At 47.5% G+C, this 72,089-nt stretch overlaps 1 protein-coding gene across 1 annotated transcript; it reads left to right on the top strand.

The window, feature by feature from the left end:
• Positions 1-52,551: 52,551 nt before the first annotated feature.
• On the top strand, positions 52,552-63,590 carry GPR20 (G protein-coupled receptor 20). The gene is made up of 2 exons (XM_010128306.2): positions 52,552-52,632; positions 62,280-63,590. Exon 2 carries the CDS (start codon positions 62,301-62,303, stop codon positions 63,360-63,362), a length of 1,062 nt encoding a protein of 353 aa, XP_010126608.1. The 5' UTR covers positions 52,552-52,632; positions 62,280-62,300; the 3' UTR covers positions 63,363-63,590.
• Positions 63,591-72,089: the final 8,499 nt, after the last annotated feature.

The raw sequence follows: 72,089 nt of genomic DNA, 5'->3' as shown, positions 1-72,089 counted from the left end.
CGTTCCAGTGTTCCACCACCCTCAGTGTAAATTTTTTTTTTCCTGATGTCTACTCTGAATTTACCTCCTTCTATTTTAAAACCATTACCTCTCATCCAGTCACAACAGGTGCTGCTGAAGAGTTTTTCCCCAATGAACCACCAGTGGAGAAAGGAGGCAAGGATTTATGCCAGTGCCAGCAGCTTTCATATTCATCTTGAACCTTGAGGGGCTTCAGCATCTGGGGACCCTTTGCATGGCATCATGCCCCAAACTTCCCTGCTGCAGCAAATCCCAGACTCAAGTGGGGTTTCACCAGATCAGGTGAGACATGGTGACCAGGGTTGGAAGAGCAGAAGGCAGATCTCCATTCCTCCATCTCTCTCATCACAGATGAAAGCTGCTGGTCCCTGTTTGCTTTTCCTCCCCCAGCCTTGTGGTCATGGTGGCTCTCTGAAGCCCAAAATAACCAGGAGATGAGGTAGCAAGGGGGCAGGTGGCATTCACCCTCCTACACCCTCTCCAAACCATGACCAAGGACATGTGTCTATCACTCACCCTCCTCTAGGGATGCCTCTTGGTACTTTGGGGTAAACTTCAGTTCTACTAGCACATTGAGTGCCTACCTCTCAAAAAACCAAGCCCAAAATAAGCAGCCTCATTGTTCAGCTGTAGGCCAGAAGAAACATAACCCCCAGGGACCCAGTTAACCTTTCCCCAAACCGCTTCGCCTTTCATAAGCCAAAAAGATGAGAACTAATGGGGCTGCTGGGAAGCGAGGGAGAACCAGAGAATTGCTCTGTGTGTCCTTTTTAAGGTCCCAAAAGGAAAAGGTCTGTGACAAGGAGTTTATTTTCATTAGAAATGACAGGCCCATCCCAACCAGGCAAATAAACAAAGCAAGTCTGTAGAACAGCAAGTGCAAAAGGTCCTGGGTTATTTATAAAGGGCTTTTAAGTATATTAGGCCTAACACCAAGATAAATCAACCCCGCTAGGATTCCAGAGGCATCACATGTGGCTCTAGCTGTTGTCAGCTTTGTGCTGGAATATATTTAGCGGCTGTTATCTCCCAAGCTCTCCCTGCTTTTTCCCCTAGGGATTCCCCTTTGGAAATTAATACACTGAGATCAGATGTTCTGTGTTCAGTCACATATTGACCAGCTCGAACCCTCCAGAAGCGTTCCAATCCTTGCCATTGCATTCAACATACATTTTGCTGCCCAGCGCATTGCAGAATGGTGAAGGACCCTGTTCAAGACCAGGTTTGCTCAAGCCAACCGGCAGTAACAGGGCTTTCTTCTGAGACAGGTTATTCAGTGCAGAGGGTTTACAACTTCTACCACTGAGAACTTCAGTTCAAATAAATCTGAGGGATTAATTCTCAGCTGGTCAGAAGGAAGATCAGGCTGTTTGGGATCTTGTGGGACTTCTTCACACGGCTGGTTGAAGACCCTGCAGTCCAACTAAAAGGCCAGGTTGGACGGGGCTCTGAGCAACCTGATCTGGTTGGAGATGTCCCTGCTCCTTGCAGGGGGCTTGGTCTAGATGACCTTTGAATGTCCCTTCCAACCCAAACTATTCTATGATTCAATGAAGGTATGAGTGATTTGTGAAAAGGACAGACAGTAGGAGTTGGCTTTGCTGCCTGTGGTCTCCAGGATGTAAGATCTGAGAACAGAGAAGGTAGAAGAAAACTAAGGGTCGGGTCCACTTAAGACACAGAAATACCTCATTTGCTGACAAGCAGTTCTTCATGTTCAGACCCTGGGCAAAGCCTGGTAAATAGCTGTATGTTCATCTGCTGCTGCCAGCTCAACCTCAACCAGAAGAGAACTTCTTGAGTGCTTTCTTCTCCAGTCCCACCAGCACAACTCTGTACCTTCCCAGAGCCACGGTCCAGCCCAAGTCCAGTACAACATGGCATGTCCAGGACTGCACAGAGCGGAAGAGGATGTCAGTTGGAGATTGGCTATAGAGATGTCTACATGTAGATGTTTACTGCATGCAATCTAGTGTCCTAACACAGGTGTTTCGTACCATATGGGGTATTCCCACTGACCTCCAACTGCCACAACAGCAGGATATGGATGTCCTATGAGTCTATCTGGCCTTCCCTATTTATCTCTCGGGTATCCTGAGGCATCTCAAATTGTATCAGATGTTTAGGCAACTGCATCATTCTCTGTACATCCCCAGAAACTTGGGGGAAGCTTTAGTGCCTTGCTAGGGATAGTCCTATCTTCTGAGTCTCATTTATGGCTTTTATTGCTCCAGTTCTTGTTTGGAAAGGATGCCACATCACGGGAGGGGACTTTTGGGTAAAGGAAAAGTGTTCTTGAGGTGGGTGCCCACCGAATAACTTGGCTGTTTGTGCATCTCTGCTGGAGCAATTTGAACAAACAGATTTGCTCTTCCAGAGGGGATTCAGGACAGGCTTTTCATCTTCATTTTTTGATGAGGTCTGACACCTCTGTGTGCCACTGCCTGGGAAGGTGATAACACTCTTTCAGCATCACAAGGCCATGGCCAACATCATAGGTAAGGTTTCTGAAAGGGAGTGCGGAGAGGGAAGTACCTGATTTGGGGAATCTTTTAGACTTGCTTTTTGATGCCAAATGCCTCAGCTGTTTCCAATTTATTGAAATTAACTCTGGTTTAGTAACACCCAATAATTGCCTAATTGGTTTGAACTAATTGACTGCACACAGCCCAGAAGATGCCAGCTGGTGACCCCCTGCCTTTCTGAAAAGGCTGTGGGAATTGTCTGCAAGAACAATTGCTCTGCAGGAAAGGCAAGTTTTGCAAAATCAAGCTTCACTGTAAGAAAAAGCTGTGGTTTTGATCAAGTAACTCCATTTGTTTGTTTTTCTTCCCAGACAACTCAACTCAAATGTCTTCATTTGGATTAGTTTAGTGCCAGACATTTGCTTTAATCTTTGTGCCATGACACACGGAGCTCCAGCAAACTTCTTGCTCCAGCAGAGCTGTGCTGGTGATGCTTGTGAACATGGTTCCCCTTTCTCTTAGTCAGACAAGAAGAAGATGAAAGCACTGAGACTGCGGAAAATAAAAATTTGGCCATTGGGTCTTATATAGGGACTTCTGTAGTCTTTTGCCCCCCTAAACAAGAAATGAAACTGTTTTTTCCAGAGAGACACTCAGCTCTCTTTCTTAAATACAAGAGTTAAAAGATCATTTGTCTTAAGGACAAGAATTAGCCAAATTTTAGCAGCTCCACAGACTCAGACACTCCCAGTGAAAAACAGGAGTCCGTCCTCCACCACTGATCACTTTTCTTTCTTTCCTCTGTCCCTGCACCTAGCAACTTGCTGTTTGATGCCCCAGATATTTCTGGGGGAAGAATTAGGCTGGAAACTGGTAAGATGCAAGGTGATGTCTCCTTGAGCCATTCACTCCAGCAGTCCTGGGCTGGGACCAGCAACAGCAGCATTGCTCTGGCCAGCTATGAGATCCCAGGGGAGAATTTTCATCCTGGAGCTGCTCACAGCCGGTTAATTCCTGGAAACTTGCACCAGATGGCAGTGCCCGCCCATCTCCAGCTTCGTCTCTTAAATAGCTGCAAAGGCAAGCTCTGAAGCATCCCTGAATTTTTTTTTTTTTTTTTTTTTTTGGTGCTAGTGGCTGATGCCTCCTGGAATACCTGAGCCATGCAGGTGTCCCGGTGCAATGCTCCATGCGAGGGTGTGCCTCCTTAGGCATCTTCTGCTGTATCTTGTGGATATCCTGGGAGGAACAGATAGACAGGAAAGAAAACAGGCATCACTATGTTCAGGAGAAGGAACCATTTACAGAGGTGAAAGCATGGCTGGATATAAGGGGTCAGAAAAGAACGGGGGTACAAAGTGCCGGGAGGAAGATCAGGGCTGAGCAGCACAAGCCGTCGAGAAACTGTCCTGTCAGTTGGCCTCGTAGGCATTCCCCACCTGTGTGGGTTATAAGCAGCTTGTACAGAGTCCTGATAAATGCACGTGTCTCTGGTCACTGATCTCTGCCCCAGCGTGTTGTGGCACCAACCTTGCAGCGATGCTAAACAACTTCTGTTGTCTCTGAGTTTTTTGGTCCTCCCCTCCAGCAGCTCCCAGGGGCCCAGCTCTGGGAGACAGGCTGCAGCCACCACAGCCTGCCTGACCACAAGCATTTTCATCACCCTGATGTATGCTCCCCGTGCTCCCAGAACCTGTCAGGGAGCTGCTCCGTAAACAGCAATTGGATTTACGGAGCTTGCTCCTGGACGGGAAGTGCTGGCGGGCTGACAGGCCAGATCCTGCACATCCTAGGGTACCTCTGGCCACGTGGAATGACAGCCATGACAAACCCAAAGGGCTTGTCCTGTTGTGGTGGGTGGGAGGTAGAGCCCACCCCACGAGCCCTGTCTCACGTCCTGCCCGTGCATTGGCCTGGAATGGCAATGCAGAGATGCGGGCTGTGTAGGGAAACACCTCCTGCGTGGACACAGGCGGCCTGATGAGTAGAGCTGGACACAAAGCAGACCTGTCAAGACGTTAGCTGAGAAAATTAAGGTCTCTCTGTGAAAGTCTCTGACACGCTGGCCAGAAAATCAGCAGCCGGCAAGCTGGGCTGGCCCCATTATCACGCTGGGAGGACACAGATTGAACGGTGTTGATTGAAATACGCAACTTCCCAGCCTAATCCTTCTTTGTCCAGCATTTTAGGCTTATCCTTTCTACCTGAACCAGACTGGGATGTGATTTACCTGGTCAGATAGCAGCCTGGCCTCCCCCCTGCTCAAAGGTGAAGGATGGCTCTGGGAAGGGGTAGGGAGAAGATGGCTGGATTGAGGAAACCAGTCTGGCCTCACGTGGACACGGCAGTTGCCATTGCCTGCTGCAATAATAAGCACCTACGCTATACTGTGCTGGTTTGAATGCCCTATTTGCAACCAGCAGAAATTTCCATCCTCATTTGCTCCTGCAAGCACAGTCTGAACCCAGAGGAATTCTGCATCAGAGGGAAAATGTGTCCTAACATTAACGTGTGCAAAGGTTTAGACCAGGCTGTCAAACAAACCTTGATCACTCCTTGTTTAGCAGTTATGGATCCAAGCTCCATAAATCGGTGACAGACTATGCTGGGAATTCGGCCACCTTTCTCTTCTGGAAACCCTCAAGGAATTTAAGCATGACATGCCTAACGACCTTGCTGATCTTTCCAGCCAGTCAGGCAGATGTGTTTGCAGGTGATACCCATCTCCATCGTGACAGGATGAGCACCATCTGACCAGGGGAAGAGTTCAGGGAAGGACCACGGAGGGCAGGAGGCAGGCAGCTTGCAGGTAGGTACCTGCTCAGGGTCATCTATCCCCCTCTATTCAATGGGGTGGGTAATAAAATGGTTTCCTTATTCTCAGAACTTCTGAAGATCTTCTGACTGAGAAGAAAAAAAAAAAAAAAAAGAAGAAGTAATCAAATTTTCCACAGAAAATCAGAGAGAATGGGGGAGAAGCAGTTACTGTTGATTGGACAGTCCATAGACAGGTCACTTAGATGGGCTGCCATAATTCACTTCTCTGATTCACCCTCACCCAACTCAACTATTTAACTTCCAACCACACCACAAGGGAGCCCATATTTACCCCTGTTATTGGAGAATCACACAGCTGGAAGGCTCCTAACCCTGCCCAACGCTGGGCTGAGCCACAGCAGATTGCTGAGAGGCTTGCCTGCTCAAAGTCATAGAGCCCAGTAGTCTTCATCACTGCAAAGACATGTTGCTGTCACATTTGTGTTGAGTTGCTCCACCTTGTAAAAGCCAGTATTCACTGCAGCAGGGATTTGAACCTCTGTCATCCCTGTGCCATGGGATTTCCATATCCACCAGGCTCAGATAAAACTGCACACAAACTCCCTTCCTCTCTAACTTTGACCACAAATTCAATCTGGGACCTGAGAAAGTTTTTCTCAACTAAGGTTTCATTGAAATTGGTATGTTCCCATGGAAAGTTTCAGTTTCAATTAAATCAGCATTTTTTGATAGACAAAAAAAAAAAAAATCATCAGAAAGCATTCTGGTCAGTTCTAGATAAATTTGCTAATATCCACCCCAAAAGAGACTCTCATGGCAGACTTGTTTCACTACCAAGCAGTTTGGGCAAGGCTCTGGGCTTTCAGGTTATCCCCAACAATTTTCTTTCTGAAGTAGAAGCATGAAAGGTTTTGTCTTGATGATATGAATATGTCTGTCTTTACTTGATTAGGAGTGTTACTGTTGGCCCGCCTTAGTTCTGTTGAAAAACCTTTTCTGGATCCAGAAGTATATTTATTGCAATCTCTAAATTCTTCAGCTGAATGGGGAAAGGAGGTTGAATCCTTAATAAAGACTTCCTTCCTCCCAGTGTTATTTATTCGTTGGATAAAGATAGGCTAAAATAAACATAAATTACTGGTAAAGACTTAAAAACTTTAGCGATTAAAATATCATTCTCTTGTCAATGCTTCACATAAATTCCTTGATTCTTAGGATACTAGTTCTCAATTTCTCCCATTCGGCCTAAATGATCTCAGATGGCATTCAAAGCCAGTTGTTATCATGAATAAAGGTTGCAGGTTTTTGGAAATAAAATATTCTGAAATGCACATGCGGTTCCTCTGATCACCCCCACTTGTAGATCTGCTCTTCATCAGTGTCTTGATCAGATAAGGTTTCTGCTCCCTGACCTCCTATCATATTGCAGTAGTTGCATACGTTGCCAGCCCTGTTCCCATGTCAAACATTTGTCTTAACTCTGTGCTCCCTTGAAAGGTTGTCACTCACTGCTTTCCCCAACAACTCCCATGCAGAAGAAACATCCCTCTTTGGAACAGGCTTGATGATTAGGAGTGGAGCAAAGCCAACAGCCCATACTGCCTTCAGGGTTGTCCTAGTCCTTTCCCGAGGTGGACACAGCATGGAGCTCATTCTTTACACAGATGTGAAGTACTTTTGGACATGGGTTTATGGCAAAACATTGATTAGTTTGTTATATGACAGAGGCATATAACAGTTCAATCCAAAGTGGTGGGAAAGCTAAAAGGGAAGAGTTCACCTTGAGGCCACTTGAGCCATCACTGACAAAAACATCACTTTTCATGCTGAAGCTGCTTATGTGTTTAGTCCTTGGAAAAACAGATCACCCGAGGAAAAAAAAAACACAAAAAGCATGTGATCACCATTTGGCTTTTGAAAGAGAATAAATGAGAAAAGACGATGCATTTCCTCTGGCACATCTCCACATTCACTGCGTGCTTTGTGCTTTCTGAGGTGGAGCTCCTTAAATTAGGGACCAGTTAGGGCAAAGCACGCCATACACGGCAAAGAAAGGAATGATTTCTGAGTGCTGATCATACTAGAACCCAGCCAGTACCCAAAGAGACAGGCAAAGGGTTTGATACCAACAGAAGGAAAGGGCTTTCCTTCTACATGATGCATGTAATTAATTTCTGGGACTCATTGCACAGGAGGTCACAAAGGGCAACATTATGCATGAGATCACAAAGGATTTGTTCAAAATTGTGGAGGATTTCATTGGGACAACTTAGCACAGTGATCTGGCTGCAACTTCTGCAGCAGGAAATCCCTAAAACACTGATAAACAAAGGCAGAGAGCCTGCCAAGTGTCTTGCTCTAGGCTTCTGTGTTTCTTGCCGTCATCCTTCAAACAGACCCTGAGGTCTGGCTCCATCAGTCTTCTGTCTCACACCAGAGCGAACCCTTGCCTAGGAAAGCATGCAAACAAGGCTGGATTGCAGTAAAACTTCCCCAAAATATCCCAACTTCAGCCAGAACAGTTGTATTTCTCCCTAATAAAACTCATTGTGTTTTTCTTCCACAAATTTGTCCAGGAACATTTTAAATATCAACCAGTCCCTACTGGTTCCAGAAGCAGAGGCCTCCCAGCCCTTGATTTGAAAATGGTGTTTGTTTTACATATTTTCTGTGCTGCTAAAAGCCACCAAGCAAATCGCTTGTTCACACACGCACATGCACACATGTCAGGAGTGGCTCGTCCATGCTCCATCTCTCATTGTACGGAGCCTCGGAAAGGTCTTCGAACAGCAGATTACAATCTCTCATTCTGGACAATGTCTTCTCTCCCTGTCTGAAGTCCTCTGGGTTACCACAACTTTTTGCCAGCCTCTGGCACGGATGCTGCGACCTGGGCAAGACTGAGGATGCTCTGGCAAAGGTGAGGAGAGAGCACATTAAGACATCTGTGATGAGCAGCTCACTGCAAGAAGGGAAACAGTGAATTAAAATATCACGTTCCCGCTCGTTTATATGATTGACTAAATGAGGGTCCTACCATGGCAATGTCCACCTCTGAGCCAGTGGCTTTCCCTGAGTGAGGCAGTGGGGTTCAGGGCATGGACCACCTCACCCTAAAGCAGATGCAGGGAGCAGAGTTGGCTCTTTGCTGCACAAGGGTGTCCAGGCTTGGAGGTGGACCAAGGCCTGGTGCGTGCCCAGTACTCATCACACTCATTTTGGCCCAGAGGCTGACATGCAGGAAGGTCTTCTGGGTGGCTCATCTGCCTGGAAATGATGCTGGGCATCACTCCAGGTATGTGGGGACGGCTGAGCTACAGATGGCCCATTCATACTGAAGGGTGATACTTGCTAGACAATGCCCTAAAGCACCACAACTACTCAAGGCATAGTAGCAAACATCAACCCCCAGAGCGTGGTCCATGCTGTCCTGCATTTCAGCTTTTCTTCTCCCTCCAGAAGTGGCCCCACCTGGCCACATGCACCAGCCTGCAGAGCCCAAATGCAGACAGCAATGCCACAGACACCTTAAACACCGCTCCTGTCCCCCACATGCTCTCATCACCCAGAAGTCAGCCAAGGCTACTCCATGAACTCAAGAGCAGCAGAGACATATTTCGGAGTTAAACATCCTGCAATTCAGAAGGGGCTGCCAAAGGAAAAAAAAATAGTTTCCTTCCTTGCTTTAAATCCTTCAGGCTTTTCACAGCTGGAGACATCCCAGGGTCTTACTGTTGTTCATTACTCGTGTCTCTCTTGTCTCCACTGGATGGATGCATCTCTGATGTAGCACAGGCCAGGGATACAAGTATTTGGACCCCTGAAAACCCTGTCTCTGATACCAGGAATCACCATCCTTTATCCCCAGTGCCAGCTCTAATGTCCATTTCTGTGTGACCATGGAAACATTCACTCCCATTTTAATACCTCAAGGCAGCGTCACTATGCCCTATGAGAACACTTCATTTCCTAGGCATGCTTTGGAGCTCTCATCCATCTCTGAGACAGAAGAGGAGGGCATTGGGTCAAGCCTAGGGGGAAATTTCAGGTGTCCTGGCACTCAATTTTGTTTCCCACACCAATTTATTTCCTTGCACCAACAGAAATCTCACCAAGAGGTTGCCCACTGCTCTCTAATGCCAACTGGTTTGTTCTTGGATGTGTATTAAAAAGTGCTTTACCTCCCTCTGCGCTGATATCTCCTCTGCCTGTTTCTGCTCCCAGCTCTTGATCCCTTCCCTGTCCCTGAACAGAACTGGAGAAACACCTCGCTTCTCCTGAGCCTTGTGCCCAACACAGCCCCGTATTAGCCACTGCCGTGGGTGTGAGCTCCCAAGGGAAATGAGAGAAAAGTGCTAAGGGATGTTACTGCACTGACAGCTGGTTATACACTTTCTTCATCTGGTCCAGACGTCCCTTTTCACAGCTCATTGCTCTGCTTTCTGTCCAGCTCTGCTTCTCCCTCCCTCCTCTCTCTTTATGTATAGATATTTTATTGCAAACACTCTGGCTTTTATGACCGGATTTTTCACACTCTGGCCCACTTCCCCCATCAATTCTTCTGTCACTTTTACTGTCAGCTGCTCCTGGATAAAAATAACAAGAAGGGCCAGGTTTTGTGAGCTGATTTCCATGCATAGAGGAACCTGGAGAGAACAAGGGGAAAATTATGTTGAATAACCAGGTTACCTGTCAGGAGAAGCAGCTGCTAATAATAATATACTGGGTGAAGAGCACGGTGCATTGTAATCTACTATTTAATTAGAATGCTGTTCTGTTCTTAGAATAATAGAATCATAGAATGGTTTGGGTTGGAAGCAACCTTTAAAGGCCATCCAGTCCAACCCCCCTGCAAGGAGCAGGGACATCTCCAACCAGATCAGGTCGCTCAGAGCTCCATCCAACTTGGCTTTGAACGTTTCCAGGGATGGGGCATCCACCACCTCTCTGGGCAACCTGGGCCAGTGTTCCACCACCCTCAGTGTAAAAAATTTTTTCCTAATATCTAATCTGGATCTACCTGCCTCTATTTTAAAACCATTACCCCTCGTCCTATTACAACAGGCCCTACTGAAGTTTTCCCCCATCTTTCTTCTTTGAGGTCCTTTTCTCTGACCAAAGAGTGACTGGGTGTTCATTAGAGAGCCTCTCATAGCCCACCCCAGCCTGAGCTGGGAGCAAACAGTTGCTGCTGTAATTCCCCAGTGAGACCCTGTTCCCATCAGAGATGTGCTCTGTTCTGCTTCTACCCAACCACGGGATCCACCAGCCCCTCTCCCAGGCAATCTGTAGTGACTGATATAAAAGGCATCACGCCATGAAGTTAAATCCATTCCCTGGAGAAGTTCACAGATGCAGGGCAGCAGGGTCTTGCCTCACAGCCCCATAGCAGCAGGGTTTCATTAGGAGTGGGAAAACCTCCAGAGATGGGGAAAGGCAGCTGGTTCTCCTTGGCTCAGTCAGTCCTTATTGCAGCAAAGAAATCAGAATAATCCCTAATTACACACTCCGAGCAAGTACTGCTGGTTTCCTACCACCGTGGAATAACTAGAAAGGGGCTTCCTTTTGCAGATGTTCATAAAACCAAGAAAAAGCTCAGCTGAGTAGAGTTGAACCTGCTTCTGCTGCTATTCCGAGCCCAACAGGCACTACTTCTACGCCAGCAACCTTAGCTGTTCAGGAAAAAACTGCTGGGATCACACTGGAACGTCATCCCTTATACTGGTAAACCGTCGGCAGAGCACTTGGCGTGATTTTGGCCGGGGACAGCTAGCCCTGCCCTAAATGGTTCACCAGCACAAAAATCAGGAGTTAGCGCAGGGCTTTTCCCACCTTGCCTGCAGCCAGCTTGCTTTGGATGTGAGGAGCATTTAGCAGGATGTGCGCAGCTCATTCCCATTCAGCTTGAGGTAGCAGAAAAATCCCTGTCACAGGCAAATTTAAAGAAGTCCAAGCACGTTAATGAAAAGAAATGTGAAGCTAGGATAGCCAAAAATATTAAATCTGCCCCGTAGCAATTAAATCTGAGTCACTCACTTAGGTTCTTTCTCTCATTAGTATCTGAATGGACCATCCCATGCCTATTGTAGATGAATCTTTTCAGATGTTAACTATTCCTGATAAAAACACCTTATGAAAATGGAATATTCTCCTTTAAATCTATGGACATCTGCCAGATAATATGGGTTACAGTAAGTGAGGGCTGAATTCATCATAGAATTCAGCTCCTTGCAGGGAAAGAAAGACTTGATTTAGAGGCTAAAAATTTTCTTTTGGAAACGACACTGAAAAAGCATTTCTCAGTGCTTTTTTTTCACAAGCATGGAAGGGAACGTGGTGCAGCAGCTCATCTCCAGGGATAGGACTTTCATTTCTATTACAAACTAAACAAAGTTAGTAGAGTTGCACAGGTTTTTCTATTTGCTTTGATCAGACAGACAGTATCAGAGAAAAAAAAAAAAAACCTACACAATTGAGGATACTATTGGCAGGAAAGCAGAGTTTCCAAAAAATGTCCTGTCCAAATTGCATTCAAATCAGTATATGTATAATTTTTAGTTTCCTAGAAACTGGAAGCTTCCCAAACCTCATCCACAACGCCCAGCAGAACTGGCATTTTATCAGTTCCACAGCCAGTAGCAGCAAAATAGAAACCGATACGAACTGCACTGCCCTGCCGCAGGCAGCACCAACGTTCCCCTGCTCTGGGGGTTAATCGCAACGTGAACTCACCCAGGGCTCGAAAACTGGCAGGTTCAAGAGTTCCCGGCCCATAATCCTGGCCAGGTTCCACTGAAGCCTAACCTTGGACTCAGTAAAATCACTGTAAGCCCAAGCTTTTTTCTAATAAAGAATTCCATGTTTGCTGAATTAGTATTTTCCCATGACCCTTTAGCAAAAAAAAAAAGAAAATGAATAATTGCTATGGTAGGTCTTTCATATGCCTATCCTTGATTTTACACGGACATCTGTGCAACTTCTCCTATCCAAGCAAGAGCCAGGAGCGCATAATATAAAATATAACCACATAGCTAATAAAAGTAGCTCATGCCAGAGATAGCCTGGAAACAGGAGATAAAACCGCAGATTAAAAATAACTTAAACCCAGACGGAGTCAAGGTTGAAAGCATATCAGCAATTTTCAGGTAAGCAAGTTACAGGGTGTAGGTGGCAAAATAAACACTGGAAATTAACCTTAAGTTTAAATTTAAAGAAGTCCAAGCACATTAATGTAAAGAAATGAAAAGTTAGGATAGCCAAAAATATTAACTCTGCCCTGTAGCGAGTCCATGCAAAACGCATGCCATTATGATAAGTGCTCTAATTCTATTTTTAAGCCATCAGATAGATTGAGTTGCCCAAGGTCACATTTGATACTTTCATTTTTCTCCATTGTGATGCAGTTCGGACAATATTAACAAGCAGACGTCAAGAGCTTTAAAAAAGTGGTTTTGCAAAAGTACACGTAGGCAGCGGAATTTCCTTGCAATAACAGCCTCATTGCTGGAGCTGTTTAAATCTAGACGAGGCACTTGAGAACGAAGCAAAGAGACAATCTTGTTCTGCCCCTGCCGGGGCATGTGGACAGGATGACCTAACAAGTCTTTCCCATCTGCCATCCCTGTGGTTCTCTGAGAAATTAAATCCCAGGAGATCTGGGGCCTGATCCTGAGAGGTGAACCCGGCCGACTAGACTTCACCCTACTTAGGCTTACTATAAATAAGCTTGTGTCAGGGCCAATTACTGGCATTTGCCTCTTTCTCAGTCCTTTCAGTCAGACCCTCTTGGCATTTAACGATCTGATTTTTCCAGCAATATATGGATTGCTTTCACTTCCATGTTTTTCCCAGCTGTCTGACTCAGAAATGTGGGCTGACTTGGTTAAATCTAGGGTGCCAATGCTAGAGAGATGGGCAAAGATGTCAAAAAAAAAAAAATAATAATTACCCCACACTCTAATTTTGCAAATATTTGTACAAAGGAAAAAATGAATCTGCCTCTCACGTCTACCCTCTTGCTGAGTTTATAGTGAGTATGCCAACAGACGACTTTTCTGGCAGGAAAACTGATGTAAAGAGCACACGTTAAGTGAAAGCTCAAAAATATCTCAGGAGGGTTCATTTTCATTGCGCAGTCTGCATCCTAAATGTCATTAATCTCATCAAAGATCAAAAACTTTACTGTTTAATCTGTGTACCCTACAAAAAGTTAACCAGACATGAAACTGTCACTTACTGAGAAATATTTACTACAACTAGATGAAAAATAATATCCAATAATGGGTACAATCAAGAAAACCTTCATCCCCTAGGGGATAAATTAAAAACAGAAAAGGAGGCTAAATTCCCGGTATGTGTTATTTAACTGTTCTCAGCCTTCATTTCAGTTTTTTCATATCTTCCAATCTGGGGAAAGCATTTGACAACATTTTAGAGCTGTTCAAAATTTTTGGTGGGAAACTATTTATTTGTATGAAATCCTCCATTTTCTGTCAAACTGGGAGTTTGCACAAGAAGTTTCCATTTTTCGTATAATAATTTTTGCCAGCAAAAATGCCCTGGGACAGATATTTCAGTCAATCTAATGGAAGTTAGCAATTAAGTTCAGAGGGAATTGCTGAGAATTTGAAAATTATTTGCACTCAGTTTTCAAACACGGAAAACCTGGAACTTTAGGTATGCTAAAAATTGCATGTTTACAGAAAATGGCCTTTTTTCACATGCACAACTGGGAACAGAAGGTGGCCTTCTAGTGCATCAAATATCTTCCCTACATGCTGGCACTGCTAGCAAGATCAGGAGCGGTGTTGATGCCAACATGCTGTGTCCTGTGACTAGCTGCTACAAGAATACGTCAACACCAGGGTTACCCCTCGATGCCCCGGATTCCTTCTCCTTCATGCCCCACTGGGTCAGATGCCATCAGGGTATCATCAACTGTGGAAAAACCATGCTGAAGGAAAAAGATGACACCTGACTAAGATAAGAGCTTCCAAGTTATGTTCACCAGCACACATGCATATTATAATTTCTGCAGTAAAAGTGGCTAGAGGATTTTTCCAGGCCTTTTCCCACCCACACAGAGATTTAAACCTTGGCCAGGATTCCCTACATCTGTTCCATAAGAATGGATTCTTGTACAGGCGTATTGCCTCATGTCACTTTTTACAGTCCTCCACGAGTCAATAATGAACACTTCAATCCAGCCCAACTTCAGTCCAGAAAAGTGCTCCTTGTCACCTCAACACCAGATAAAAAGGAGCCTTCTGATGTACAGATTGGCAATTTTCTCCTTCTGGTCCATTCACTGGTTTCCATTTGCCAGTGGAGGTGATAGATAGACCCAGTGTGTGGCTGCCTGGAAAGGTCAGTGAGCAACAAGAGGATTGGAGGTGAAGATGTCCAAGTCAAATGAAGAAAATGTAGACCTGGTGCTCTGACAGATGCTAAAGACCTGGGGACATTTCTGACTCTCCCATGTCAATACAGATTGATTTCTGTCCACCTTGGACAGAACCATGTCATACATCTGGAGACAAGGCAACCAAGAGAATGTCCTCCATGCCCTGGTGTGGTTATATTCATCACTCCTACCCTTCCACCCAAAGCCTGTGTCTGGAAGGTGGTGAATTCTTCCTGCTGGAAAAGACATTTTTTTTCCCACATCCACATGATCTCAGTACTTCACAGCTGGATCATGTCCTGGGCTTCCACCCAGCCTGAATGGGCTTTGGGAGTTGGCAGCCCTTCTGTTACAGAGATAATCTGTAATAACCAGATCAATAATCACTGATAATGAGAAATGCATTGGTGGGAAAGGCTGGGGCCACACTGCAGAATGACTCTGTGTAAGGAAGAGGCAACTGCATGCTCATTCTCACAGAATTTCCCCTGCACTGAGCTGGAAGGCAGGCAGACCAGCAGGTCCCCAGGCAGGCACTGAGCTCAGGGATGACTGGACCTGTTGCTAATGATGGAGATGACAGTGCCATGGTCTCTGCACTTCTCCAAATGGGCTGGCTATAGAAAGCTCCCACCAGCATAGGCACCTCAACACAGGTCTGGGAAAGCTATCACAGCAAGCGTACAGTGCTACCTAGCCCTCCCAAGCTGAGACATATATCTGCTGTCCACAACGGCAACAATATAAGTCATGTCTTCAGTCCAGTCCATGCAATGCCTTGCCCTTCCCAAAGTGTCTGGTTCCAAGGGGAAAAAAACTGATATCCGTTTATCTGAGCCCTGAGAAGAGCAGAGGACAGTGAATAGGCAGCAAGGGTAGAAGGAATTAGGGCTACTCTGTGCCCGGTAGATTCATGCTTCTGAACCTCTAGCCATGGATGGAGACCACTCCTCTTCAAAGGAAGATCATATTTCTATCTCAGTCAACGGCAAAATGTCCAGCAATTTCAGTGGCAGCAGAAAAAAAAACCTTGTGAAAAAAGGGCAAAGAAGAAAGGCAGCAAATTCATAGTTGCCATAAATGTGCTTGCACTTCAGCTTTCTGTCTGCAAAGGCTTTGTGTGAGCTAACCTCATCTCCGTCACCACAAGCCATCAGCTTGCGTGTGGGTGGTCAGGGCAGCGTTCATGGCAGGGCAGGCATATATATCAATGAACCGCTGGGCACCAGAACTCCGCTTTGCTCAGAGGGGAGGTCCCATGTGCTGAGATCGCCCATGTTAGGTGGTGCTCAGGAGACACATGGATTGTCCCAACCCATCATGCCAGACCAAGGAGACAGATGAGGGAAGCCAAGTGTGGGGCTGGGAGCTTCCTAGCGCTGTACACATCATCTTTCAATGTTTGCTCATTCTGTATTGATTTCAGAGCTCGTATATTTCATCATTACGCCGTGCTGCTGACACTGTGCAGAGGAAAGTGATAGTACTGGGATGGTGGCATCTGGGTATTGTTTCAAAATATGGCTTTGCTCTGGATTCCTTATTGCCCAGGAAAAGGAACAGAGCCCAGGCTCCAAGGCAGCTTGCCAGGCAAGGATCCTGGCATCTCCAGCTCTGGACAGTTCACCTGATGAAGCATTCTGCAGGTCCACAGGAAGCTTGGTCTGCTCAGCAGCCTCCACACTGAGCAGCAGAGAAACACAGGAGGAACCAAGCAAACACACACTACAGTCTAATCTGCTAGAAGATTTTTATATAAATATATATACACATATATATGTCTTTGCTGGAATATATGTAACTTTTTTCCCCTTCTTTTTCGGAGAGGGAAGTCTTGACAGCCTTTTGGGGGAAAGAGGAAGAAATACTTTTTAAGATGAAAGAGGGGGCAAGTGTAACATGAGCTTTCATCTTACTGACCTGTGGCCATCAGGAGAAGTATTAGGGCATTGGATTCTCAGGCATTCATCTCCAGCTCTTGTATAAACAGAAGTCTAAACCATCAAGCAAAGGCTTTATCTCCCAGGGAATTAAACATTTTTCTTGAGTGCTCTTCAAAGCAAAAGAATGTAGCTCCAGAGTTGGACAACTTGCTTTAAGCCATCCTCATGGCTGATGTCACCACAGATAAACAAAGTAATTCTGGGACCAACCATGACAAAAATAGCAAATTCTTCCTTGAGCAGTTACATCGAGAGCTACCTTGCCTGTTCCGAGGGCAAAGCAAGCTCCTGCCCAGCTGGCCAGAGGGCTTTTTGGAAAGTGCAACAGGCCTTGAAAAGGCCACAGAAACCTAATTGCTGTCCCACATCGTCACAAGAGTACCACCATTTTCCTCAGTGGGACAAAAAAGCCCCAAGAAAATTGTGCTTGAGGCCAGCTCTCCGTTATCATCCCTCACTTTGTAAAGTACAGGGTACAAAAGAAATGTATATGGTGTAGCCATGGGGTCACAGGTGGAGGAGAGGGGCATTACTCTGAATAACAAACAAATGTTGTGTTCTCTCCTTCTGAATTTGTCTGAGAGGAATGAAAATAGGATGGAATAGTTTGCGTTCATGTCATGTTCTCACTGCCAACCTCCTGATTTACCTACCTAGGAGGTAGTGCAGATTGAAACTCCTTCCAGATTAGGACACGCAAGTTTAGGTTCTCCCATTTCTCCTGAATGCTCTCTTCAGTGTCTGGACTTCAGGAATGATCTAAAATTCTTGTTGAGGCTAAAGAAAACTGTTGACAATTAAAATGTCACTTTTGTCTGCACAAATTGCGTGTCACTGTCTGTTCAAACTCTGGATACTCCTTCCCCTAATAATGCCTTCTGCTTTGATTTCCATGCTTGCCAGCCTCCAAGCCATCTGCCTAGCAGAAAGACAATAATCCAGAGAGAGCGTTAAACCACAGGGGGAAGACCTCCACAAAACTCATTTAACATCACAGATTAGAAAACATTCATCATTTAGCCAGAAAAGGATCTCTGTATAGTCTTCCGTTCCTATGTTTTTCTGTTTGAAACAGCCTGGATACTCTGTTGACATCTCAAAAGAGTCACCACTCTCCAGCTCAGTGTGGTACTACAGAAATACAACCTCTTTGCTTCCAGAGTTCATTGTATATCAGTCTACCTGGTATTTAGGAGCCATTTCCCACCCGATTCTTGCAGTGCCTTCACTCGTGTTGGTGGAACCTCCATTTAAACAATGATCATCATGTTTGATAAGGGTTTCTTGGTCCTAGAAGGCTACATCTGAACATCAGCCATGTCAGCCTATGTCCATGCTAGCTCAAAAAGAAGGATTCAAGAAAAAAATTGAGTTGTCAGGCTGCCTAGCTGTATCTGAACCCAAGGTCAGTATATCCTCAGTGCTATTGCAACATCTCTGCTTGGTGTAGACATCTCCACGCTGTCGGTTCCTTCAGGATGGAGGCTGAGACAATAACAAAATCTAACCACATACATTTTCCCACTAAAATAAGGATTTCTTTGACTCCATCGAAAATGCTTTCGTTCCCAGCCCCAGCACACCAAGCTGTGCGTACACCACCTCTTCTGGTCACTTCAGCCATCCCCTGGGACTAACAGGAGAACAAGCTGGGTGAGTCAGCATCCTGCCTCCAAGAGTGGACGCCCAAGAAAGAACATAGACTTAGGACAAATATATAACAATATTTCCTTAAAACACTTCCCAGCATTCAGCAGCCTGCGGGTTGGGAATTTCCCAGGTAAGAAAAGGGATCTCTGCATTTAGTAGTCTTCCTTGAGCTTTTCTCCTAGACTTTTCTAGTCTATTTCTGAGGATATACAAACTTTCCAGATCCACAACCTCCTGCAGCAAGGCCCTCCACAGTTTTACAACATACTGCATGAACAATTGCCTCTTTTTCTTGAACTTGTACCTCAGTAGCTTCTTTTGGTGTCTTCTAGTTCTTGCACTTGTAGGGGTTGGGAAGAACCATCCCCTAGTCTCCACCTATGGGCTACTGGAGTAATATTGTCATATAGAATCATAGAATCACAGAATCATTAAGGTTGGAAGGCACCTTTAAAAGCCATCTTGTCCAACCCCCCTGTACGGATCAGGGACATCTTCAACTAGATCACCTCCCTCGACCTGCTGGCCACGTTTCTTTTGATGCAGCCCAGGATGCGGTTGGCCTTCTGAGCTGCAAGGGCGCATTGCCAGCACGTGTTGAGCTTCTCGTTCACTTTTCAGTCCTCACTTTTCCAGCCTGGGGAGTCCTAAAATTTGGCAGCGCGGCTTCTCTCCAGAACAGGTCAGCAGAGGGAGCTGAAGGTCTGAGCCCTTCCAGCGGCTTACGTCTCTTTGTGTGTTTCAGCTTTTAACGCTCAATCTAAACATAAAACAATACCCATTGTTTCTCCCAGCTGCATGTCTGAAAGTTTCAGAGGAATACAATCAAATGGCCAATTAAGGAAATGCACTCAAGAGGAAGAATATGAGTACTTAAGATAATGTTTTATTCTGAACAAAGGCAGCTTTCAGGGCTTGTCCTAATACACCAGCCAAGAGGAGGAGACCAGCAAGAGAAAAAAAAATCATGATTCAGACACCTTGCCAAGGTCCACACCTCGACCTTGGCATGTTTCTAGGCAGTTCTTCTCACCCATATTATCAGAGTATGAAAGATCCTGCCTTGAATACCACGTACCATGAGGGTCTGCAGAAGAATAGCTTGATTTTTGCTAGAACCCACCTTCTGGCCTCAGAGACATCATCTGAGGTCTCTGTGCCTCAGTTTCTCCACTCCTCTACACTTTGTCCATCTCTATAATGGTTGCATCAGGACAAGAAGCACATGCTGCTATGGTGGTTAGAGAAAGCCACAGCTGATATAACCCAGACTGACCCAGAATTTACCACTACACATGAGCCTTGCCATAGGTTCAGCTTGGAGGAATTAATCATCTGCAACTGCCTGGAAGCACTCAGTTTCCAGAGTATTTCCCTGAATTCTCAGGCATGTTTCCTCTGAACCTCTTCTGCACAGTAACACGACTTTGCCTCAGAGTGGAGGAAACCAGGAGCTGGGGGGATGTTGCCCCAGAGGAGGTGATGTTGGTGAGGTCTACCACGACATCCAGGGCATGGAAAGCTCTGTCTGCAAGCCCTCAGCTCCCCACATGTCCCTAACCTGGTCCCTGGAGCCACCAGCTGAAATGAGCTTTTTGGGAGGCCAACTGCATCAGGAGACCCAAGGGCCTGATGCCTTCCAGCCCTCCGGAAACTTCAGGGGAAAAAAAAAAAATAAAAAAAATATACAACCCACACTTGATGACATTTCCCGCTAAGTGGAAAGCCAGCGAGCTCTCACTCCCCCTGTCACCTCTGGTTTTGGCACCCTCCAGAGCCCACGTGCTTTGGCCGGGTTACATTTGATCCGTGGCGCGAAGGAGCCTTGCGTCTCATTTCTGGCAGCTGGATTGCACCTCCGGGTAATTCTGTGGCTAAACTGTTTAAATAACGTTAATGGCTTTACAAGTTCGCTTTCCAAACAGCCCGAAGTGTAAAGCCGGCGCGGTTGAAGCAGCAGGCTGGAGCTTAGGCGTGTTTAGATAAGAGTGGGTGCAGAGTAAGCGTTCGGAGCACTCTACACGAGCTGCTCTAAAGCTGGGAACTAGGGAATTCTGCTCCTTAACTACATCCCCTGCACTGTGATGGGGTAGATGTTTGCTACGGCAGGACAAGGACTGAAAGCCAGCACAGCTAGAGGCTTTGAGGGATTAGTATTTTTATTTTTCTTGGCAGCAGGCTTGTTCTATGGCAGGTGCTGTTGGAGAAAGCAACAGCAGATCCATGGGTATTTTCAGGTTTTCAAAACAGTAATAAATAAAATAAAAATAAAATAAAATAAAATAAAATTGAAGGCTTAGCTGAGGGCGCATGACAAAAGGTCAGGCTTTAAAACAGGGTGAATCTGGCTCGCACACACCTACTTGAGGCAAAAATGGTGGTTGTCGTGCTCTCAGCTTTTAGGCAGGACGCATCCTGGCTCCCGAGCTGGTAAGGAGGAGGTTGAGATGTGCAACGTGGCTTGTTGGAGGGCAGGACTCAGCTGGGGACGCAAGGCTACAGGGACGCAAGTCCAAAAGGCAAAGGCAAAAACACGGTAACGTAGGCAACAACTGCATTTCCACACCCGGACCTTTTCTGGATTCAGCACAGAAAGTTATCGGGGAAGACCAGAGCTCTCCGCGCTCAAGTGTATTCACACACCTACCCCTCCCCGGTGCCTGCACGGGCGTCGTGCCCGCCACACAGGTCATGCTGTGATCACGATAGTCATAACAGCATCACGCAGGATTATCTGTGCCTCTGAGCAGCCCGGATTTCACAAGGGTCACCCCCTGCATTCACGTAAGCGCAGCTGTACTCAATAATCTCTCTTGGCCAAATAAAAATAGGTTTGGGATATGTTTGTGCTTTGATTTACATCAGGATAAATCAGCTGTTCGGCCTCAGTGGTCGGCTGTCTACTGGCAAGGGAAAAGTGAGATAAGGTCAGCACAGACCTTTGGAGTGTCTGTAGGAGAGATTTAATGCATGACAGCATGGCTCAAACTCGTATTTAGGAAACCAAACAAATTCAAAAGAAAAATTAAGCGCATGTTTTAACAATGCAAATGATAAACCACTAAAACAAGCCAGTACGGGAAGGGGTGGATTCGTCAGTTCTTGATGCCGTCAAATCAAAACCAAAGGCTTTTCCAGCCAAACGCAACCTATGGCAAGTGAGACGCTCTCTGAAACAGCCTTCACTTCAAACCATGAATGTAAGATTTGGGTTTCTTACCAAGCAGGAAAGATGGTTTTGCAGCCAGCGTGTGGCCATCCTCACACAGATCCTGACACCAGCTAAAAGAAAACCCAGCCATGATCAGATAAGACCCAAAGCCCTAACGTAGTCCACGCTCCCAAAACAGCGTTCACCATGTCCCTCAAAGCTGTGTCCCAACACAAACCAGCAACTGCTGGTTCCCTCTGGATCCAGCTCTTCGGTCATGCAGTGCCCTTGCCCAGATGATCCACACTGCTCCCACGTGCAAACCATCGGGCTCAAAACTTGCTCTGCACAGACCTGATAGTGACATAGACCTTGCGTGGTCCCAGGGCTGGGTCTGGTGGGACAGCCTCACACTCAGAGTTGGCCCTAGCGTTGGGTATAGGCACTGTGCGGGGCATGGTCCACCCTGCCATGCCATTTTCATGTTGCATGGTTCTGGCACACCTTCTATTGCACTTAATGGGGATGGCCAAGAGACCCTGTTCTCTCATGAGCTCCTCCCTTCCGAGTGGTGAGAGCGGTTTTTCAAGTCAACTGTACCCAGGAACAGAAAAATATGCTAATATAGCTGCCCCACATCCCCTCGCCTCCAATTGCAATCCCACAGGTTCTGTGAAAAAGGAGCTATGTCCAAAAAGATAGGAACAAAACATTCAAAAAGGCAAATCTGTCAGAAAATGCTTCACATTGCCAGGCCAGTAGATGTTTCTCAAACATGTTGTTCAATCTGTGTACATCTGGAGTTAATACAGATGGTGAATAAGAGCATTCAGAGACTGACACATGATAGCTGACCACTGGTCATCTACAAATCGTTTTTCTTAACAGTTCCTCCCAAAATTGTTTTGGGCAATTTACTAAGCGATGATGTAAAAGCCTGAGGCTGCTGAAGTCAGGAGAAGGTCTGCCAACAGCTCTGAAGGTTTGCAGTCTGGTCTTAGCCTTGATGGAATGAGAGAGATAAAACAGGAAAGAGGATTTGGGAAGAGAAGCAATCTCTGGCCAGCACAGAAGAAAAAACAGTCATTTGTTACAGTGGTGGTTGTAGGCACCTTACAGTAAACATGGGCCACTGAAGGGTGGTGGAACACTGGAACAGGTTGCCCAGAGAGGTGGTGGATGCCCCATCCCTGGAAACATTCAAGGCCAGGTTGGATGAGGCTCTGAGCAGCCTGATGTGGTTGGAGATGTCCCTGCTCCTTGCAGTGGGGTTGGACTGGATGACCTTTGAAGGTCGCTCCCAGCCCTAACCATTCTATGATTCTATGATTCTATGATTCCCTGGCCACAAAGCACAAGGCCCCATATCCCATAGCATCATCAAAGGATCATGGGGCAATTCAGGCTGGAAGGGACCTCAGGAGGTCCCTAGTCTAACCTCAAAGCAGGGTCAGCTGTGGGGATGAGCCCAGCTTGCTTGGGGCTGAATGCAGTCTAATCTCCCAGGATGGAGACTGGACAAGCTGCCTCCTCATCACCACAACCTCTTCATCGTTCACCTTGGCCGAGCTGGGGTCAGGTCATCCACACAGGCTCAGGTGTGTCAGAGTCACCTCATCACAAGCACCCCCAGAAGAGGCAGCCCAGGGAGGATGCACAAAGGAGCAGCACCATGGTTGTGGAAGCTGGACGCAGCCTGGCAGCCTGCCTTTATCTCTCCCTGGGAGCAGGCAGGGCTATGATTCTACCCAAAGGCATGCAAGGGGCTTTGCCCTTCCCACACCCCAGTCCCCATCTTCTCATGGCCTCTCCCAGGCCACGAAAGGCCAAAGGCACCTCGCGCTGCTCCAGGATGGCTCCGGCTCCTCCCAGCTTGACCCCTCTGGCAAGGGTGCCCTGCGGCCCTTCTCCAGCTCCCTTCTCTGCCATGATTCATTGCTCCTCTCCTGCCCTTCCTTATATGGGAACTTTGCGTTTCCTCACATTTCCTGCCAATGTCAAAGAGTGCCTTTTCATACGCTCTGCCACCAGCCCTGTTTGCTCCCCTGGTCCCCTGCCCAGGGGCAGGTCACAGGCCCACCATGCCCCATAGTGTTCCCCATGCAACAACACTTCCTCCATGCTCCCATCCCATGCCATCCCCCACCATCTGAGTCATCACAGATGCCATCCACGTCCACAGGCACATGTCCCTTCCCCACGTAGCAACCCCTGGTCATTCCCATGTCCCCAAATGATGGCACATCTTCAGCAGAGTACATTGGCTGGGCAATGCATCCCTGCTGACTGCAGCATGGGCAAGGGCTGTGGTGTAGCAGCCTCTCTCAACATGCGCATTTATTCTTGGGTGTTGAGAAACTTGCCAGCACTTTTTTTTTTTTTTTGAGGTCTCCAACTCGTCGTCATGTTTAGTTCCAGGTGGCCAGAACACTGAAAAGTTAGAGCTGGGAGGAACACAGGGAGAGATGGACAGGCGCCCATTTCTTTACGAAATCAGGCTAAAAATAGGGTGAGATTGGTCCTTGAGAAGGCACCCGGTCCATCCCTTTGTGCCGAGGTGGGACCACTTCTACGAAAGCATTTGCGACAGAAACTATTTTTAGCCCCCTCCAGCTCCTCCCCAGGCAATTTGCTCGTGTTTGTCCCCACCACCCTGCTCCCCTGTGTCAGAGCCACACCACAGGGTTGCCCATCTCTTCCCATCAGCGATCCTTCCCTTCGCAGCAGCTCCTTATGGATGCAGAGGCTGTCACCGTGCACCTACATCCACAAAGCCCATGGAGATGGTGTGTCCTCACAGTCCTCTCTCCACTCCCAATTCCAAATGTGAGTCAGACACACAGGCACTCTCATGCAGGGGTTCAAGCTCTTGCACCCAGACAACACAAGCCTCAGAAGCAACAAGCACCTCCTTAATGTTTACAAAATAAAATGTAGGGAAATTTGTATCTATTCCAGCTATTGCTTTATGGTTAATTTCTGCCTCTAGATTTCATGGCTGATTTTTTCACTTCCATCTATTTCTCGGGGAGATGCTTTCCTACGGTGAATGCCATCTGCTTCAACTCTCCTATCCCTCCTCAGCACCAGATTGCCCCCAGCCTCCTCGTTCTGCTAAGCCTGAAATGGATCCAGCAGTCATATACAGGGTAAGATGGAGTAAACCTCATGATTCTCCAACCATCTCCAACCCATGTCCTCAAAGTGGGCCACATCCTCAGAAATGCCATCCCTGCTCATTTCAAAATCTTTCTCTCAGCCAGTCCTTTCCCTGTCACAGGGAAACTGTGGCAAAAAGGGAATGGCAGTATCAGGCAGGCAATTCCCAGAAAAAAAAAATCTTCTGTCTAGTGAGAAAAGCATGGAAAGGAAAACTCTCCTGGGACAGAAAAGCCTGTGGAGGAGAGATGGGATGATGCAGAGCTTCAGATACTCCAGCTCTCTCCAAACAAATGATTCTCCTGAATATAAAAATAAACCAAGGGAACATGAAGGGACAAACAAGTGTGGTGTAGGAATGAGATGGTTGGAAATTCTGGAAGAGGAAAAAAGAAAACAGTCTTTTCCAAACACATTGGACGGAAGAAGAGCATTCAGCAAGTGGGCACGCAAGCCCAGCAGGACGAGGAATCGCTGGACAGTTGCCCTCCATCCCGTCTCTCCCAGGTGATGGCAGGCACAACACCCATGATCACCGCCCCACCAGGGCAGGGGATCATTGCAAACACTGCAAAGAGAAAGGAGTCTGAGCAAGGGGGAAAAAGGGACTCTGCTGATTCCTGATCCAGATGACAAAAGGTTTTTTTACAATTTCTTCTTTATCTCTTTCTGTTTTGCAACGTCCAATGTTTTCCACTACTGCATCTCATGGTAGCTTCAAGCAGTGTTCATCCCACCCATTTTCCAGTAGGATAAGCCTTCCTCTCTCTACGAGCAAAGCCAGCTTGTCCAAATCTCCAAGGGACTGCAAACACATGGAAGATTCTGCAGGAGCCCCCAGGGCCCTGGTTGCACGGTCATGTTCCTGGAAGGAACAGGGAAGTTTAGCTGGGGTGATTTCTGTTTGCAGATCTCATATGCACAGCTGGAGTTTGCAGTTCCAGAGATTTGGCTCCGAAGCCCCGGGTGTGATTTTTAAACCTGCTACCTCCCTGCATTTCTGCTTCTTTTCCATGTCCTTGGCAGGTGAACAAGGAGGAGATGACACGTACTCTCATGGGACTTGGGTGATGACGGCTTTTGCTGCTCACATTTAACAGCCCCATGTTCCCATTGACTTTTATTTCAGGTTACTTCCGTTTCTTCACAAAATGTTCACATCTCTCCATACGGAAAATTTAGCTGCTCTAAGTATCAAGCTGTGCTGCTTGTTCCATATGGGAAGGATCGGAAGCGGTTTAAGTGGGGTTTCAAAATGCAGATTAAAATGATGGACTGGAACAAGATCTTGGTTTGAAAGCACCACGAAAACATCATCTCAGGATTCAGCAAGCTGAAAGTTAGGAATGAATTGCACACCAGGATTTTTCAGGCTGGAAAAAAAAAAAGATGAGCAATAGAAGAGATGACAGAGATTTATAAAACCATGAAAGACACATAAAAGGTGAAAAGAGTGAGTTTTCATGGTCTCTTTTAATGCAAAATCTAGGCCTTTAATCAAACTAAAATAAGCATGATTTAAAAAAATGCAGGGTAATTCTTCATGTAATGTGTGGTCAAACTGGAAATCCTTGCTACAGTATTTTGTGGGTGCTAAAAATTTAACAAGTCAACAGGACAGTAGGTCATAAAGAAAAATACACCAAGGATTGTTAAATATGTAAAATCCACATGCAACTCAGAAGACCTTGAATGCACAAGTATTGTGCATTCTTCCAGTACCTCAAGGGGGCCTACAAGAAAGATGGGGAAAGGCTGTTTAGTAGGGCCTGTTGCAATAGGACGAGGGGTAATGGTTTTAAAATAGAGGGGGGTAGATTTAGATTAGAAATTAGGAAAAAATTTTTTACGATGTGAGTTATAGAACACTGGAACAGGTTGCCCAGAGAGGTGGTGGAGGCCCCATCCCTGGAAACATTCAAGGCCAGGCTGGACGAGGCTCTGAACAACCTGATCTAGTTGGGGATGTCCCTGCTCCTTGCAGGGGGGTTGGACTAGATGACCTTTGAAGGTCCCTTCCAACTCAAACTATTCTATGATTCTATGATTCTATGATTGGAGGCATTGGAGGAAAAGAATTCATGTGTGTTTACTCCATTCTTATTCAGTGTACGCAGAATGGACTAGAGACTGCAGAGGTCCCTTCTGACCTGATTTATCCCATCACTCTGTGATCTGGTGTTTACTTGCAGCCATGGTTGGATTCCTCCATTGCTTCCTTGGTGGTGGATCGGTCCATCCCTGCAGGGTTAAATCCACCAAGTGTTCTGGTGTAACCAAACCACAACCACGCCCTGTAAGCTTGTGTTTAAGTTAACTGTATGGATCGTATTCAGGTCCTTGGGATGCTCCTGTATAGTTTACTGGTGTAGGCATAGCCTCTGCATCCTCTCAGCTCCAGCCACGGTGGGACACATGAAGCCAAAACAGCCCCAAGGTTGAGCTCCAGTGACACTGAGGTGTTGGACAAGATGAGTTCCCCAGTGTTCCTCATTGCCTATAGCTGGCTGGACATGCGTGGACATTTTCCACCTGCTCCAGCCCTGTTGCTGATGCTCCCAAGCACTGATGATCACTTAGCACTGATTAAACACTCAGTCTCCCCCCAAACGCGTCTCTCCTGGCTCCGTGCCCTCAAGTTCAGCCTTGCCTCAGGGGAATTGCAGCAAAACATGTCTTTAACCAAAATAAACTGTCCTGGCACGAGTTCCTGTTTTTCAAGATAGAGCTTATAAAATAATAAGGTGCAGTTTTCCCCTTTTGTTGCTCTTACAGGCAGCATGGTCTCCATTGCGAAAGCTTCGAAGATTGTCACCTACAACACCATAGTGACCCCAGAGTGCCCGTCTATTTATTTTCTCACGAGAGGCAATTCTGTACCCGATGGAGATTTACAAGTTGAAAACAGACAAGATTTTCCATGGCTTGTAAACTTGTGGAAAAATCAGAGGGACGAAGACAGCTTGGGGCTCCGAAGCTGTAAACCAACACTCAGCCCATCTGATTTTAAGTGCTTTAGACCTTGTATCAATATTGTTGTTCCATCGGGGGGGTAGGAAGAGGGACTCGGGTACCCCAACAGCAGGAGAAATCTGTCGGAAACAACAACAAAACCGCAGGCCTGGGTAATCCCTGTTAAAAAAAAAAAACAAAGCTGCAGCTCAGATTTTATGTACAAGCTGAAGTCAGGCAAATTTATTTCCGTGATATCAAAGTGGTTGCAGAAGTATTTTGGAACCTCCCCAAGTGCATCCTTTTGTCATCTTCTCTTTTCTCTTTTAATTTGAAGGAATTGAGCCCGGAGTACTAGAATCCAGCTTGGAGCTCCCACTCTGTTCCTCCTGTTATTTTAACTTTAGGCACAGCAGTCCTTTGAAAAAGTGCCCCGTTCCCACTGCCTCGGAGCTATGGGAAAAAGCTATCTTGGTCCTATCAGGAATGTGCCTCGCCTCTGCCCTGCGGTTGTGCTGCCTTCAGAGAAACTGGTGTCACGAAGCATCGCAGAAGGACGGGCCACCGCGTTCCCTTGGAAGAGCTGAGGAAAGGCGGGGACAAGTGGATCAGGCTGTGCTGTCTCTTTGCTTCTTAGATTTGGAGGAAAATTGGAGAGACTTGTTTTGTTTGGGGTTTTTTTCGTGCTTCTTGGGGATGGGAGTGTTTTAGAGAGCTGGAAACTTTAGGACAATGTGTAGCAGAGCTTTGGAAAACCCATGCCCTGTGAGTAGCTGGAGGCCAAGTGAAGTGATGGAGAGCATCTCACACAGTGCTAGGAACCTGCACACTTGCAACTGAATCAAGACCTTTCTGGCTGGTCTCTGTTAATTAGCTCTACACAGGGAATAATAGGAGTTCAGGCACCTAGTATACATGGATACACGGAGATGGAGACTCCTACATGTCTGGGTCTCCATCCAGAGCTGAATCCCACCCTGGAGCTGGTGAGACGAATTCCCACCCACATGGTCAAAGGGTTTCATGGGTATGGGGACCAGGGAAATTACACAGCAAGGGTTGAGCGGCGAAGAGCAGGTTTTGTAGCTTGGATTTGCTGCAGGTCCTACCTGATACAGAGGAGAGGGCCAGAAGTCACAGCCCTTGGTGGTGGAAAATGCTCAGACAAGTCATGAGGAGGGAAATCACAGAAAACAACTTACACAAACATCCCTCAAGTCACTGTCATGGCCCCCTTCACCGCAGCCTCCTCCTCAAGCATATGGACCCTCATCCATGAGTGAAAATGCCAGGGACATTGCACTTGGCATCTGATGTGCCTCCTCCAGTACCTTCAGCTGTGCAAAACACGGTTGGCTCCAGTCTGGAGTCACAAGCCACTCAGAAGAGCTCTTCCCCACCAGCTGTGATAGGATAGAACTGGTTAATCCTTTTGCAAGGGTGCTAGGCCAACTGCCAAGCCTGCCTGTGAGGAAGCCATCCAAACTTGACTCATCCTCAAGCGATTCAGATTGTTCCCTTTAGTACTTTCGAAAAGGTTATCAGTCTCCTTGCTTCAGGCCAGAGCAGGACTGATGGATGGAGGAGAAGGCAAAACGCATCACGCTTGGCCTCCTTCAGAGCAGAGGACTTTATCTGTGGAAGGCAGATAGAGACGTGTGATTCAGGACTGGCTAGTCGCTTGCCCTCCACAGAAATCCATTTTCCACGCATGAAACGGAAGAGGTTGCACTCCTCTGACTGCCTGAGAAGATTACCTCAAGCTAGCCAAGCACCCCAACTCTTCTGGATGGGGACCCTGTAAAAAGCAAAGCAACCATCGAGTCAAGCACTTGGTACGCTGTCCTTGAGCAGCACTCAGCAGTAAATGCATTGGCCAGAGCACAAATCCCAGTCAAAGAAACAGCATGTCCAGTGCAAGCACAGCCTGGAGCTAGGAACGTCACACTCTCCTTCCCACAGACACCTCCAAGATCATGCTGGTTTCTAGGTTCTGGAGGAATTTGAGTGAGAACTCCTTGTCTTTGCTGAATCACCGAAGCCAGGAGAGGAGATGACAAGCATCAAGTCACAAACAGTCACTGCGTCCTTCCATCCTCCCTTGGAGCAGACAGGTTCTTCTCGCACGCTCTCAGATCCCCCTCACCAGTCGTGAAACCGTGTCAGCATGTCTTCTGCTAATGTCAGGACTGGTAAATAACTATAGGGGCCCTGTAGGAGGGAGAGAGGGAGAGGGAAAGAACATCAGGGGGAGCTGGAAAGGACTAGGGTGAGCTGGATCTGCAGCAAACAGACACAGCATTACAAGGCTCCACACATGGTTATCCCTCCAGACAGTCTCCTCTTTGCCTAAGCCCACATCTGCCCTTGCAGGCTCCCCGGGTAAGGCTGTACATCAACACCTCCTGCCTTCTGCCCCTGTTCAAAAGGCGATCCAGGAGCTGCTCAGATTCTCTGCATCCAGCATTTGGTCTTTCCAGCCTGGTTTCAGGTGAAGGTCTCCAGAGATTTTCCTTTCTCTGAGAAGCTTCAGTGTTGCTCTGCCACGTGCCCATCCTCCTGCCCAGGGCTGGCAGAAGATGCCTCGTGATTCCTATGTATGCTGTCTACTGCAGGCTGGCTGACTCTTCAGAAGAAAAACAGAAATTGCACCAAAAAAAAGAAATTGCCTATGGTCTCTGCCCTTCAGGACGGAAGGTGCGTTTAGACAGAGCCCACATGGATATGGTTCTAACTAGCAAGCTACCACACACCTGTCCATCCACATCCCCACACGCATGCCCACCGCTGGGATGGAAGATGCATCTCTCCAGATGGACATGTCTCCAGGAGCTGCTGAGAAGGCAACTGCTTGGAGGGGACCTGCTGGTTCGCTTGCCAGATGTACTTACCAAACTATCATAAGCAGGGATCGCAGATGTAGTTATAGCACTTTTAAGACCAATAATATCTTAGATGGAGATTTATGAGCCCTTTCGACTGAGTCATGAACTGAGACTAAGGACAAAGCAGATCAGAACATCACTGGCAAATACAGACTCTTTCCAAATGATAGTGTCAGAATAGTCCTAATTAGATCAGACAAGACATAAAAAGCAGGTCATAGCAAATATAATCGAAACGGGAGGGGGGGGGGGCATGCTTATGTCATTGTGTCCCATCCAAAGTGGTCAGAAGTAACCTTGGAAAACCTCAGAACCGCAGGCCATTTCCGATAACCCGCATTTGTTCATCAATGCTTGATATGGCTTTGCCTCAGAACTGTGCTGGCAGACAAAGATAATTAACAACATCACTTTCCTTTTAATCTGTGGCCCACACAGCCATTGGGTGCATAGAAGCAAAACAATATGTTGCTGAGATCTACTTCTTCCTCCCGTTTTTACATCCACTGTCCTTTGCCAAATGGTCCTGAAGCCATCAACAGGAACAACTCAATAACAGGCCTGTAATCACTTCCAGGAATGAAATGCGTACCTGTTTCTAGTAAACTCCTAAAGAAAAGACCTTGGCCTCATTGCTCAAGCACACAGAAAGGCTTCATAAAGTGCAAATTAACAAGTGTAAAATATACCAATGAACTAGCTATTCCTTAAACATTTTACTGCTTCCTTTTTTGTTAATACATCTTCTTCATGGGCTTGAGGCTGAAGGTAGCTTGATGGATACCGACACTTATACAAGTGGATGGAGGGAGGTTGTCTCCTCTTTAGCGCACATTGGCCAAGCTTAAACAACACAGCCCCTCCAACAGGCTGGTACAACAGTGCAGATGGTGATGTTAGAGGCCAAGTGCACATCGGAAAAGAAGCATTTTCTGAGCTCAGAAGTGGTGAGACTGTGTCCTTACCAACAACTGACTGAGTGTACCATTGCAGTCATCTCCAGCCAACGCTAAGTCCATGTTGTTACAGCAAGGACCAGTCCTGCTTCACCCATCATGACCTTCCTAGCACACATGAGGTCCCACGCTCCTTTTGTGCAGAAAGGCTGGTCAGGGAACTGGTCCAGCATGGGATTAAGCAATGTTTCATTTTTCCAAGACCCTTTCACATCACTTCTCTGAGTCAATTCCCAGGAAATAGCTCCAGCATTTGACCGGTGCAGATAGGGCAGGCAAAACGTGCGGCTGGGTGGGATGGAAGAGTGCAATGACTGTGGAGCACTGACCAAAACAGAGGAAACCAAGAGCACCTCATCCTCAGGCATGACTCCTGCTCATCTGTAGACAACAGAGGCAATTTCAGAGAGGGTGGATGTTTGTCACCCTCATCGGCAAGGTGTTTTCCCACACAGCAGCCTCTCGTGGCAACCTGCCCCATCCATTTCAGTGCAAGGTCCTGCAGCTCAGCTCAAAAGCCAGCAAAAGTAGTTTCTGCCAGATCTTCCCTGAAGGATGTGACCTCCAGCCTGGAGAACAGTCACCTGAGAGTGACTACTACCAGATTCTCTTAACCTTCTCTGTTAATATGTTTATTTGCTCCATGCCAGGGTAGACATGAAAAAAAAATTACATTTGCATCCTCTTTTAGGCTCCTTTGCATCATCAGAGGAAACCTTGCATGATTCAGAATCAGGCTTAAAAGTGAATTTTTCTCTAGGAATGTATCACTTGCACATACCATATGGTACTTTAATGGTCTGACATATTCATACAAGAGCTTGACAAACCATCATAAATTGTAGTTCAGGGACAGCCGAGAGAGCTTCCATGCCAAGGTAGATTGCTGCCACCCTCTGATCTGGGTGTAGACAAGGCCACTCTGTAGATATGCGTATCCCTGCTCACAAGAGGAGGAGCATTCAGCCATGAGCCATGTGATGCTATGCAGAAGATCAATCAAGATCATTTGGTCTTCAGCTCAGGTATTGTCTGGTTGTGGTTTTTTTCACAAATAGTTTTGGGAAACTCTTTTATCCAAAATTACTACTCTGGACAAGCCAAGAAAAAGCTATTACATCTCATGTAAAGACACATAAAGTCCTGTGACGACTCCTGTATTCATGTCACAGTACCCAATACATTTCCTGCCATAACTCATGTTGAAGGCCCTACCTAGAAGCTGAAGGACGCAAAGGCAGAATGCCCGCAGATTTCAACAGGAATAGAATTAGCCACAAAGTATTAACTCCTTTGATTGCATCATTAATGCTGAAATTGTTTATATTGTTATCCATCAACAAGATGAGATTGCCTGGGAATCTACCTAACACCAGCAGGTTGACCTTGGCTCAGTAAAGTCCCAGCTATTCCTCCACTGGCTGAACTACTTTTTACATAAAACAAGTGTCTTATTTTCTTTACAAACAACTCATCTCATTCCAGCCACAAATCTTCGAGGTCATTACACCCTTAGAGCAAACTGGCCAAGGCACAGCAAGGACACACTTAATGAGAGCAGGACAGGGCTTGAGTCAGTGAAGCTGGAAATTAAAGGGAGAAGCTATTTCCCCCCACTTTTTTCTGCTCTGGGATAGATAAGTCTCTCTAATGTCAAAGTTCATGTATTACCAAAGATGGCCAGCACTGATTATATACCCACACAGGAAACGCACTTTACCTGTCAAACTCAGCTTAAGTAGCCAAGGTGTTAGTGCACAAATCACCAGCTTTGCATCAAACTGCCATTCCCAGGGTACACAGTTTATCCTAACTCTTGTCAAGGTTGGGAACAGCTCTGCACACCAGCCCAGCTGGTGTTGGCATTGTGCTATGCTGTGGGTCACCCACCCCATTGCAGCACAAGGATGGGAGCAGGTGGTTCCCTCAAGAACCCGACCTCCTCCATCAAAGGTTAAACCATGGAAAATTCCCAAGTGCCAGATGATCTGCCATTTGTAAATCAGGCAGTTACGTGTGTCCTTCTCTGACCAGCTGAACTAGGACCTATATGTGTGAACTTCTCTGACCAGTTGAACTAGGACCTATACGAGTTGTCCTGTTGACTAATGGAAAGTTAAGCCTTAAGGGCTCTGAAGGTTGGGCCACCAAGTCTTAAAATTACTGCGCTTTGCCAGTTCGTCTGAGACACTTTGAGCCATAGAGGACATCGTTGTTGGGTTTTTATTTATATTTTCAATCTTAATTTTAGCCAGAATGAAAGAGCAAGACGATGGAAGAAATGTAGTAAGAGTATTTGAAATGGACATGGAATTTTACACAGGACAGAACTCCCAGAAATAGCTCCAAAACAGACTGCTTGAAAAAATTTAAAATAACAGATTTTATTGGTGTTAGAAGGGTGATTTCTCAGGGCTCTGTTTACTGTGGCAAGCCTAGAAGGGAGGGAACGTGTATTCCTACACAACAGAAAGCAGGAGCTGCGTCATTACACAACCAGACAGCACATGAGACCAGACTCTCCATCGTATATGCTGCTTAGAGGGTGGCATTGCAGTCCTGTATGTTCATATAGTAAAATGCTCCTGTAGATCTAGATTAAAGACTCCTGGAGATTTGCTCAGATCATAGGCTTATTGGTTTGAGGAGGGAAAGGGTAAATATACATATCAGTTGCAATCTACTTGTTCACTTGGTCACTGAAAGAGGGAAAAAAAAATCCAGGTGATTGCTGCCACACGTTCACTTTGTAAGTAGACTCCTTGGATATGGTTTTGTGTTTCCCTGGGTCTGGTCTGATACCTAAATTTCTGCAAAATGGGAAAGGAAGGAAAGGAAAAGCTCTTAGCAAAAGGAGCTCAGCCTGAGTTCCCACCATCCCTACCCCAAAGCCCCATTCACAGCGATCCGTGAGCAGCAAAGCAAGGAAAACGCAGCCTCTGAACGCACCCTTCAGCCCAGGCAAAGCACACTGGGAGAAATAACAACCCCTGGCAGGGCCCCAAATGAACCATTACATCTTTATGAGCCATTGTTTCCCTTATTGATGGACAGGCTCTCATTCACAAAAAAAAAAAAAAAAAAAAAAAAGCAAGCTGCTTTTGCAAAGCAGGAGGGAAAAAAACACATTTGAAAACACAGAAGTGAATGGTTTCCACCACGGGAGCATTGTGAGAACCCAGCTGCTATTTACGCTGGGCAGCTGCATGGACAGTGTTGAAACGTCTTCATGGACAAATCCACTCGCTGTCTGCCTCGGTCCCTTACGCCTGTAAAGTTTACTGTGGAGTCTTCCCTACAAGGCTAATGGTTGGGGCAGTGTTGCAGCTGAAGGACCTCCAGCAGTTTCTCTTGCCTTCCCTCCTGCCAACACACACGTCACCGATCACACAGACAAAGCAGGGCTCAAGGGCTTAAATGAAGGCGAAAGAGGCTGAAATCCGACCTGTTTCATCCCTTGATTTATCAGTTGGCCCAGTGACAAGACCACCGGCCACTCAGCTTGGGAGAGGGTGCTGGAAGTCCATTTGGTTGTGCACTTGGTAGGACCTTGAGCGACTGGAGTTGTCCTAGGGCACCCAGTGACGGCTCATGCAATTAAAGAATAGCAAGCAGAGGCTAAGTTAGTAGCTCTAAAACAGCATCTGCATGTGCAACAGACCCAAGGTCCTCCTGGCTTGTGACTGAGTCTCTCTCTAGACTACTCAACTGTATTGACTAGATGGCCAAGGACTGGAGCAGGAATATGGACACACAGGACAGGGAAATACCAACATTTAGGAGTCTTCCTATCAGACAGAATCCAGCTGTCTGTGCTATGTCGGGGTCAGATGCCTAGTGATGTCTAAGATGCTTTAGTAAAACCTGTGCTCCTCACAGGTCTGGGAGACATGATACAGGTCCTGCTGGAGACCTGTGAGCTCAGTGGCTCTGCTCCAGCCTCTTAAGTGGGACCAGACACCTTCATACAGACAGCTTGAGTCCACCCCCAAGCTTTTCTTCTCTGCTTCCTCCTCTAAGCTAAGCCATGCAGATCTGTGCCATGAAATGCACTTTTGTGCAGAGTTCATCGTGCCAGGCACACAGCCGGGGGACCAGCCATGGGTACATGACCACACCATCCTTTGTACCATGGCTGGCTCTGATGCCACGGCTTCACACAGCCTAGCCTGGCTCTGTAGAAAGAAACAGCAGGCTGGCTGGGAAAGAGATGCTTTTGCATCTTGAGAAGAGATGTATTTTGCAAAAGCAACTGTAGCAAGGAACTCCCATCACGTTCACAAGGCGTTTGAGAGCGGTGTGTCCTCCTGTGCTAGGTGAGAGGGATTTTTTTGGCTGCATGAAGAGTTGAACCCTTGTTGGATGCCACCTCTGCATGTTCACTTTTGGAGAGTCCTCTGCTGTTTCTGGAGTGGTAGAAATTAGCCTACCTTTAGAGGTGGTTTGGAAACAGTTGTTGGAGCACAGAGATCCCACTCTTCTCTCGCTCCCCCCAGGATACCTTGGATGTTCATGTCTTCAAAGCACAGAGCCATGCTCCTGCAGCTTCCAAACACCACCTTCGCTCCCAGCCATGGGAACTGCAGGGAATATTTTCTTCCGCCCTAGAAAGCTCCTCAGAGGCAAGGAGCAGCCAAGTCTACCCTGCAGGACTCGGAGAGCTGCTGTTCAGCTTTGAAGAAGAAAGCATCCCACAGGCTGCTGCCACCCAGCAGAGGACCTGCGTGACCCCATTGTCATGGAGGGTTTGACACCCTACAGCCTCCCTAGCTCCCACCTCAAGCACAGACATCTAAAACTTCAGTCCTAAATCTCTCCTCCACCAGCTACACTAGGACTGGCTGTACAGATAGGGCACATCGTTCTGCAGCTACATAGAAGAGATGCCATGATAGTCCCCACTCTAACGAACATTAAGATATTTCCAAAAAATCAAGCCCTGAATATACTCCTTCAGAGTTAACAGAGCAAGGACTGCAATGCAAGAACTTCCAATCTATGAGGTGTGACAGAGAAGAGACTCCAAATCTCTGCCATTCTTTGGTGTTATAACCATCCACCCATCAACGACTGCCTAGGCTTTCCATTCAAATTGAGAGCTCTGAATACACGGCTTTTAAATCCCTTCAGCCAGGTGTGGTCTGTGTCGTGGTTAGGAGACCTCATTCCCCAGACACCTCTGGGGATATGGCCCGGATAGGCCACAACTCCCTTTCAATCCAACACCTTCAAGATCATAAGATCTCCCTGAACAACCCTTCCCACCCTCCGAAAGCTGTGAAAGACCATAAAAATCCCTGCCAGGTAAATGAAGAGTTAATATTCTTACTACCTGGGAGGTTATCATTAAAACAGGACTCCCGCCCAGGAATGATGGCTCATGGGCACAGTTCCACTGGGACAGTTTCTTCACAACTAGTTAGTCTGCCTTCTTCTGTTCAGGAGGTCCATTTGTAGTAAAAAGCTATAAATAGTCTCATAGGTTGGGAGAAGAAATGAAAAAGGGCCACCACTGGGTCATTTAATAGACAAACTCATGTTCACTTTATCTGCCATGTAAACCTCAACTGTTCAAGTTTATCATTCACTGCCAAAAATGCTATTACAGCAGCCTGAGATTTCAAAGACAGTTTTATTCCTGTTTCTGACTGACCTTTGGATGGATTTTTCAACTCGGAAAAAGAAAAAAAAAATTTGTGCTCTGAAATGGAGCTTAGAAAGTTTAATACATTTCTAAGTATACACATGGTGATTTACGAGGACCTCTTTTTCTGGTTTTTATAAGTCTCTGTCTTTCTTCAGCCATGAACAATGTATTGGTTCTGACAAGAACATCGGGAATCTTTGAGACTTTAGCATTATTTATGACGGAGAGTGTGTGATCCAATGGCCAAGAAACCAGACTTATTACTTGGCTCTGCCATGGATGTGCTGAACAACCTAAGAGTTTTCCCTTCCTGTGTCTCTTCTTCTCTGTAGTGATGTTACACCGAGGTCAAAAACTATTTTCTCACTACTGGTTTTCAAATAAACTAGTACAGCCAATCACTCTGGTGGTAGCAGATGGTGCTTCCTTGTCAATAATCCCTGTTCCCTGCAAGGTTTTATTACTACGGTTTCCAGGGGTCAACCAACCCAACTACATCGATGTCACCATCGATGGTTACGAGTGCTGGTGCCTGGATTCATGCAGACTAACCTCAACGCTTGCTTCCTACAGCTTACAATGAATGGTTTGCATCAAGGCATCACACAGATGGTCTAATAATGGATGACAGACCAGTTATGTTAAGAGCTGGACAAATGCATCACGGAAGTGTGATCCATGACCCAGAGAGAGCACAGGTTTAACTGCAGTTGTGCAACAGCACCAGGTCAAGCTCCATATTCACGTTTAAGTGAGGCTCTAACGTGCGAGTGCTCGAGTGTTTGCATCACGCTACCCAAGTGAATGAGGTGAACCTAAGAGAAAACCATCAGCATTTAGGGCATGAAAGCCTTAAGTTGGAACTCCTGGAAGCTGTTCAGCCATGCAAAGAAATCTGGCTTTACTCCCAGCCAGAAAGAAGCCCTAAACAGAGGTGTGATTAATCTGCTGTGAATAATTCAGCGTTAACAATCACGCTTGCAGGTTCCACTTTCTGATAGTGTTCTCCAAATCCCTCACAAGAATCAGCCTTTTACGTGCCCCAAAAGCATGTCCTTGCACACGTCCACTGCACAGTGGGTGCACAGGGCTGGGGGATGGATGCGCACACCATGCAGCAAAATTCCCAGGATAAAATCTGAGCCTTAAACTGACAGAGCAGGATCTCCACAGGGGACAGGTACTCTCCAACCTTACAAGGGTCTAGGGAAACGTGAGTTATTCATTTCCTGGAATATCTACAACTGCACGGCCCACGGAGCCCATGTCCTGCCAGCCATCCTTTGAGATGGTAAAAGCAACTCAAACTGGCATCTCCCCATTCCCTTGGAGACAGACACTGGCCCTGGCCTGGGCACAGAGGCAGCACAACCGGGCAACTGTGTCCCTGTGGCATTGCATAGGGGCACTAGACCTCCCTCAGTACCTCAGCATTCCCTCTCCCCTTGAACCAGCACCCAGGTACAAACAGCCACCAAAGCTGGGGGAAGGCAGGGCTTGAGCTCCCAGTCAGAGTGGGTGAAGGTGGGAAAGCAGCTCTCTGTGCAGATGTGAGGGTCAGGCCTCCAACATACCCACGCCCAGGTGATGATCTACACCCAGGGTCAACATAGGACCCATAAGCACCCCTTTTTTCAGCATTAGCCCATAAAACCTCCCACCACTGCCTGCCTATGACACAAAAAAGTCATCTCCACCTCATCCTCACTCCTCTCCCTTTCCCACCCCTCCCCTCCACCCTGAAGACATCCTTTGACCAAAACGAGCCATCACTGACGTCAATGTAAAAGTAAACCAAAGAGGTCTGGTTCCTGTATCATCACTGCGCCTGGCTGAGCGCTGGGGAGCGAGCGCACGGTCACTCAGTCGAGGAATCTGGAAGCGGGCTCAGGGATCGGCAGCTGAGCTTTCTCATTCAGGCTGTGTGAGTACCAGCTGCGGCGTGCTTCAGGCTGGGAGCGAGGGGGAAGAGGGAGGGAGACTCACCAGCTGCAGCTCGGGAAGGCAGCGTGCTCCAGTCCTGGCTAGGCTGAGAGTTTGGAGGCACGCGGATGGGGATGGGAGTCCTCGCAAGCCGGGCTGAGAGCGAAGCACGTGGGTTGGGATGCAGTTTGGCTCCAGGCAGGTGGGAACAGCGCTGGAGAGGAGTCTTCTACTCTGGATACTGCAGGGTAGAGGATGGTCGGGGAGTTTAGGGCTGGTGCAAAGAAAGAGAACGACTCATTGAGGGAAATTTTGAGTTTTCTAGATAGTGAAGTGATCCATTTGGATGCCAAAGTGCATTCGTGCTCATCCGTTATCTCCATCAGTGACATGCACGTGAGGAGACACAAATGTCTATACGTAAAAAGCAGGCTGTGGGCAGAGCTGTCTGAGAGCTGCATGAAAACCTGAGTATTTTGGATATACCTCCATACCCTGACTACCTCTGTCAAATCCGGGACACATACACATCCTGTGAGTGTCCCTGTGTAGATGTGGAGCTTGACACAAGGCTTTTAGGCTCAGGCCATGAAAAACTGGTCCGAGAGGGCTCAAAATGAACTTTATAATATAGAGTTAGGAATCGGTCTTGAAATGTCCTTACTTTGGGTGCTGTGTGGATGGGGGAAGCGGCCGGGCCGGAGCTGGTGTGGGTGAGAGGGACGAATGGGAGAGGCCGATGAATGATCAGCCCCAGCAGCTCCATCAGCAAGTCGCTGCCAACTGAGATGTGTCCGGCCACAGTACATCATATAGAGAGCATCTACATCATATAGGGAGCATCTCCCGTCGTTTACACAAACCGTACTCGGTGGCAGCGCGATGAGTCGGCAATGTGACTCTTTGGACTCATTTCAGCTGTGTTTTGGTAACATGAGGCGCCTCTTTTTTCTAACATTTCTGACATGCCAGGGCCAATTTCTCCTCTTCAGCACAAAGTCAGCCCTTTTCCTGAAATGGCAGCTCCTTCAGCAAAGCTAAAACTCCCCCATTCAGAAAGAAAAGAGAGTGGGTATACAACTTTAATCCCTATTACGTGCGCGTGACGGTCCCAATTGAAAACCACCGGGGCAAATGCCCCTGTCGCCCATGATCAGATGCAATGTGCATCTCAGCTCGCTCTGTAAATCCCTCTCTGAGCAGAGGGAAGCTGGGCAGCCACAAAAAAAAAAAAAAAAAAAATGAGGCAGAAATGCTCACCACCTCCATGCAAAAGTGAGGGCAGAAGCCTGTCTTCAGTGGAAACCCCTTTACTAAGAACCTTTTCTGTATCTCCTTTCCACGCAGAAATCTCTACCGACCCACAACTGGAAAGTAAATCCTGTTCTTCCCCTCTCCTTTCTTACAAGGACACGTGGCAGCTTAGCAGTACAATCGAGCAGCTACTTTATTAATGAATCAATTTCAGCACATTTTGCTTCGCTTTGCTCCAGCCTCCTTCCTCATCTCCCCAGTGCATTGACATAAAACACAGACACGGAGACATTTCCTCCCTCCCCGCAGAGTGTAAAAGTGCCAAAAGCACCCTACAAGTCTTCCTTCCCCATTTTGAAAAAGGAGGCAAAGGCCAAGGAAGGAATTGTACATGAAACATCTCTCACAGCACGTTCTCCTGGAGGCAGAGCAAGCAGAACAGGGGAGGCTGCTGAGCAGAGCAATAAATCCCACCAGGCGCACGTACAGCACCGCCGCCGCTCTGCTCCCCCTGACGTGCATCACACCCTGGGGATGACGTGGTTCCCGCAGGGAAGCGGGCTGTCCTGCCCATATGTCCCCTTTCAGGGTGGAAGATCGAGTCCTGCACCCCACCTTGTCAGAAGGGCGGTGGGATTTTGGCTGTCTGCGCTTTAACGGGTGGAGACGTGTAAACGGGGATGTCTAGCTGGCAGGTGCTCAGCACCTTCAGGGGAACACCACCCTTTAAGATGTGAGTCCTGGCATCCAAAAACAGAGACATCCAAATTCCTGAGCCATCAATCCCCCATGGGAGTAACGCTCTAACAAACACAAAGCCCACATTGTTTGGACTTTCCTTTGCACCAGGGACTGTTATAGCAGGTTTCTACGAACGCCCAGTTGCTAGGTTTAGGTGGAGGCGAGACAATTACCTCAATGTGCATGTTAGCGAACCTCCTGTGACATCTAAGATAAAGCCTACAGCCCCTTCTGAGCAATGTATGCTGCTTCTTAGCAAGCCCATCTGTAAATATTGCAAGGACCGTGCCATCCCTTCTTCTTCTCTCTTTCACCTCTCCTCCAGTCTTCATAATTGCATTTGAATTTGTAGCTTTTAGCTGTAGATTTTGCTCCCGCTCTAAATGACTGATTCGGGATAGCCGAGCAAATCCTACTGACAGCAAATCCTACTGACAAAGCCCAGGGACAGAAGTAGTTGCGCTGTGGCGAAGGGTGAATCAGGGGAATAGAAAAGTGAAACCCAGGGCCAGAGGAAAGCGGATCAGTAAAGCTGGGCGTTCAGATGGGACTAGGCTGAGCTGGCTGAGAGACTCAAAGAAACGATGTCACCCATCAGGATGACACTAACCAGGGATGCTGCTGTTCAGTCTCACCGTGATATTTACTGGGATCGATCTGCCGTTAGTGTATAGACACAGAGGAACTGAATTCTTTATTACCTCTTACGCATAATCCATAAAAGATGTGCATCACATCTATCACAGCCTGAAAAGCATCGTTACAGCCGTTACCACACAGCAGAAAGGATGACTTCTTTAAAGGTCCCTTCCAACCCTAACGATTCTATGATTCTATTCCACATTGGTGCAAAAAGATTTACTTTTAAATGTCCCCTCCTCTTGATGGCTCCAGCCACCTTCTCTACAAATACTTGCCAAAAAGATGGGGTCCTGGGAAATGTCCTAAGGCTAACAAATGCGGGGTATGGCTTCTGGTGTGGTGGTCCAGTAGACAGCTCCTCATCCTTGCATGCACCAAGGTTCTCAGCCCTCTCTATGGGACATCTGTAGAGCAGGATTTGGGTCTCTTTGGGGAGCTGCCCCATAGTGGAGCTATCCCATGTAGGCTTTGGCCTAATGGATGAGGTGGGGGATGCTGTGGAGGTTTACCAAAATTCTGTTTTATCCAGAGCCACAAGCTGCTGCAAAGACCTACGTTACAGCAGGTCATTCGTCACGGGCAGGCGTTAGCAAGGTGAAATGGCAATGAGCTCTGAGCACCTGGACCCGCACAGAGGTGGGTCACCCACAGCAGGTGTTCGTAACTCACCAGGGTCCTCTCAGAATGACGGACCCAGAAGGACATAGTGAAGTGGGTACCTAGGCACAGCAGGACAGGACACTGAGGCAAGCTCAGCAAGGCAACCAACTTCTTGTATGACACGAAAAAGGTGTTTCTAGCATTCAGGTGTGAGGAGAGGAGATTGCTGGTGGACACCTTACATGGGGACAGACCTCCACCGCACAGAGGCAGTACTGTGCAACCAGACTCTCTGCTCCGTGGGGTGCATGAGCACCGTCTTGCTGGTCTGCCCGCTCTCCAGGAGCCGGCGATGGGCAGTGCAGACTGAACACACAGAGCATCCCTTACCCTGTATCCGGCACGGCCTCACTTGTCGTTACACATCTTGGTGGGAAGCCAATGCATTAGCAGGAGTACTAGTGGGACATTTAGCCAGGTGCAATTTCATCCTCAACCCGAGGATGAACCTCAACTCCATCTTCTGGCAGGATGGAGAGGGAAAGCTGGGCTGTCGTGCTGGATTTCACCTGCTTGGCACCCATGGAGTCACAGTCCCCCAGTAGCCAGGCTGGCTCCTTTTGCCTTTGTTGAATATGCCCAGCAGTACATATCCAAGAAAAATCCAGGCTGTCAAGCTGTGTTACACTGTCTCCAGCTACCAATTATGCAGATAAATGGATTGTCATCAGAGTGATGAAGTAGCTCAACAAATAAACTTTCAGCAACAAAGTAGCCCATTTTTCACACACCAGCCTCAAGGCTTCCTGCCGCTTTGATCAAACACACAGAAAACTGGCTCCAGGCTGCACTGCTCTTAGAGATAGCGGCTGGTGAAGGCTGGGGAAAGCCAGTGAGGGACAGAGATTTATAATGCCCCAACAACTCCGCATCTGTGCACTGTTGTGTGTGGCAGGTAGAGCAGATCCTTTCCGACGGGGTCCAAGGCTGAGTGGCGGAGCTGGGTTGTACAGGGTAGGGTTGTACAGGGTAGGGTGCACAGGGTAGGGTTGTATAGGGTAGGGTTGTGTAGGGTAGGGTTGCGTAGGGTAGGGTTGCATAGGGTAGGGTTGCACAAGGCACAACCGAAGGAAACATGGTGCCCCCAAGCCACCCCTTCTGCCACCATCCTTGAAGGGGTTCGGCAACATTGGGAATAGTGCGTAGGCACTTCCACCCCTGTCTCAGCCACGCAGATTCAGGTCAGCAGCAGGAAGAGAGCCAGTTGTCACATCCCACTGTTGTGGCAAGTTCACTCCAACCAGCAGCCGCCTCGGAGAACACCCAGTACCGAAATAGCAAGGGGCAGACGTCAGGAATCAGAGTCACCGGCGGGAGAGGGAAAGGAAGGGGAGTCATGCTGCCTCTGGCCCTTCCTAGATTAGGTCTGCTTCATACCACGGCTGTTCATCTCCCACTCACAACGGTATTAAGTTCACCCAGAGAAATCAGAGCTACTGAGGCACTGGCAGAAATAAATCCCAACAGTACGATTCCTCATGAGCAGCTTACCTAGGAAAGCGCACGATTATTTTAAATGTGTTGATTTATTAATATGCTCAGGATGGCTCAAGCCACTAGTTCTTGCCCAAGGGAGCTCAGCAGTGGAGCTCAGCGTCTTGACTCACAGTATTGGAACTGATATACGACTGGCTGTGATCAGATGGCATATCTAAAAATACAGAGCCTGCGGTTTATTTTTCTTGGAAAATGGAAAGACACCCAAAGAAGCAGAGCCCAGTTTAGCAACCACAGTAGGCTGGATTTTTGCTTTAAAGAAGCCAGCAGAATTTGCCCAGAAGAAGGTACCGCTTAGGTTGTGTTCCAGCCATGGGATTAACCAGCAGCTCCAGCACCGCGGGGGGATCCTCCGGCTGCCCAGGCTGCCGCTGTGGCTCTAATTCTGTATTACAGAGGGCAGGGATGCTGATTGCACATCCCTGACCTAGAAGACACAAGCAATAGGATTCCTCTTGTTCAAAGGAGGTCTCTACACTGGGACCACCGCAAACTGGGCTGGTCATTTAGTACAGACTCATATTAATGAACTAAGCCCTGAGAGAGGAACTCGATTTGTACGATTCCCAGGGCAGCCACCGCAGACATCTCTGGACCTGTTATCAGGTCTGCCTTCAATCATCTCTTCTCTAGACTAAACAAGTCCAGCTCTGCTGGTCTGTCCTGGTGGGTCATGTTTGCTGGACCTCAGGTTATTCCCACTGCTTTGGTTTGGACTTTTTCCAAGGCAGCAACACATGTCTATTTTATTAGCCCATTTAACACTATTTGTTACATCTAATGGTGCTTTTGTAGAAAAAAAAAAATCCCACCAGACAACACAAAGGCCATGTCAAATAGCACTTTGCAGCACCTCCTAACATACCAAAGACTGAAGCTGTCAGTAGCATGATGAAGCTATGGAAATGAATGATTCAGCAGAGGCAAGTTGAGCTTTGGCTCCTGATAAAAAAAAAAAAAAAAGTGCTTTGGGGCCAAAAACACAAACTGGAGCAGGGCCTTGGTCTTCCCTCCATCATTGCCCACACCTCAATGAGTTCAAGGCCTCCTTGATAAGTAGCAGTGACAATCTGTTCCTGTCAACAACCTCATCCCAGGCAGAGAAAATACCTCCCAGGATTTCTGAAACATCATGTTTCCACCTGACTCAGGTCTACAGCAGGTTCCCTCTGCCCCATGTGAGAGACAAAAGGGTCCCAGATCCTATAGCAAAACTCACCACCATCACAAACAGTGCCTGCAGGATTCTGCTGCCTGCCCATTTGTCTTCAAGAGAAAAATTGTTACTCTGGAATTGCAATTTCCAATAAGAAACCCCTTTAAATCACACATATTATTCCCTCCTTCCCTTCCTGAAAACTTCCCAGGAGGTATCTGCACCTTGCGCTTAGAGGGGTCGTTTCAATGGTTGGGAAACTGAGGCACCTCCCCAGAAAGTGGCTCTGTCTCCCCGGCGAGGCCCCTCGCACAGAGCTCATCGCGGGAGCAGGGAAAGCCTGCAGGGACAGGAGCTGTAATCCCAAACAGCTGAAAACACAAAGGAAAACTCGCCCTCCAAAATAACAGGCGAAAAAAAAAAAGTCAGCAAATGTACCAGCTTCTTCCAGAGGCAGCAATTTTAGGAATCGCTTGTAACCAGGCAGCAGCAGCGGGGTGCTTGCGGGTTTTTTTTTCTCCCCAAATGGGGCCCTCTCTTTTCTTCCTGTTCCTATAGGGTTTTTCATCACTGTGGCATTTCCTACGATAATCCGTCAGATTTACGCCGCCCTGTTCCAGATCAGAGCATCGCTGAGCGCTCCGCATGTCTAACAAAAGCCAGCCCTGCCCTGAGCCGTTCGAAATCTCTGCAAACCAGGCGAACAAAGGGGACGGGAGAGGAGGATTAGCATGTTTGCAGAGAGAGAGAGCAGGGAGGGGATGTGTTTCTCTGAAGCCATTTGAGAAGCGTGGGTCCGAAGGCCAGATTTTCTGAGTTGCAGGTGTCCTTCCTCCTGGGCTGGGTTGCTCATACCGCAAAGGACCCCGGCCATTGAACAGCCGGCCCTCGGAGCACCCCGCTGCCCCTTGCCAGATTTGTGTTCGCTGCTAAATCAGAGCAGGTGGAGATACCAGACTGGTCTCCTACGGTCCCCATCACTTCCTTGCCGTGTGTTTGCGAATGCCCCTTCTGTCCTCCGCAGCCTCGCAGGGCACAGCTCACCTTGCGTTCACGGTTCTCCCTGCCCCGCTGTGCTTCCCATCTCGCCAAACCCAAGAGCAGAGGGCTGAGAGCTGCTGGGGGGCTCTCTCGACCACACTCGAGCCACGTCCCAGTGCAGCCACGCCAAGCATCCTGACAATTCCTGCTTTCCAGCCCTTGAGCCAGAGCTGGGCGAGAGCCGCTCTGCCCGGCTCTGACCTCCGCAGGGCACGTGTGCCCAAGCGATGCCAAAGCCCTGGTTGCCTGCATAGCTTTCCCCTCCAAGCACCAGTGTCCCTGTGTGCCCAATGACAAACAAATCCGGCAGGAAATACTTTGCTGGGAATGGGGAGAGCTCTGCGGTGAGGTTGTGACACTGGACGTTGTGTTCTTGGCAATTAGCTCCTGAAACTTTGAAAAAAATATAAGGGAAAGAACAAGAGGTGGCTGCTAGCCAGAGCTGAGTTGGGGGGTCAGAAAGGTCAGAGCGGGACCCTGCAAGGGATCCCAATGTGGGTTGGATCACAAGGGGCAGCTGAGACTCGATACGCCTTGTTGGGTGGCCAAAGGGTCTCTGTGGTTCATTTTGTTGGTGGCTTGACTAAGAAACCCTGTCAGAAACCTCACTGTTGTGAGAGTTGTGGTGAACTGGGCAGACTGGGATGGAGAGAGGGATCTGGACTCACCTCCACAGAGCACATCCAACTCCACACCCCTTGTTATGCAAGAACTGGAGAAAGGTAGGACTAATGTACTCCAAACCAGTCACCTGGGAGAGACCTCAGGGTCACCCAGAGGAGCAGCTTGCTCTTTGTGCTCTGAAGACGTCTTCGTTTGTCTTTCAGCTCAGCAGGTCCATCAGCAAAAATGCCATGGCCTGGGGAGAAAAAAGGAGGGGGAGGCATTGGTCAGAAAAGTCAGTTCCCAAATATGCAGCAGGCAGGCAACTGGCTCCTACACACTTTCTCCCCCGTGTGTGACTCACCCAACGGGAGTCATGACCATCATTCGGGAACCACTTGTCTTTCCCTGTTCCTCATCAAACAGACAAATCCCGGCTGGATCCCATCAGCAGAGGCCCCTGTATGGCGACCGTCTGATCTCCCTCCTTGTATAAACAGGCAGATGGGGAGCCTGTTCAGAGGCAGGGCCGCACGTTAACGGTGGCCTCTGCCCTTTGCAGTCCTCTGAGGACCCTGAGCGAAGCCACCTGTGATCTCGAGCAGTTGGCAGGGGACGCTGACTGCTCTCTGCAGAGCTGCTTGTGTCAGGTAGGTGCAGCTGCCTTTGGACCTTGCTGAGATGCCACTGCAGAGGCAGCTGGACCATCTTTTATGGTTCACCATAGCCTCTGTTGCCCATGCTGAGAGTCAAGCAATCAGCCCTGGAGGTGTTGAACAGGACCAGGGGCAGTTGTCCAAGCCCTCCTTCTCCAGGCAGAAGCAGCTCATGTTTCTTTGCTCTTTGGTGTTTCTGCCCCATCATTGCAGGAGGGGCAGGCTCAGTGCAAAGGGCTCTGATCTTTCCCTACAGCCCCTCCAGCTACCACCTTCGACACAGCCATCATGAATGTTTTAGGGTTCAGATCCCAAAGGGTCTCTGATCTCCCAGACATCCCAGCATGGCACACCTGGATCACCAGAAGAACAGCAGAGAATGACCTTTCAGTAGCCCAGCAGCTGAAGACCTTTCCTGCACGGGTGGTGGAGTAGGACGGAGTGAGGGACAATGAGCAACCCCCAGGCCTGATCTTCTTAACTCCTTTTTCCCTGTAGACCCTGTTGTGGCCACCCAAGCCTCTCTCTCTGCCATGGGATTGCTGCACTCACCTGAATTCCAGCATCCCTGCAGGGGCCAATTTTGACTCAGCTTGAGTAAATTGGGTTAAATCCAGCCCTTAACCTCCTTCTCATGCCTGTCCACAAGGTCTCCCACCCTTGTGCCTCACTGGCAAAGAGATTGCCACCCATAGCATGAGCAGGACCCAAGCTGGATGTAGGACAAGGAGTCAGGGGTTTTCCCTGGCCCTTTTCAGCTGCATCAAATCAGAATAGCTACAAGTTGGTCCCACCAAATATCAGCTTCTCTCCCCTCTCCTCACTGTTGGTAAGGGGCTGTAAAAGTTAGGGCAGGTGATTTCATCCATCAGGCAGCACCTGCCAGATGCCTGCTCTGCCCCATAACGGTCTGCAGCAGGGCTGGGACAGAAGCCAGTGTTTTGTTCCTCGTCCTTTTACAACATTCCCACAGTGCTGTCCAAGGCTTTCCTTCCAGGGAAAGGCAACGTACATCCCACTCATTAACAATAAGGAAGTGTCATGGGATTGAAGCACAAGTCCCTTCACAAGGAGGGAAAATGCTACACATTTGAGGAGAGTTCTCGTTGTCCACAGATTTCCCTCTAAACCAAATGCCACGTGGTGCTTTCCTGGCAGTTACCCTCTGTAAACGGTGACTCCTGAAAAGGGGTCAAGCACAGCAACTTCTTCACCCTTGGTCCATCTGTGAGAACCAACCCAATTCTCTGGGTCAATTCTGCATTGGATTCACAGCATCCCACGATAGCCCTGGAGACTATAGAGAATCAAGAATTTAGGACTCATGGGCAGTGCATATCATAGGGACATACATGAGTGTTTTCCAGCACTTATTAAGGCCTGGGGATCTTCTGGGGCAGATTCTTTTACAAGGAAAAGTAGTTGGGGAGGGTAAAATGGATGTAGATTCTCCTCCATGCCATTAACTTTATCTGCTCATGTGGCAGGGAGCAAGAGTCCATCTACTGTCGCCTCTACATTAACCCTGTAGCTACATCAGCTGACCAGCCTCCCTGCAAGCAGTCTTTTGAAGATAGGCTTGTATTTGTGTGTGTTTGTTGTGACTGTGGGCATTACTTCCTCCTGTTTCTCCTTCTGCTTCTCCTGCTTCCTGGTGCAGGAGCAAGACAGTGGAAAAATATCTCAGGAACATGTGTGTTGGAGGGAAAATGGGAGAATGTTCAATGGAGATGTTCTAGAGCATGTGAATTCACTTTTGCTGAAGTTGCTGATAAAAAGAGGTTTCCCAGACAGCTCAGTGAAGATCCCACCCTTCAGTGTCATCCATGTAGTGAGGATCTCTTTGGAGAATCTTTGGTGTCCTCCATGAAGTCATGGTAAAGGCTCCTCAGTTTTCTGAGCTCTGATTCCATTGAGTCTGGGTCCGAGACCTTGGGTAGCAGCTCTCCTTGACCACTGAAGAAAAGAATTCATTTGTGAGGAGCTGTTCAGTATAACAGAGCCTAAATTCAATTTCCTGAAAAAAAAGCAGGCATGTTCAGACACTGGATTCTGGTTTAGGTCTTTAGAGAGTTGGTCAACAGAGACATCTTGAAAGCTGATCCAGCATGGAAAAAAATTTTTACACTGAGGGTGGTGAAACACTGGAAGAGGTTGCCCAGAGAGGTGATCGATGCCCCATCCCTGGAAACATTCAAGGCCAGGTGGGACGGGGCTCTGAGCAACCTGATCTGGTTAGAGATGTCCCTGCTCCTTGCAGGGACTGGATGACCTTTAAAGGTCCCTTCCAACCCTAACCATTCCATGATTCTATGATTTTTGAAGGGGACTGGAAAAGCACACCCTTCTCCTGACAAAAACTGAGAAGACATCTCCCTAGGATGGTGTGTGGTATCAGACTTCTGATAACCTCCTGCAGAGCCATCTGGCTTCCCACTTCCTACTGCTCAGTTCCACAGGAGACTTTTAAAAGGAGCCCTGTCCCATCCCTATTTTACACCGGAAGGCTAAGGGATTGCTAGGAATTATTATGAGCCAGTACTGTCCTTCCCTGCCGTAACTATTATTCCTTCTCCTACGTGCTAATTTTGGCTGAGTCAATACCTTCTTCCACCTACAGTCTCAAGACATTTGCTGCAACACTTAATACTCTTGCATATTCAGCGAACAAGCTTGAGAACTTTCCACTTAGTAAAGCTTCACTTTTTTTTCTTCCTTTCCCCCTCCCTCTGGGAGGGTGATAAATGACTGAAAATCAAGAGATGATAGAAGTTCTTCATTCATCAGCTACGGTTGCAACTCCTCCTGAAGTCGAGTGTGGGAACTGCGTCTGGGACAAAGCATGGCCCCGAGCCCGGATGTGCCTTCTCCACCTTAACAGCAGCATCTGCTTCCCAATATGGCATGCTCTGCACTATCTCAGGCACAACTTGAAACTTTGCAGCTGTTGCCACTCCGAGTCTAGCTCTAAATCCAGCAAAGAGGCAGAGGCCGGGATAGTGGGGGAGTGCAGGGCACTCATCATCCTGTGCGCAGGGATGGGAAGAAAGCCCTCAAGCATCACACAGAAGCACAAAACCAAGTCAGTCCTTGCAGACAAGCAGTCCCTGAGCAGGCAAAGGTACCAATATCTCATCCTGCAGAAGAGTCTCTTCTTTCTTTCTGTCTTGCATTTGTAACTCCAGAGAGTTATTGCCCAAGTACAAAAGTTTCGTTGATGGGCTGGGGGAAACTTAAGGATTTGCCAGTATAGACAACAACAATGATAGGGTCCAGGTTCATCCATCCTGTCCAACGTTGGACTGTAGGTTGGTTTCTTCTCTTTTGTTCTTCCCTCTGTTCAGCTCCCAAGACAGAAGGAAGTGAAGGCAAGGTTATTGCCCAGACAGGACTCATGGAGGCCTTCCAATCACACTTGCTTTCCAAGTCACCAGGAAGTGAAAAGTAGATGAGAGCCCAGGCACGTGCCAGAGCTGGAAGTCAGTTGTGAAAGGCTGGATGCCTGGATGAGGGGACATATAGAGTCGAGGAGGATGTTCCTGAAATTGGGGAAATAATCTGCCCCTTGATGTGAAGAAACTCAAAATAGAAAATCAATAAAATAACCAGACAAAAAAAAGATCAACTCAGTCTTCCTGGGAAAGATCCAAGGGTGAAAAACTAATTCCAGAAAATGAGGTCAACCTTCTCTAATAACCATAGCTACTGTTTGTGCTCCAGTGAGACATGCATGTGTGGAGTTTACCTCTCCTCTATTTATGGATTTGGCCTCTTGACCTGGAATTCAATGCGTCTCAGTTGATCCTGTCATGTTGCGATGGGCCATATTCTGCATGTGTATGGCACTGGCACCACTATTGTCTTTAGCTAAAGGATAAGGGAAAAGAACAGTCTAGGGCTGGCAGTAAAATCCAGCACCCATCCTTCCCATCCTTCTAAACAACTAAATTTGATGCAAATCCTCACTTTATTTTTTTCTGACTTTTTTTCCCAGAAGGGACCTCTAAAGCTACTGTAAACTGTCCTGGAGAGAACATCTGTGCAATCCCAACAGGAGATAGCTTTTTCGGTATCCAGTTCAGAGCAGGAAGTATCCCATCATGAGGTGGGACTTTGGGGGATTTGGGAGATTTGGGTCCTTACAGCATTGGTCAGCAGAGACATCTTGAAAGCTGATCTGGCCATGTGTTTTGAACCCATCTCAACAATGTGACAGTTCATCATGCTTTGCCCAATCTCAGTATCTTCTCATGCAGCCAAAGGTGAAATGACACTCAGATCCCCACTCTGACATGGACCTGATACCCACAATGACTCTACCACCAGCAGAGAAGGGCTGTGTGGGGATGGAGGAACACATTGGGGGACTCTTTGGTGGAACCTCAGACTCTCTGTTTCCACCTGTGACTCTTCTACGCTCAGCCCAGTCCTTGGATAGATCTTACTAACCTCTCTCCCAAACAACTCCAACCAGACCTTTACTGAAGTGTGCAGCGTCACCCTCTGTCTCCCTGTGCCAGGTTTCTTCACGGGTCTGGACAGCTGAGTTGGTTCAAAGCACGTCACAGGCTTTGCGGCATTTGGTCCAGTACCTTTCTGCAACTGCCAGGGATGCTTCTATCTAATCCCAGTTCATACCAGGAAGATGAAAAGAGAAGTATTTTTCTCCTGTGTCACATGGTGGCATTGTGGTGGTCTTGAGCTGGTGAGTTCTCAGCAAGGAGATTTTGTTCCCACAGAGACACAGGAAAGTTTATCTGGGGAGGGGACAAGAGGGGGCAGCAGCATTGGTTTTCATTTACTAGAGATCACGAGGGGTAATGTTTTTAAAATAGAGGGAGGTAGATTCAGACTTGATAAAAGGAAAAAGAAATTTTACGCTGAGGGGTGGTGGAACACTGGACCAGGTTGCCCAGAGAGGTGGTGGATGCCCCATCCCTGGAAGCGTTCAAGGCCAGGTTGGACGGAGCTCTGAGCAACCTGATCTGGTTGGAGATGTTCCTGCTCCTTGCAGGGGGGGTTGGACTAGATGGCCTTTAAAGGTCCCTTCCACCCCAAACTGTTCTATGATTCTATGTTCAGGGATTAGCACCGTGAGGAAGGCTGGAGCCCTCTTTAGCATTTCCAGCACTTCATAAATTTCAGAGAGATTTAGGGCAAGGAGCCAGATGTTTGGAGAGAAATTCTGAACACTAAAGACAAGTGGAAATATTTTTTTTTTTTTGGTAGTGTGTATTTTTTCCCATTAGTTGCCAGGCTATATTTAGAAGAGAGGAGGGGGGAGAGAGCGCACAAGAGAGAGATTAGGCATTTCTTCATATTCTGTAGTCACTCCAGTTGTTCTGCTTGTAGGAACAGATGTCTCTTTCCTGGGGTGATAGCATTCAGGTCCACGAGGAAATTTTCTTACCAGCAGCTCCTCTAACATAGACGGGAGATCGAGCCAGAGGTAAGTCAGTCCATCGTGGGGGAATACACGGCAGGGATCGTTGCAGTGAATGGTTTGGGATATTGGTTGGAGAGTAAGAGAGGGGTGTGGGATTTGAGAGGTGACAGTGGGGGGCCAGGAGGGAGTTACTGGAGACCAGACCCCAAGTCCAGAGTGGAAAGCATGGCTATTGCAGCAGGGAGCCCTGGCAGGGCTGGTGGTGGAGAGGGTCCTGCGCCAAACGCTGGGATGAGCAGCTCGGGAAGCACCGGGCTCTGCCGATGCGGCAGGTGTGGAAGTTCACCAGGAGGTGCCCGACCTGGAGACCCAGGCTGCACCAGCAGCTGTGAGGGGCTCCGAGGGGCTTCCCCTCCTGTGAGCCTCTCTGCTTTTGGTTTTTTTGCAGTGCTGTGATATTTGGTTGTTTCCCAAGGAGATAGGGGGGTGATGAAAAGTGCATGAAGGTACTGGCTTTCCCCCATTGAAAACTATGTCAGCTTTTGTGAGGAGTGGGGTGATGTCTCCTTTGTATCTGTGTTTTCCTAGGCATAATGAAATTTGGGGATTTTGGAAACCAGGAGAGGAGACAGTGCACTGCCTGGCAAGGGGTCAGCTGCAACTGGGAGTGTTTTACCTCTGTTTGGTCGTGCAGCAGGGTGCAAGCTCAGCTCTAGGAAAAACGCTGGTTTATTTCTCTGAATCTGATTGCTGGGTCAGTCTAAGGAGAAACAGATCCTTAACCAGGCTCCGTCAGAAATGCCCCTTGCTTTCATAGCAACGCATCCACTAATAGCTCAAAGGTTTTCCAGGTTTATCTGGAACATTCAAAACTTGCAAATCCCTGAAAGCACTGGGAGCACAGCACCTAGCGAAGGAAACCACCAAAACCAGTCTCCCAAAGGGTTAAGATGTGATTATCCACCCTGGAATGCCTCAAAAATTGTCTGCTCCCTCACCACGTCTCCCATCTTACTCTATTCCCTGGGCCAAGCCTAGGCATCACTCCGTGCCTCCATTTCTCCCAAGAGAACAGCGCAACTTTAAGTGAGCACTGGGCTGTGGAGCTGCATTCATGGCTGGCTGGTCTACTGCTCACGGTGCACCTGACCCCTCTCCCCGCCGCATCGCCCCTTTGTCCCTTCCTGCATTTGTGTCACCGCCGTTCCCTGTGCTCCCTGGTGTGAGCATTGCCTCTGCTGTCCTGCATCCCTAGGACACGCAGGAGCCAAGGTGTTCCTCAACAGCAAACCTCTGATGCTGCTCTTCCCCCACTGTCTTTCTCAGGTTTTTTTGCCAGGGGACAGAGCAAGCAGGCAGCTGAAGGCAGAAAGGGGGAAAACTCCTTGAAGGTTGCTAAATGTGCAATTAAAAATTTCCTTTTCAAAAGCAAGTGGCGATGCCAGGCCAGATGTTGCTCAGTTTAATCTCCCGCGATGTTTTTTGCACTTGCCTGTAAAGTTCTTGTATGTGCCTATATGGCAATTCTCCTCATACACAGCCACGAGAGCTGTTATTCCAAACTGACATTTCCAGCGCTTTGTCCCAGGCACCCTTGAAATGCTAGATGGATTACTGTAATCTCAATAAAATCAAATGCATTTCTCTTGTACTGTTACAACCTTCTCAGAAGACAGGCACAAATCCATCTCTACTGGCTGGACCTATAAATCTCCAAATCCACGTCTCTTTCCAGATCTAGCGTTAAAAAAAAAAATTTAACCCTCTTGGGAAAAATTTTCCTCAAAAAATGCGTGCTTTCCCCTCACATTATACTGGTCCACAAAGGATGGAGAGGGATGCATGCAGTAAGTCATGCTCTGATTTGTCTTGAAGTATCGGAGCTAGAAATACACAGCATCTACTGCAGAGATGTCACTCCACGCTCCCTCATGACAGATGGCACTTGGTACTGGCCCTGACAGGCTACGAGATATTGGTCTTTTAAATGCTAACAGCATGCTTTATAGAGCATTCACCAAGACACTTAATATTTCTGTCACTCCAAGGCCAAGATCTGGTAATGCAGAAAAGAGGGACGTGAAAAATGGAACAGTGTCAATAAGGCATTGTAGGCACCGAGTCTCATTAGAGACGTGCTGAAGGACCTCTGGGTGCCCACCACTGCTAGGTGCACGTTTGCAGGTCTGGAGAGGCAATGTATGTGCAATCCCACTTCTTTGTTTGCTTGTGCATGTACATCTGGGCTCCTTCTTTCAAAGACTGAGGCGTTACGGCTGCAAATGGGCATAGAGGAGCTATAAGCTCAGAAGAAATCTGCCAGCACATGAATTTCCTGCTTTATGTATCTTTGGGAGCTTCATTCCATATTTTCCATGCGTGCCCAGGACAGGGCTGGGGGAGGACCATACAGATCTTTCCAAGTTTTAAATAGATTTCTTTTTTTTTTTCTGGGGTGTCCAGGACTGTTGATCTGTCACCTGGTTTTGGACAGTGGGTGAACGCAAGTGACCTCCCTCACACCTGGGTCACTTTGCTCCATGAAGAAGAGGAATGCTGCTTGAAGAGTTGTGCCTTCCCCCTTCTAACTGGCAGTGATCCCTTAGACGACCTGTTGGACTAAATCATTGCTTAGGCACCCAAAGACTATTGCTTGTCCCAAACTGTACCAAGCATCTGGGTCCCTCACTCTCAGAGGACCTGATTTTGGCCTCAGGCTTGCGGAGGAACATGGGGTCCACACATGCATGCACACAGCATTGAACACAGCATAGTGGGTGGAGCTCAGATCACGGCAATACCCATCGCCTGTCCGCAGCAGGGCCTTGGAGATGAAGGACCATGCAATTAGCCTCCACACATCCTTAGTCTGTGATTGCTTACATGACTTGAAGGACCTCTAGCTATGTGTCTCAATGCCAAAGCAACTGTAAATTTGCAGGGACTAAGACCTAAATGAAAGGATGTGTTTGGAGAGTGCTAGCAAACTCCTTGTAGGTTCATATTAGCGGAAACAAGGATCACTCTCAGTGCCTATTTGTCTGTTTGTCAGCTCTGATTTCCTCCGTCCTCCTAATGTTTTTCAATCTGTTGACTAATTTCAACTAAAATTTGGCAGAAGGGAAAGGTCACCTCCATTTTCAGGAAATTAGGCAGCAAAGAGAGGAGAAAGTCAAACAAGTGTCAGAGCCAAGGGAAGAGCTGGAACGTGAGTGCTCATTAAGGCAGCCAAGTGTCCACATGGGAAAAAGTTATAATAAGCATCTCAACCAGGGCAAAGCATTCATCCAGCCCTGCGAGCCACTGCAAGACATGAAACCATAAGAAAGCAGGTGTCATTTAATCTGACACTTGCAGAATTATGTGTTCTGTGTCTGCAAAGCACCTTTTATTTCCATACCATTGGAGAAGAAGGAATAATCCAGCTCTGGACTGGGTTTGACTATTTCCAGCTGCAGTTGCCCAGCAGCTGGGTGTTTCACACACTGTGCCCAGCCACCCTCAGACCTGGAGGCTTCTGGAGACATCAATACCTGAGGACCAAATGAGAGCAAAGATCTGATGCTCACAAATATGAGATCTTCCCCACTTTGGGAATAGTCCCATTTCTGCTTCAGGGTGGGATCTATCTCCCCCAGATACTCGCTCCCTTCTCCCAGCTGAAGGGAGAGACGGGGCACCAGCTTTTCCCTTTCAGCAGTTGGATTCATTCCCTTTCTCTCCTTTTCTCCCTCAGTTCCCGCCATCAGCAAACCCACCCTCCCCAGACTGAGGATGAGGCACACAGAACAAGCTCCACCACGTATAGGGCAAGGTCCTTGACATGCACAAAAACACCATATTTGGCCAGTTTGAGCCAGAGTTGAGCGAGAGCTTGCCAGAAGGAGAATCATACAATTTAAACTGAAAGAGAGTGAGTTTAACCCTTCATTTATAAATATGATGATAAATCACCCAGGGAACTTTAAACATGGAAAGGCTGCAAAACTAAACACACGCTGCTGCCATCCCAGAGTAACACTAGCAGGCAGGACAAGGTGAGGGGGACAGGGGGGATGACAGAGGATCCAGGTTGCCGTATCAGATGTTCCAGTTCGGGAGAGGGAGATGAGAAAAGCTGAAGCTGTTCAAACTAAATAACACTGGCTCATGCTTGCTAACATCCTTTTCATCTTTCCGATCCCAGCGCATGACGCTCTTGTTCTCTGTCTCTGGGTCTGCACGTAGAGATCCTATCTGCCCACACCAATAAATAACTCTTTTGGAGAGCAGTTAGGACAAAGCTCCGTTGCCTGACCTGCCTTTTCTTTTGTATCCCATTACTTCAACTGCTGAGCCAGATCCAAAAGGCCTCCGGGTGGAGGAAGTGAACCCCGTTATCTTCAGCAAGCGGAGGGTGAGGCTTAAGGCTGACACCAAGCAAAAATTTGGGTGGAACGAAATGGCCAGGTCAAGGATGTCCTCCTGGGGCAGACATAGCACTGAGTTGCCCATGCTAAATGAACAAGTGCGATGCCAAGTAGCAAGCGAGTGAGGGACGAGGCTGCAGGACCTGGTTTCAGCACAGCGACCATCTGCTTCCTATTTGTCCCAAGAACAATGGAATTGGTTGTGTCACGCAACAATGAGAAAGTATTTCGGCGTAAGTCCCCCTCTCCCAGTGCTGAGCAGGGACCTTTATCAGAATTAGGGAAACCAGGTCAGCTTCCAGTCCCCGTCCCTCCCCTTATCCCATTTCTACTCAGATGCCTGCTGTACTTTTAAGGAAATGCTACCCACAGTCTCACGGCCAGACAGACAAAATCCAGCCTGAGAGGTATAATATAACAGCATAGGCCAACTGGCGCGGTCAGACAGCACTCAGAAGGATGCATGTTTACCCATCTTCGGCTTTGCAGACTGGCAGCTCCAAGAAACAGGGATTGCATGGAAATCTGAGGGGCTGAGAGCTAAATTAGGCATGGAGAACGCTGAGCTCCAAACTCTTTGAAGATTTTAGGAAGCGAGTTAGCACAAGGGCTGTTTACCCTGTAAGTAAAGGTGATTGTGGTTCTTGTAGCTCTGCATGAGCTCATGCCAGAGCTGTAAGCAATAAATAGTACCAAAAAAAAATAGCAAAATAAAGTTTGCAGAGGCTGCAAATCTTCTCAGGTACTTAGCCACTTACCCTCATTGGCTGCTATATGCCACCACTCCATGGTGATGCATAGCTGAACTGACTCACTTTAACACCTGCATGAGTATTTCTGATGGCGGAGCAAGCAACCTGGTTGGCGTAATTCTTTGACAGGGGGCAAGGCAGAATTGGAAATCTTTGGAAATGCTTACTTTTCCTCAGACGCGAGGTCAGGTTGCCATTCTGTGCCTTGTTCAGCCTGCTGCAAAATGGGGCAACGTACCTCTGTCAAGGGCTTGGAGACCCACAATGGAAAAATACTTAGCAACTGTTAACCGGGGGTTTGGTCCAGCTCCATCTCATTAAAAGCAACCAGAGGAATGCTTTTGCTTTGCCAGTCCAGCTCTCCATCCCTTCTCCTTGTGAGCCGCCAGATGACGGCAGTCCCACAAAGAAAGAAAAAAGCCATTCACCCAAACATCCATCAGTAACAATTTAATTAGAGGAAGACTTTTCTCACTGCAGCCCAAGAGGCAGCTTTTCCACAGCCTGTCAGTGAGGAAATCTTCATAATTAATTAAATTTGTTGGGACTCTTTCATGTGGTTGCTTGGGTTTTGAGTTCAGACAGGGCAGCGATGGACTGGGAAAAGCCACAAACTCTAATTCAGCTCCGCCTTTGCATATTCAATTTGGCAAACAAAATACTACCTTGTTTTAGCTGTTTACTACATCTAGAGCACACGGGGCTCAGTGGAAGAGGGGACTATGCAAGGACACTGTATATGCTGTTGATTTTAATTTCTGTGTACGGACAGTACTCATAGCGGATCCTTTTCTACTAGTCTGTAAAGTGCCCTACGTACCTCAACAGTGAGGATGAGGAACATTTGAATGCATTTTGAGTTACTGATTTCACTGAGGAAAGATGTATGATGAATATCAGGTGTTCATGACAAAGGATCTGAGCCTGAAGAAAAATCTCCCAGAGCAGGAAAGCTACTAACAAGATATAAAATCAGAGCAAACAGCCAGTGCCTTAGAATTACGAAAAGAAGAAAAATGCATATGCAGCTCAATACAGTGTAGGGCACGCTAAGGGGTGGAATGGGTGATTTTGTCTTCTCCTCTTGCTCAACTGTCTGTATGAACACAGATATACAAGCTTACGCTGCACTTGAGGGACAAAAAAGTCTTTTTTTCTTGGTTTGCGGTGACTTCCGCAGTGCTCCTCCTGACAGCATCTACAAAGAGAAATCTGGGAGCAGATCCAGGCATCTGCTCAACTCAGTTTGCTTCTGTAATTAAAGAGTGAAACAAACAAACAGAGGAGATCAGACAGTGAGAATATTAGAAAATCATTAGAAAAAGGGCTAGCACTCTGCATCCTCCTCATGCATTTTCCTCAAGTGCCAGACTTTGCAACTCCACTACCTCCAGCCAGTCTTGGGTCCAGTTTTTCCTGTCATTCACTGACAGCATGCTTGGCACAAAATGTAAAGAGACAAGAAGCTCCCCTAGGAGTCTGCAGGCTCAATCAGACCCAGACAAAATAATATGAACATGTGTGCTACTTTGGCCGCCACCGGAGTTCAGTGCGGGGTGAGGTAATCTGGTCATTCCTGAAACACAAGGTGTTCCAACATCCAGTTGCTGCAGGAGATGGCCTAAGAGCAAAAGAGGACAGAAGTTATGCTTTCTCCTCTTTGCCCAGCAGTTCTCTGGGACATTACAGGTCATCTGATCCCAGGCTTCGGGATTTCGATCCTGCAGGACAACCTGGCACTGGGTTTGATCTGAGGAGGGCTTTATAGTTGAGCACCAGCCATCTCAATGGACGATTCAAATACTTGGGCTTGAGTGGCTACCTAAACACAACAAAGTGCCGTTTGATTATAAATATCCTTGCAAGTTCAAGAATATTAAAAACCATAGTCTTCTTTCACACCACTTCCGCAGACTAGATGAGAGGCGAGAAGAAACTAGAGCAATCACCAGACCCCAGGCCAATGGACTGAAGCTCTATCATGATGGCAAAGTCACATCCTCAAGAATTTCTAGAGGGAACTTCACACCAAGACTTCTAAATTCTAAGTCCTAATCTCTGCTTTTTTTCAATAAATTTTCTGGTTTTTGCTCATGTGGTTTGAATGAACCATACAGAGTAACCACGACTAGACTCTAGCATCCCATGAGGACTCTTGATCTTGACTGTTGACCATTCAGCAAACATACTTCATACCCAGCCCTCTCCAAAGTGAGAAGAGACAGGAAAGCACCCATACTTTGGTCACTCAGTCCTCCACAGAAACCTGCCTGGCCATATCCTATGACCCACCAGTACAGACTGGGAACTGCTCTACTGAAAATGATATGGGTGTTATGATGGACCTTAAGCTGAAAAAGAACCAGCAAGCAACGTGTATTCATTGCAGACAAGGCAAAGGACATACTGTGCCACATTAGGAGGTTCATGGTCAGCAGATGGAGGAGAGTTATTACCTCCATCAATTCATCACTGGTGAGGTGTCCAGCTTGGGAGCACTCTGTTCAGGAGAATGTTGAAAGACAAGAGAGGGTCCAGCAGAGGCTTTACCAGGATGGGAGAAATGCATCAGTACAGCCTGAGCCCAAACAGCTCAAAAATGGCTTTGCAGAAGACTTGGGGGTCCTGGTGGACGCCAAGTTGCACATTAGCCAGCAATGCACACTTGTGAGAAAGAGGGTCAACAGCCTCCTGGGTTGCCTTAGGAGAAGCATTGTCAACAAGTCAAGGGAGGTTATCCTTCCCCTCTGCTCTGCACCAGCGAGACACATCAGGAGTGCTGTGTTCAGCAGACGCACAGAGACTTGGGAACTTCTTCTCCCAAATCTCAGTTCCCCAGCTTTTTTTTATTCCAGAGAACTAGAAGCCCTCTGCTTTTGTCAGGAGGTGTGGAGGAGTTCAAGAGCTTGAGAGTTACAGCTAGCAGGGATTTGTAGTTCATTAGCCCAACAAGCAAGCTTTGGTGGATGGGCAGGTAAAGGCTTTGGCACTCGTCAGGCAGGCCCAAAGCTGCTGTGATGCTCTCTGGACCCAGTTAGGACTGTCTCTGCAAAACATTTGCTTTTAGCCAGCAGGAACTCTCTTGAGAATCCACTTTTCACTGGAAGGCTTCTGACATACGTAGCTTCCTCCTCCGCTTTGTACACAGCCACCAACAGCTTGAAGCATCTCACAGGCAACAGGACATCTTCAGTCCATCCTCCCAATCACCATAAACAACAAAAACAATTAGTGAAGGCAGAAAGCCATCTGCCAGAGGATGGGGTACGCCTGGGGAAGGTGGATGTCTAGACTCCCTCCACAATTCAAGCCATCCTCATTGAGACACGCAGCCCAGACACACCACAGTTCCTGCGAGCGCGGGAAGATGTATTTGCAGCTCCTTGTCTCCTAGCCGTTCCGTACTTGGCTCTTTGGTAGCAGGCATTTCAAACCCTCATAACTCAAGTCTTTCAGCATCATTCTCTGCTGATTCAAGCTGATTTTTTTAACCTCAGAGTCCTGCTCTGCTTTGAGATATTCCAGACATTTTTCAACCATTTATTTTTATTGAAAGCAGCCAAGTCTCTGTATATACTGGGTGCTTTTTTTTATCTTTTTAATATACAAATCAGTTTAAAATAGTGTGTAAGTCAGGAATGATTTGCAAATTAAACTGTCAAACCCTGGCAGGAGTAGCGGCTGACGCCCTTGGTTTGAAATCTCCCGGCTGCTGTTGCTGTGAGTGCAGATCTCTAGAGGATGCCACACAACCTGCTTGTGCTTTCCTGGAAAATTCAGCCATCCTTTGATTTCAGGAAAGTCTTACCGTTCCTGAAAATGCTGCTGCATGTAACTCTCCAATGGGATCACCTGGCCAAGGGAAGAGATGTGATATTTTAGGAGTCAAATGCTGGGGCTATGGTTGTGCCAACAGGTTGAGCAAATGTCTTCTGGTTTCCAGCACTATCCTGCTCCTACGGCAGGGAACAAAGAGCCTCCAGTCAGGAAGAAGCTCCTCCAGTGGAGCAAAGGACATAAAAGAATAAGCACCATGTTCCTAAACAAGACTTGTTAAGAGTCTCATACTGACCTAACCTTCTTTGTGACAGCAGAAAATGGCCTGTGAGCCATGAGCATCAATGCACCCTGCTTGGGCTCAGCAATCCTGTCTATTTCTCTAGGCCATTTGCCACGTGGTTGGCTCAAACATGACCATGCGTATGTCCTCCCAACTTTCCTTTCTCCTTTGCTCGCCTCAGCATAGTTCACTTCTCTTAAAACCACTTTTGCACAGGGCAGAGGAAGAGAAACTTGAAGTGGGGGTTGTGTGTCTTCTCGAACACATGCATCTGGAACCACCGGAAGACCGTAATTACAAACCCAGGTATTTTCCTAGAGATTATTGGTAATCCCGTATTGACAGACGAGACACTCAGAGAGCACAGCAATATATATAACTACTGAAGATGTACAAATATGTTGGTTAAAATGTTCTTACATCACAATATTTTGAGCCCTAAGGAATGCTGACATAACCATCAATATGCCTCTGTTTCTTTTCTTCCAGATCACCGGGAAGTCAGTGACCATGCCGACCTCTTCCACCCAACTGCCAGCCCTTGATTCTACCAACTCCACCCAGCAACCCAATTCCAGTATCTACTTGTTCTCCAAGTTCATCCACCCCGACAAAGAACTGTACACAGAATTTTACAGCCTGTGGATTGCCCTGATGGTAGTCAATGCCATCATTTTCCTGGTGGGTGTTGTGCTCAACAGCTTGGCGCTGTACGTCTTCTGCTTCCGTACCAAGACAAAAACCACCTCTGTTATTTACACAATCAACTTGATTGTTACTGATCTCTTGGTGGGCTTTTCCTTGCCTGTCCGGATCATCATGTTCTATAGTGCAGGGGACTGCCTGAATTGTTCCTTGGTTCATATCTTTGGCTACTTTGTCAACATGTACTGCAGCATCCTTTTCTTGACGTGCATCTGCGTTGACCGCTATCTGGCCATTGTACAGGTGGAGGCCTCACGTAAATGGAGGAATCCCACCTGTGCCAAGGGGATCTGTGTCTTCATTTGGGTCTTTGCCACTGTGGTGACTTTCTCCATCCTGACCATGGCAATACAGTTTGCTGCATGCTGCCTCTCCAAGATTCTGGCCCTGATGGTCTGTGAGTACTTCTTCCCCCTCATTATAATCATCTTCTTCACCACTAGGATTATGTGTGCTCTGTCCAAGCCCAGCCTCATGCACCAGAGTCGGGAGAGGAGGATGAGGGCTGTGCAACTCCTTATCACCGTCCTCATCATCTTCATGATCTGCTTCACTCCTTTTCACGTGCGACAGGTAGCGATCTCCATCAACCCAGACATGCCCCATGATGTCAGCCTCCTTGTCTACCATGTGACAGTGACTCTGAGTAGCCTCAACAGCTGCATGGACCCCATTGTCTACTGCTTTGTCACCAACAACTTTCAGTTAACCATGAAAAACATCTTCAGGAAAACCGAGCCAGAGCAAACCAGTGTGGACATCCTGGGTACGAACAAGAACTCCAAGGGCTCCAATGCAATCATCGCCTTCTCAAACACAATAGGAAGCCCTGTGAGCTTGCCGTCACCAAGCAGTGTCCAGATATAACCCATAGCTGATGGGACACGCTGCAGTAAGCCAGTACAATGATGCTGGAACATTGCTAAGATGTACGGTACTATTGTCTTTGACCTCTTTGGTTTTCAGGCTGAGGTTCAGACTGACAGTTACGGAATTTATTCCTCAAGAACATTGTGGTCTGTTTGGAAAATGGAACTTGCAGTGCTGTTAGTACCAATATAAAAGAGAGTCTATCAATTACTGGTCCAAACAGGAAAGTTTTCTTTGTATTTTAATACAGACATTTTGTTAGCAACAAATTCTTTACTGTGGTTTTCTTTTCGCGTTTGACATCGTAATGTGACACTCCTAGGATGAATTTGAAAGCATTTTCTATTTTCTATTAAAACTTTTGGGCCTTGGGCGGGTTCTTAGGAGTAGAGCATAAGAAGGGTGTTTCCAGAGCTATCACAGAATCATAGAATGGTTAGGGTTGGAAAGGACCTTTAAAGGTCATCCAGTCCAACCCCCCTGCAAGGAGCAGGGACATCTCCAACCACATCAGGTTGCTCAGAGCCTCATCCAACCTGGCCTGGAATGTTTCCAGGGATGGGGCATCGATCACCTCTCTGGGCAACCTGGGCCAGTGCTCCACCACCCTCATTGTAAAAAATTTTTTCCAAATCCAAAGATTTTAGACGTCAATGGAGGGGGAAAGAAAGTATCCCAACCCACCTGCCACTAGTAACTACTCATTTGTTTATTAAAAAGTCTGAACCTTCTGAAGGAAGAGAAGAGGAAGACAAGCAGTAAAGACTCCTCTCACTATTTCAGCTATAAGAAAAAAAATACATGTGGGCGTACATGTTTTAATACACATTGCCTGGGCTTGGGGAGAGCTTAAGGACAGGTTCCACCTTCATTTGGATCTCTAAATCTCCTAAACTGCAGATAAGCATACAAAAAAAAAAAGCTGTGAAAATGAACATGATTTCCAGAAAACTCTGCTGTTCTGCTCTCTCTCCCTGAAGAACAGCCAAGATGAAAAGCAGAACCAGACTACGATGCTATCCTACTCTTGTTTGATTTTATTTCCTGGAATGTCGGGAAATCAATTGCTGTCCCAATTCCCACTATCAATCCATCCACTCAGTCACTTAAATGCTGATGCTCCTAAGGAGAGAAAAAGAATTCATCTCAGGCATCCAGGTTGAAATTCATCCCAGGATAAAGTCACTAGGATGATTCAATAGCCATGTTTAAAAGGCATGTGAGGCTAACAATGCCACAAAATTCTGTCCACAACGCTGGGTACATGTTCTCAGTTACACTGTACCAATTAAGCAATGCAAATACAAAAAATTATCCTAGGAAAATAGCAAAACCTGAAGAATGAACAGCGATAACTGTTGTTACTGCTCCATGTCTCCTCACTCACATGCCTATCACCCCTCCAGCTGGAAGGCTACTAGGAATTCATCAAGCCTAGTGAACAGCTTTTCCTGGTGCTCACTGGTGTTACCATTCAGAACGACAGGCTTTATGGTTGGTCCAAGCTAGGGCATCCTAGAGTACTCTGCTTCCCCAGGGCCTGACCATGGGACAGCCATCTCCATTTCACAGGCATACAGCACAAGCAATGCTTCAAGCTGCCTCTTGCAACTGCATTTGCAAGAGTTTGCCTCTTGCAGTACCTATATGTTTCCCCTAACCTGTTTCTCTGACCACCCCAATGGTAATAAACATTGAACAGCCACCACTGCAATACAGGGATCTATCCAGAAATGAGTAGAGTTGTCCGTAGGAGCACTGAGTATCCCAGTTCCTGTTCCAGGCAGTGGAGTCCACGGAAAGCGATTCAGCTCATGGAAGCAGCGACATCCCAGCTGAGTGACCCTGGCCTCCACATTGCCTAGGTCTCCAGGGATATTACAGGACTCCAGACGTCACCTGCACATGGTGATACTTCAATGCACGTATCTTAATCCAGCACCAAAGTCCCCCAAGGGAAGGACTCAGTTGCCGATAGGTCAGTGCCTAATGCCATGGTAGGCACGATGGGGTGTCACCGCACTTCTAGTTCCTGCTACACAATACTGTGGTTCTCCTACAAGTCCTGCACTGTCCCAGTGGCCTACCCTCAGGTGTCCCACAGTGTTCACTTGTGCCTGGGCAGCTGCGTCCTGCGACTGAAATAAAATTATGTGTCTGGAATCTACAGATGGGCAGCGTTCAGTCGGCTAGTGCAGGGATCTGCAGGTCTCACCCAGAATGTCAACAAGATGTAGTCAGCTGCAGTTGGTCCATTAACTCAGGCTCTTGATCGTCCCAGGGCACAGCAACTGCCACTGCTAGGTGTGTGACCTCTTTGAGGCTTTCCCAAGAAATACAGCTGACTCAGTGCCCTTCTACTGGGAGTGCCATGCCTTTGAAGAGGCTTTTCCTTCCAAGAGGTTGTGATGAGGGCCACCAACACTGTGGCACTACCCCATGGGATACAAAAGTGTTTTCCTGGCCATTGTTTCGCATTCTAGACATAGCCATGCAAACGGTGAGCCCTCCCAGGGTCCAATTGTACTGTGTTTTCCTTCTGCCTCATATATTTCCTTTTTCATCTGTAAACCACTGACACAGTCACCTACAGCCAACATCACCTTCTTGGCAGCCCTCTTAAATGATGCATCAGCACACATGGATTAGGCTCTGACTTCTCATACAGCCTGGTCACTTCACATTTCTCCCACCGTTTTCCACCAGCCCCTCATCTGGAGAAAATATTTTGTGCCTCAAAGGTCTGCACTTCCCTGCAAACCCCAAAAACTTATGCCCACCAACCCACAGCACACCCTCAGACCATTCCATGCCATCTAAACTGGTTTTAATGAAAATGTGTGTCACGTATCCAGAGCTGCTAGCAGTACTGTCTTCTGCCAAGAGTATTTCAGAGAAACAGGAGGAACAGCACAGAGCTTGTTTTAGTTTCATTGTTCCAACAAGCTACAGTTTTCACACCTCCCTTTCCTTCGCTATCGACAGTATTTTTGCCATATACAGAAATGTCTTAACATCCTTCTCAGTGCAGTTGCTCATTTGAGGTCAGTATAAAATCTCTAAGATTATTTGCTTAGGTTTTAAAGTTCCTAAACAGGGTCCCGGTTGATGCTCAGTCTTTCTGCTGTAAACTTAACTTGTAGTAGTCTGAATTCCCTTTACTGCCAGTGTGTTATTCACTCCCCAGCAAGGCCACCTGAGACTGGATAATTCTCTTTATTTGATAATGTCTATTGCCTTATCCAGAGCTTTCGGTGGTCCTTCTTCATTTTATACCAGCTCCAAAGCAGGGTCTGGTCCCTCATCAAGGACACAATCTCCAAAAATTGGAAAGAGGCTAAATCATTCACAAACTAACCTATTTTTTCAGTGATTTTTTCTGCTCTCTGTTTAATCCATATTGTTTACACAGCTTGCTTTTCCTCAGGGTGCAGCACTTGCTAAACCTCTGTCCTATTTAAAGTCATCCATTTCTGCTCAGGGCACAATGTTGAAAATCAGTGCTGAAAACTCAGCTATTGTCAGAAATACTCTTCCAAATGGCACGGTTTTGCTGGGCACCTTCCACCTGCCAGTTGCCATTGCTGCTGAAGCCTCCCTCAGTTCTCTGTGTCTCTGGAGACTGGGGTGAGGTCTCTCATCCCTCGATCTGCAACATCCCTCTGCTCACGGTATCTTCTTGGGTTGCCTCTTGGTGATCACCAACAAGGACTGCAATAATCCTGTTCCTATCCCAGACTGCCCTTTGTCTGATGAGAATAGCACAACCAAAGCCACGTATGACACAACAGGGAAGCCTCCAAGAGCAATGTGAGTAACTCCATGCATCATTAAACACACGCAGAGATTGCTAAGGTAAAACACATACACGTCAGCTTTCGCAGGGCAGTCTTCTATGCAGCATATTTAAAGATTTAGATGCCAAATTCCCAATGATTTCCAACAAAATCAGACACTTAACAGCCTTTTAGGATCTACACCACTACCCAGAGGCTGAAATAGTAATAGAGATGGATGTGCGTTGCACATCATACTACCACCACCAAGTCTGTGGTAGAATATAGAATGAAACATAGAATCATAGAATGGTTTGGGTTGGAAGGGACCTTCAAAGGTCATCTAGTCCAACCCCCCTGCAAGGAGCGGGGACATCCCTGACTAGGTCAGGTTGCTCAGATCCTCATCCAGCCTGGCCTTGAACGTTTCCAGAGATGGGGCCTCCACCACCTTTCTGGGCAACCTGTTCCAGTGTTCTATAACTCGCATCGTAAAAAATTTTTTCCTAATTTCTAATCTAAATCTACCCCCCTCTATTTTAAAACCATTACCTCTCATCCTATCGCAACAGGCCCTACTAAACAGCCTCTCCCCATCTTTCTTGTAGGCCCCCTTGAGGTACTGGAAGACCGCTATCAGGTCTCCCCGGAGCCTCCTCTTCTGCAGCGTTCCCTAAAGAGCTTAACCGCAATAAAGAGCCCTGTAAAAAGCCCCGACCTTTCAGGGGAATTACAGCATTCGTTCCTCTTCGATGTGCTGTGGTTCTGTTGTGCACCTAAAACCCTACAAAGTGAATTAGAAATATCCTCTTCTACCAGCTGCCCAGAGGGTAGCAAAAAAAAAAAAAAAAAAAACAAACCCAAAAACTGAAAAATCAGAACAAGAAACCTGTAGCAAGGCTGAGGTGCAGAACAGCCAGCCCTCAGTCATACTGGAAACATATCTGCGCCCAGCAAAGCTGAAAATCACCAGTTCTGCACCAGAAAAGGAGCCTTTGACTCCACACATGGGGTTATCTGCCAGATTGGCTTCCTCCTGGGCTCTGAGCAAGCTCTGCCCTCCCTCCACAACCAACTTGATAACTGCAAAGAGGAAATAGCACGGCTATGGGCAAAGGCAATTTCTTCCTTCCTTGTCCCTCTGGGTTTTGCTGTCCCTCAGATGTGTCCACAAGAGTCTCATTAGTCAGCCTAATTAGCTCCAATAAGTACTGTTAGCAGGTGTAGGCATTGCCCAGAGAGGTGGTGGATGCCCCGTCCCTAGAAACGTTCAAGGCTAGGTTGGATGAGGCTCTGAGCAACCTGATCTGGTTGGAGATGTCCTTGCTTCTCGCAGGGGGGTTGGACTAGATGACTTTTGAAGGTCCCTTGCAACCCTAACCACTCTATGATTCTATGATTCTACGTTAGGGCTATCAGCACAGGTCACCTGTATGAGAATCACAGAATGGTTTGGGTTGGAAGGGACATTTAAAGGTCATCCAGTCCAATCCCCCTGCAAGGACCAGGGACATCTCCAACCACATCAGGTTGCTCAGAGCCCCGTCCAACCTGGCCTTGAACGTTTCCAGGGATGGGGCATCCACCACCTCTCTGGGCAACCTGTTCCAGTGTTCTACCATCCTCAGCATAAAAAAAAAATTCCTAATATCTAATCTAAATCTACCTCCCTCTATTTTAAAACCATTACCCCTCATCCTATCACAACAGGCCCTACTGAAGAGTTTTTCCCCATCTTTCCTGTAGGTCACCTTTAGGTACTGGAAGGCTGGTCTCCCCAAAGCCTTCTCTTCTCCAGGCTGAGCAGCCTGAGGAAGGAAAGGAGAGGGAGCCAATGGGTTAAACAATAAGCGGAGCTCCACGGAGGTAGGGATGGTGAGAACAAGGACAAGGAAGCTAATACAGGGGAAAGCGGCCAGGGAACACAGGGACCTGATATCCAGCAAAGGATGACACAGAAAAACAAGTAAGGGCTTGGCTTGCTTTTCCCCTTCTGGGCATCATTAGTCCTGAAACAGGAGCTCTGGGGAGGATTCCAGTGCTTGAATAAGAGCTGTAAGACTCCCATTTTAGGAAGAAAAAGCCTAAAAGCAGAGCACTTTATCCCCTTCCCATGGTGAGGCCCAGGAAAGGGACAAGAGGGATCTCCGCACAGCTGTCTGAGCTTTTGTGGTCTTGGGGTAGAAGACAGGAAAGTCCCTTGTGTGCTGGGAAGGAGGAAGAGGGCCTTCATGCAACTGCCCTTGGGGAGAGTGTGCAAGGGCTGCAGGAGGGGATCCAGTGCAGCATGCGTGCTCATGGGCTACTAGCAGCACCCGTTGTGTATGCTGGCTACATGATGAGCAGCACCGTCACGGGAAGCACTGGGTGACGCTTATGCTAGATGATGCCACCTGAAATATCACATCACAGCACACGTCCCACGCTCTGCAGGGCATCCCAAGCAGACACAGACTGGGAGATTGCAGCATGTCCCCAAGCACAAGAAATGATTGATTGCCCACTGCAATACTCACACACTTTCCATCTCTCTGATGCCTTCTCTCCCACATGCAATTCCTTTTCCATATGTCCCCAGTCTGCTCCATCTCTGCTCCCTTTGCTGCAAGACCCTGACCCTGTATGTTCCCAGGTCTCCGGGCCTTATCTGAAGAGAAGTCCCAAGTCCTGCCATCCAGGGGTTTTTTGCCATCACATGGTGCGTAGCCACAAGTCAGCTGCTCTCTGAGATACACGGGCCGACGTTTTCCTCTGCTGTCTGCTGGCTGTCCATATAATCATCTACACAACAGTCTCACACCAAGCTGAGAAGAGGACCTTAGACCAGCAGAGTCCTGGGCAAAGAACTAGCTTTGCTTAGACCTGGCTCTAACCCTACTGTACACCCAGCAGATGCTGCAAAGAGCACCAAAACTTTCCCAGCACAGATGAGAGATTCTCTAAGTGCTTTTATAATGTGCCAATGCCGGCAGTATATCAAGGTCTTAGTTCATGAAACTATTCTTCTTTGGGGTGCTGGACTGTAGGATCAGAGATTAGACTAATTTAGGTATGGGTCTGAGTTTTAACACGAGTGATGCTGTTTTCCCTTCATGGGTGTATGTAGAGCTAACAGCCCAACTAAAGACTGAGCTTATCCTTTCCAGCTGCCCATGCAACAAGAAAGAGTCTGTCAGATGAAATAAAGTTGAGTTTACTTGTAGGAGAAAGTCCTTGTTCACCTCATAACAATCTCAGTGAAAATTTGGAGAGAGAAGCTTCTGCCATCCCGATGAGAAGCTAAGCAGCCCTCTTCCAACTCCATTCCCCTTCTTGGATTTGTCTTAATAAACCCAAGTCTTCATATCAGGACGGGCAGTCTGCTGTCAACACCGGGCCACAGAAAAGCAAAGGGAAATATTTACTATAGATGTTCATAGAATCATAGAATCATAGAATGGTTAGGGTTGGAAGTCACCTTTAAAGGTGCAAGGAGCAGGGACATGTCCAAACAGATCAGGTTGCTCAGAGCCCCGTCCAAGCTGGCCTTGAATGTTTCCAAGGATGGGGCATCCACCACCTCTCTGGGCAACCTGGGCCAGTGTTCCTCCACCCTCAGTGTGAAAATTTTTTTCCTAATACCAATTCTAAATCTACCTCCCTCTATTTTGAAACCATTATCCCTTGTCCTATCACAACAGGCCCTGCTGAACAGCCCAGCCTCTCCCCATCTTTCCTGTAGGCCCCCTTCAGGTGCTGGAAGACCGCTATAAGGTCTCCCCAGAGCCTCCTCTTCTCCAGGCTGAACAGCCCCAACTCTCTCAGCCTGTCCTCATAAGAGAGGTGCTCCAGTCCTCTGATCATCTTCGTGGCCTCCTCTGGACCTTCTCCAGCTGGTCCATGTCCTTCTGATGTTGAGGGCTCCAGAACTGGATGCATTACTCCAGGTGGGGTCTCACCAGAGCAGAGTAGAGAGGCAGAATCCTCTCCCTCGACCTGCTGGCCACACTTGTCTTGATGCAGCCCAGGATACGGTTGGCTTTCAGAGCTGCAAGGGCACATTGCTGGCTCATGTTGAGCTTCTCATTCGTTTAGTTTAAGCGCTATTAATAGTAGATAATGAAACAACTGTCAGCCCTTGCTGGTCTGCTTCCTTCATTGACTTGACAACATAAGGCCATCTTGGCAACAGATGGCCCACCAGAAAATAATGAAACATGCTTAGGGCCACAGGGAGAGAAGAAACAAAAGGATAACATGGACAAGCATGTCCCCCATCACTTCTGATGTTATATCCTTTTGACTCAGTTTGAGCTGGACAAAGAAATCTCTTTACTTGCCTCCTCACAGCCCTATCACCCACTCAGTTCACTTCTCTCAGGTAACACACCTGACTTGCAGCTCCTGTGAAAGGGCTGAACAAGACATGAAGCGCTGATTTTCCTTGAGCGCTCTGCTCTGGACTACAAGATGTGATTGAGCAAGTGTGGTACAGCATGTAGGACTCCTGTAAAGAGGGAAAGGGGTCACTTCAGGAGAACTTTCTGGACACCTGATTTGAAGCTGCTCATTGAAAAATAAATGGGGGCAGAGATCAGAATGGGCTGCAGTGCCATGCCTCAGTGGGCAAATGTGATCCAGAGTTTGGTTCCCATATGGGACACGAAGAGTATATTCCAGCACCAGCTGACTCTCAGACAGCCATGTAGGGATGTACAATGCTTCATGAATGTGTAGATCTGCCAGAATAGGTTTTATTTTGTCAAAATCTCCATCAGGAGCTCTGATCCAAATAGATCTCCTTCTCCAACCTTGTCACCTCTGCTCTGCTCAGTAGGAAAGGCAAAAGAGCAAGCGCTAGTCTGAGCTCCAACCCCAAAAGAGATATTCTAAGGATGCTCTGAAGGCCTTGCCTCTCTCCCTTGCAGAAGACCCCTCAGCTTCTCTTTTGTCCCTCAGTGGACCCTAA

The sequence above is a fragment of the Chlamydotis macqueenii genome, chromosome 2 (assembly GCF_036417535.1).
Source record: "Chlamydotis macqueenii isolate bChlMac1 chromosome 2, bChlMac1.mat, whole genome shotgun sequence".
NCBI classification, from domain to species: Eukaryota; Metazoa; Chordata; class Aves; order Otidiformes; family Otididae; genus Chlamydotis; species Chlamydotis macqueenii.
Note: the sequence above shows the minus strand (reverse complement) of the source record. Positions and strands in the feature narration are given on the sequence as shown.

Excerpts from the sequence above, each read along its gene's own strand:
- GPR20 (XM_010128306.2), top strand. The coding sequence starts at position 62,301 with ATGCCGACCTCTTCCACCCAACTGCCAGCCCTTGATTCTACCAACTCC.